The sequence below is a fragment of the Peromyscus leucopus genome, chromosome 7 (genome assembly GCF_004664715.2).
Source record: "Peromyscus leucopus breed LL Stock chromosome 7, UCI_PerLeu_2.1, whole genome shotgun sequence".
NCBI lineage: Eukaryota > Metazoa > Chordata > Mammalia > Rodentia > Cricetidae > Peromyscus > Peromyscus leucopus.
This window is the reverse complement of record NC_051069.1, coordinates 425004-497092: the sequence shown is the minus strand read 5'-3', so window position 1 is coordinate 497092 and position 72089 is coordinate 425004. Positions and strand designations below refer to the sequence as shown.

Sequence of the window (72089 nt, the reverse complement as noted above, 5' to 3'; positions counted from 1 at the left end):
TAGAATTACTATTATTATTAATTTTTTATTATTATATAATTTTGAGTATATGGGTGCTTTGCCTACATGTGTGTCTGTTCACCACTTGTGTGTCTGGTCCCAGTGGAGGCCAGAAGAGGGCATTAAATCCCCTGAACTGGAGTTAGAGATGGTTGTGAACCACCACGTGGATGCTGGAAACTAAACCCGGGTCCTCTGGAAGTATTAGCTGTGCTTTTAGAATCCTTTACAGCAAGCCCTTGCCTCTGCCAGTATCTTAAAGTGTTTTGTTTATGTTTTCCTCAAGCAATCTAGGCCTTTGATCCATTTTGAACTGAGTGTGTGTGTGTGTTGATTTATGTCTAGTTGCATTATTTTACAGGTAGATATACAGTTTTCCCAGAACATTCATTGAAGTGGCTGTCCTCTGCAATGCATGTCTTTAGCACCTTTGTCAAAAATTAGATGTCATTAACTCTGCAGGCTTATTTATGAGTCTTCCGTTCCGTTCCTCTGGTCTCTATGTCATTTTTCTTACAATGGTTCTATAGTGTAACTCGGGATCAGATTTAAGCGATCCCTCCAGCATTGCTCTCTGTCCTCAGAATTGGCTGCTAGGATCTTTTGCATTTTCATACAAATCTTCGCACTTTAAATGCTTCTCTGTAAATGACACCACTGGAATTTTTATGGAGATTGCATTGAATCTATAAATTGATTTTAGTTATATAGTCATTTTTCAAAGTCGTTTAAAATAAACTTTGTGTGTGTGTACGAGAGTCCCACAGCACTCATTGAAGGTCAGAGGATAGCTTGCAGGAGTCAGTTTTCTCAGGCCATCCTGTGGGCTCTGGGGACTGAACTCAGGCCTTCAGACTTGGTGGCAAGCTCCCTTAGCCACTAAGCCATCTCACCAGCCCCAGTTTTCCAGTATTGATTTTGCCAGTCCGTGTGCATGTGAGTTCTTTCCACCTTCTGCTATCTCCTTTAATTTCCCCAAGTTTTAAATGTTTCATTATGGAGTATTTCGTACCTTATGTTTACTACTAGTAACTATTATTATTGTTATTATTTTGTGTGTATGTGTAGTGTGTGTGTGTGTGTGTGTGTGTGTGTGTGTGTGTGTGTCCACCTGTGTGTGCATGTGTGGGGAGGCCAGAAGTGGAAGTCGGGTTTCTTCTGCAATCTCTCTCCATGTTGTTTTCTGAGATAAGGTCTCTCCCTGAACCAAGAGCTCCCCAGTTCTGCTAGACTTTTTAAAATGTCTCAGTGTGAGTGCTAGAGCTCAGACTCAGGTGCTCACTGCACAGCACCTACTCTACAGCCAGTGCCCTTTCCCCCGCCCTTACGGGTTTATTTGAAGCTATGATAAATTAAAGCTTTTTCTTTTCTTCTTTTTTGCCAAGTTCATTACTGGTATGTGGTAAACCTACTGATTTTTATATGTCAATTTTTTTTTTTTTTTTTTTTTTTTTTTTTTTTTTTTTTTTTTTGGTTTTTCGAGACAGGGTTTCTCTGTGTAGCTTTGCGCCTTTCCTGGAGCTCACTTGGTAGCCCAGGCTGGCCTCGAACTCACAGAGATCCGCCTGGCTCTGCCTCCCGAGTGCTGGGATTAAAGGCGTGCGCCACCAACGCCCGGCTATATGTCAATTTTTTATAGTGATACTTTGCTGAAAATGTTTGTCTGAGAGTTTTCTGGTGTAGGGTTTTGTTTTGGTTTTTCAGGACAGGGTTTCTCTGTGTAGCCCTGGCTGTGCTGGAACTCTCTCTGTAGAGCAGGCTGACTGATTTGTCTTTACAGTCTTTTATAGGATTGTGTAATCTGCACATACGGATAATCTGACTTCTTCCTTTCCTGTTTGTAACCCTTTACCTTGTTCCCTTTCTTATTGCTCCCACTAAGACTTCAAATCTTAGGAGGATAACGCAGACAGTGAATAATCTTGTCTTGTTCCACAAATTCTGTTTCCCCCAATTGGTTTGTCCCAGATAGTCTGTTTTCTGTCGAGGTCTGTCCCTTCCGTTCTTGGTTCCATCCGGGCTTTTATTGTAAGGGTGAATGTTCCACTTCATCAGAGGCCTTTTCTGCAGCTATTGACATGATTGTGATGGTCAGTTTTAACTGTCAACTTGGCATAATCTAGAATCACCTGGGAGGAGGTCCCAGGGGAAACTTGTCTAGATCAGGTTGTGAAGGAGTTTCTCACTTGGATTAATTGAGGTGGGAAGACTCCCTGCAGGTGGGAGTCACTCCATTTCCTGGGCTAGTCCCTGGACCACCTGAAAAACAAACCGAGCCAGATGAGCACAAGCAGGCACACGTGAATTCTCTGCTCTCTGCTGTCGTCTTACTCTGGATGTCACGACGAGCTGCTTCAAGAGTTCCTGCCTTTTTTTTTTTTTTCATGCTACCTTTTTTTAATGGGTACATGGTATACTTCAATAAAGTCCTTAGGGCAGAGAGATTATCTCCTCTGCATCCCCCCCCCCATGGCAGCACACACATAGAGAGATGATTGACAAGGACTAGGCACCTGTGGATCCAGGGCTCTACAATGGCCCGGGCGCAAGGGGGAAAGGTCACCACCTAGCTGGACAAAGGTAATACTTGCTGCAAAAAACAAAAAAACAAAAACAAACAAACAAAAAAAAATTACAGAGCAACAGAGGTCTAGCCCAGTCCCGTAGAGAACTACTTTATCTCCAACCAGACTCCTGCTTACCTAGAGACCTGGTATGATAACCATGTGAGCTGGAGAGATGGCTCAGAGGTTAAAAGCACTGGCTGTTCTTCCAGAGGTCATGAGTTCAATTCCCAGCAACCATCCATTATAAGATCTGGTGCCCTCTTCTGACATGCAGGTGTATATGCAGACAGAACACTGTATACATAATAAATAAATCTTTAAAAAAAAAAAAAAAAAAAAAAGAGTTCCTGCCATCTTGACATCTCTGATAGGGTGGACTCTAACCTAGAATTGTGAGCTAAACAAACCCTTTCTCCTTTATGTCCTCTGCTAGGGTATTTTCTGACAGCAACAGGAAACAAAACTAAGATGATAATAATAGGAATTCTGTTCTTTGAGTCTGTTGATGTGCTGCATTACATCAGCTGATTTTCGGATATTGAACCATCCTTGCAATCTGGGGGTGAAACCAACTTGATGATGGTGTATTATCTTCCCAATGTGTTCCTGAATTCAGTTCACAAGTACTTCATTAAAATGTGTTATGCCTGTACTCATCAGAGAAATGAATCTATAGCCTTCTTTTTGTTATTGTACTCACACCCACTTCTGGTATTCAGGTGAAACTGAATTTGAGAGGTATGGTTCCATTTCTCAAAAGTATGTGAAGCACCACCAACCTAATATTAATCAGAATAAAAAATTTTGCTTGCATTTTTTTTCAGAACATTCAGAGTTTGTAAATCCTATTACCACTTGAGAGTGGACTTATAGTTTTGATTTATCAAGAGCAAATCATTTCTTGGTCTCTATGGTCAAAACCAAGGCAGGCAATTCCTTACCATCTTTTCTCATGGGTAGATTGTGTTCTGATCCACTCATCCAGGACATGGGCTGTTTGGAGATTTCTTGCTTTATGCAAAGTCCAGCATCATATACTGCCCATGTGGGCTTACTCTGCCTCTTGTCTTCCCTGTTCAGGGCCCTTTAGAACAAAAGTTGCAGGCCACTGAAGGCTGACAGTTACCCCAGGCATGAGCTGGGTCTAGAACTTTAACTCTTTATGAGCCCGTTTTCCTTTCTCTTCATTATAGTTCCAAAGGATTTCTCTTCTGCTCTTGATCTATCTAAGCATTTTCCTAAAAATATAACCACTCACTTTTGGCTAAGGTCAGATCTAAAAATATAACCAGTATTTTAAAAGCATCTTATATTCAGCATTAATTTTTTTTGGGAGGGAGCTGAGGACTGAACCTCAGACTTATTTTTTTTTATTTAAATATATATATATTTGTGGGGGTGGTGGGGGTGGGTGTGGGTGTGAGTGTGTGTGTGTGTGTGTGTGTGTGTGTGTGTGTGTGTGTGTGTATGCATACTTGCCATGGTGCACATGTAGAGATCAGAGGACAATTTGTGGCAGTCAGTTCTCCCTTTCCACCCTATGGGCTCCCGCGATTAAGCTCAGGTTGTCAGACTTGGCGGCAAGGGCCCTTACCCTCAGCTATCTCATTGGTCCTTAATTCTTTGATTATGTGTGTGTGTGTGTGTGTGTGTGTGTACATGCCAGTGGACAAATTGCAGAAGGTGCTTTTCTCCTTCAACTGTATGAGTTCCAGGGATAACACTGAGGTCCTCAGGTTTGGTGGCAAATGCCTTTACCTGCTGAGCAAGCTCATTGCCCCCACCCCTACCCAAAACTTCTTTTGATAGTGGTGAGCTGTTTTTCTCTACTGAGTATTTCAGTGGAATGAATATGTCTGTCTTTGCTGTTTTCATATTATAGTTAGACTACTGCCTTGAGATCATTTCTCATGGGTTTCCATGGACAAAGGAAAATTGATGATTGAATTGCCAGAGGTTTAGGAGAGAGAATCAACAAGGCTTTGCTGTAGGAGGAGAGGCAGAGGACGGGATCTAGGATGAGACTTACGTTTTTGGCTTAGGTATCTGGGTAGATGATGATGTCATTGACTAGGATCGGGAATAGAGGTTAAGGTGGGTGTGTGCGTGGGGAGCAATAACAAGTTCGGTTTGGACATGTTGTGTGCAAGATGTCGTGTAGGTAGAGAAGTTTGTCGTAGACAGTTTGGAAACAGGATAGAGGCTCAGGGCTTGGGGTCTGCAGATACAAATTCACACAGTTGGGGTTCCTAAGTCTCTGAGACTCTTCAGCGGCATTTTCAGGAGTCTGTGTATCAACTGAGTTGATTTTACACTCACGCTTTGATTTCAACAATAACCTGGATTATCAGGATGACCATCTTAGGAATGAGTATTGCTAGCCTCCCCTAGTTTCTGCCTTTGTGTTTCTGTTTATCATCTAGCTGGTGCCAAGGATCACAGAGTAGGGCTTAATATGTAAATGATGTAACCTGGTCAAGGGTCACTGTGTTCCTGCTAGCGCATGTGAATGAAAGTGTCACAGCAGTTTGACTACAGACAAGGGCTGGGAGAACCGAGTCATCAGATGGCACAAGGCTCGATTTCAGTTAAAAAAGCCTCTGTTGGCAGCAGCCACTTCCCTGTTCACAGCGCAAATCAACAGTGTAGTTAAAAAAAAAAAAAAAAAATGAAGAAACCCTAGCTACATAAATTAATGTGATACTTTCTGAGTTTTACCATTTTTAGTTTTATTTACCTCCATTTTACAAGATTTCAGTTGTAAAATGTAAGTATAAGAAATTTACACTTAAGCTGAGTGGCGGTGGCGCACGCTAATCCCAGCACTTGGGAGGCAGAGGCAGGTGGATCTCTGTGAGTTTGAGGCCAGCCTGGTCTACAAAGCAAGCTCCAAGACAGCCAGGGCTGTTACACAGAGAAACCCTGTATTGGAAAATAAAAATAAAAAGCAATTTATTCAACACTCAATGTCTAGGAGAAATCTGTTTCTCTAAATGGTATCTGTGTGTGGTGTTGACTTATTGTGAGGATTGGGGCATAAAGGAAACTATCACAATAGAGAACAGAACCTTAGGAAACATCAGTAACAGTGTGCGGAGGAGAAGGGAGAGAGACTAAAAGAAATAGACAGCATTAAAAGAAGATTAAGGAAGAGAGAGAAGAAAAGGTAAGATCTGGAAAATGTCCTCAAAAAGCACACATATCCTTGGCTCAGACATTTATTTCATTGACAAACAGTCTTGAAAGCCATATTTTTGGGGCTGGAGAGATGGCTCAGAGGTTAAGAGCACTGCTTGTTCTTCCAAATGTCCTGAGTTCAATTCCCAGCAACCACATGGTGGCTCACAACCATCTGTAGTGAGATCTGGTGCCCTCTTCTGGCCTGCAGGGGTGTGTGCAGACAGAACACTGTATGCATAATAAATAAAGAGGAATTAAAAAAAAAAGTCTGGAGGAGGTGGGAATGGAGGGTAGGTTGGGGGTAAGGGGAGGGGGTGGGAGGGGGGAGAATAGGGGAACCCATGGCTGATATGTAGAACTGAATGGTATTGTAAAATAAAATATATATATATATATATATAGTCATATTTTTGAAGTTGAAGGAGTAAATAGAAATTGTAAGTGTAGACATTTTATTTATTTATTTATTTATTTATTTTTGGTTTTTCGAGACAGGGTTTCTCTGTGTAGCTTTGCACCTGTCCTGGATCTCGCTCTGTAGATCAGGCTGACCTGGAACTCACAGAGATCCGCCTGCCTTTGCCTTCCGAGTGCTGGGATTAAAGGCATGCACCACCACCGCCCGGCTATTTATTTGTTTTTAACTTTTTAATCTATGGGCATTTGGCCTGCAGTGTCCTTGGAAGCCAGAAGAGGGCGTCAAATCCCTTGGAACAGGAGTTAAACAGATGGTTGCGAGTTGCCTTGTGGTTCCTGGGAATCGAACCCAGGTCCTCTGGAAGAATAACCTGTACCTTCAGCTGTTGAGTCATCTCTCTAAGTCCCTATCAATTTATTTTTGAAAGTTCTCACTATGTAACTGACCTGGAGGTCATTATGTAAGCCAGGATAGCCTCAAACTCACAGAGATCGACCTGCCTCTACCTCTTGGAACAAAAGATGTACACCATCAAACAGGACTGAATATGGAAACTCTCGTGTTTGGTGCTAATGAAAATAAAAGAATGTCTCTGGAATAGACTGCAATATATATACCCCTGAGCACATCTATGCAATAAACAGAAGGTGGGTCTTGGAGAGAAGATCCCCACACAGAAAGGAAGAGGAGGAAGCAACGTTGTGGGGCTTCAGAAGAAATGGGTCTTAGGGACCTGGAAATGGGTCACCAGAAGGACTGCCCATGAGAAGTCCTGACAGTGGTCTTTCAGATGGGCTGTGAGGAAGCTGAACCGAGGAACTGGCCTGGTCGTCTTGAGGTTCCTGTGGAGAGGCCACAGTGATGCAGTAGGCATCCCTGCATTATAAGGTTCTCGAAAGGAGTGCCCTAGCTGTCATGGGACTTGAGAGGAATTTAATAGTAATGTTGGGTCCTCATCTTGGCCAGGCCACTAACTAACTCTGTGAATTGGACAAGTAACTTAACTTGTGTAAATATTTTTCGGAATGAAACATCTGGACTGAAATGTTCTGAAGAGCTTTCTGGCCTTAAAACTCAGCACTAAATCCTTCATAAGTCAACTACCCCAGTAAATGCTTTATTTTCCCCTTGAGAGAGGGGTTTGTGGAGCAAAAAGGCATAGTCTATTTTGGATTCTATTTAATTTGAAAATCCACGAGGAGAGTTTAAAAGTCAGTTATACTAGAAAGGGAGGAAGGACTTGCTTCACTCTCATTTTCTAGATAGACTGCTCATCCACCAAAACCCAAAAGAAAAACCCAGGGACTGAGCTAAGGAGGCAACTGCTGTCTTGAGTTAAACTATCAAGACATTCCAAGGAGGAAGCGAGGGAAACAGTATGGCCTCCACGGCTTCCTCATGAAGGGATCCTCCCAAGACTTAGCTGCAGGGCCTCTTTAATGAGGCCAAGAGTGCCTGAGATGGATACCGGCTCTGCTCCTGACTCAGACATTCTGTGCTTAATTAAACTTTAAAAAATGTAAAAATGAGGGTTTTTTTTTCAATCTGAATTAACCAAAATTTATCAGATTTGGCCTCATGAAGAGGGTTATTATTCACCAATCACTGGATATCGTTCTAGTAAGAACGTTTGTTACAACAGGCACACACACACACACACACACACACACACATCCCTGAAATGACAAAAAAATCAGTTACCCAGAAATGGCTGTAAGCCTGAGGACTTGTCCACCCCTCAGGTCCTTTATGACCAAGCTCTGGTTAAACCACCTCAGAAAAAAGGAATTTTCTTTAGGAAAAGGCAGCTCTTCAGCCATTTATCTCTTCACATTCCCATCTCTTACCAGAATGTAAGCTCCTGCATGGTAGAACATTTATTTAATTCATTGTTTTATTCCTAATGCCTATAGCAGCAACCCACACAGGCTGGCCTTGAATGCACAGAGATCTGTCTGTCTCTGCCTCCTGAGTGCTGAGATTAGCAGTGTGCACCTGGCCCATACATTTTTTTTTTTCTTGTTTTGGTTTTTTGAGACAGGGTTTCTCTGTAGCTTTGGAGCCTGTCCTGGAACTCACTCTGTAGACCAGGCTGGCCTCGAACTCACAGAGATCCTCCTGAGTGCTGGGATTAAAGGCGTGCGCCACCACCCGGCCTCATACAACTTCTTAAAATATGCTTATAGAATAGATGAGTGAGATAAATCCATGGGTCAGTGTTGCAAATAATTAGAGAAAGAGACTAAAATAATTCCAATCATTTTAAGGTGCAGTCAATTAGTTCTTTTGTGTGATACTAACAGAAAGAAATGGTATTTGGCATCTTTGAAAATTAAGAACACACACACACTTCTGAATGAGCACATGTTGCTTTGATTATTTCCATACATCTTTTGCCAGCATCTGTGTTTGGTTATCCTCTGGTTAAGGACCCATGATGGTTTCTGGTTGTATGATGTATTAGTCTGGAGTCTTAGGACAGGCAGCCTTTTCAATTACGTCCAAGATTCCCCCCACCCCAAGAGCTGAGGACCGAACCCAGGGCCTTGTGCTTGCTAGGCAAGTGCTCTACCACTGAGCTAAACCCCCAATCCCAAGTCCAAGATCTTATAAGCACTGTGTAATGGAAATTTTATAGAATCACCTTATGTAGGTAAATTATTAATTAGCTCTTACATGAATGATAAAGTCAGAAATTATTTCATTGAATCTCATGTAAGCAAAAATGGAAAAGAAAAAGAATTATTTGATTAACTAGAAAGTCCAGTAGACTGTAGCTGGCTGTAGAAGCAGTTAGATCCAGAGTCCAGCCATGATGCCACGAGGTTTTGTTTCTTCCCCTTGTACATTTACTTATTTCTTCTCACCTTCTGCCTTCAGTTACCATTTGTCCTCTACAAAGGCAAGATGGCCTCTGGATGCCTCAGGCTCACATTCTTCAAGTTTAGCAATCACCCAAGGAGAGAATTCATCCTCGTTAGTTGATGAGGAAAGGTTCTGGGAGGACTGTGCCTGCTTTAGCCAGGGTCACACCCATTTGTCAGTCAATTAATGACTGAGGTGAGGAGGACAGAGCACTTTAATTGGCCAAATCCCTTCCTCCCATGTCTCCCCACATCGGTTGGCTGAATCTGGATCCATGCTCTGCCTTGTGGACTGGGGGAGTAGAGGCTCAGAATGGCACTGTCTCCCAAGGAAAATGTGTGGGTGTTGCAGAGAGGGACGTGGATGGACAATGGGAGCTCACCAGCACGCTATACCAAGGTCGACACAGAGCTCTTATGTGTAGGTTTAATGAACCAACTGGTCTCTCTCCAGGTCATTCAGGGGTCTGTTCTCAGTAGCTGAGGCACATACAGTACCATTGTTAACTGTTTAGAACACCATCCGAACACTACAGTATCTTGATAGTTATGACTTTAAAATAGCATATGCAGTACTGGGGTCTACAGAGCCTTGTTCACATCAGACAAGTACTCTACCACTGGACCACACTGCCAGCCCACAAAAATGGTGTATTTTTTGTAATATAAACACACAACAAGGATTCTTGTCTTTATGGAGCTAAAAGTTACCCTTTGCACTTAAAACATATACATACATATGTATGTATGTATGTATGATGAAGGCTTTTTTCAGAGCCTGATCAGATTTGGGAGGAATGGAGTAAGAATTGGTAAAATTAAATAAATGAATCCTCCATACCTTGTGTTTCTCCTCCAGGAAAATAACCAGTATGTACACACAGTCTTTTACGAGTCTTTGTATCTAGAAGTGGCCTGATTTTTAAGATAACGGGACTGAGTACTTCTGTCAGTAATGAGCTTGGAGAAACGCGCACCAAAACCAACCTAAGTCCCAAGTCCCCGAGATGCCCTTCGAGAGCAGTCAACCATTTAATTTGATCTATTAAATAAACTTAGCAGTTGGGGTGCCCACACAGCGAGGAAGGCTGCCTGGAGACGAGATGTTGGCTTTAACTGGCATCTTCTGGCCCTCATTAGCCGACCATAAGCTTCTAATTACGCACACCATCTTTCTTTCAAATGTGGATTTGTAAAAGCTTATGAATTTTCATTCTTAGTCACAGATTTGGGGACTAAAAACAAGTTCCCGTCATGAACAAACAGGAGGATTTTTCTCTTTTTCTCTCTTCCTTTTAAAATTTTGTCAGGCCCCCCAAAGATTCTTGATAATTGATCAAACGCCCACTGTGCCTCCAGAGCTGCCTGAGTGACTTGGAACTATGAAAAGGACACTTGAAAGATAATTCCTGTCCTTGAAGGATTGAGGAAAGGTGTCTCAGGAGAAAGTTACGTACCTGAAACAGCTATGCGACAGACGACCGCCCCGCTCTTTCTCGCGGCGCGGCGACTTCCCCTCCGTTTCCATCTGCATGGATTTGCCTCAAGCTCTGTCTTCGGTAGTTTCCTCCATATAGGTCCTAAGCAGCAGGTTAGGTTGACTGCATCCATTCATCAAAGCCCGTGGAGAAGCTCCTCGCCATCTCTCGAGCCTTTCCTCTTCCAGGTCTTCTATCTGCACACCGCGCTGAAGACACAGCCAGCCCTACACACCCAGTCCTACGGGGTAAAATGTTGGGCACTGAACCTGAGCCACTGGGTGCTCTGAGTTACCACATCCGGTCTTCTCGGCCACTTTTCCTTCTTTCTGCAAACTGGCCCCTAAGTGTTCCCATTCGTCCACTAACTGACCTCAGACACCACTCTATCCAGGGGGCCCCTTCGCTTTTCTTCCTCTACACCAGGGGTTCTCAACCTTCCTAATGCTGTGACCCTGTAGTACAGTTCCTCATGTTGTGCTGACCCCCCAACCATAAAATTGTGGTTGCTACTTCGTAACTGTAGTTTTGCTACTGTTATGAATCGTTATGTAAATGTCTGTGCTTTCTGATGGTCTTAGGAGCCCCCTGTGAAAGGGTCGTTCGACCCCCAAAGGGGTTGAGAACCACTGTTCTAGACTGTGTTTCTTTCACTTATTCCTGTGATTGACTTGTTTTTGTATCTCCTTTCCCTATCTAGACTCTTCGTACCCGTGCTTTACTTTTCCTGGAATCTCAAGTGCCTACTAGGAAGCCTGACACATGATAGGTCCTTTGTAAAGTGTGTTGAAATGAATCGAATCAGGTTGCCTAGAATTAAACGATGGTGTAGAAGAGACTTGAGGCAGCCTGAGTCCTGAACTTTACATCTGGGTGGTAATAGGGAAAGCAGCCTTGGGGGAGAAGGGGATGAGAGGGCAGTGTCCCAGCCACACGCAGGGGCCCAGCAAAAGCCGGGGGATTGAGTGGAGCATCTGGCTGGAGCCTAGAGGTTGGGGAGTGTTGGGAATGGAGGTCATAAAGACTGGGTGGGGCCAATGGAGAATCCTGAGTGTCAATCAGAGCCACTGAAATGCGATTCAACATGCAGTGATATTCAAGAAAAGTCGAGATCTGTGCACAGAGTGAGCTTTGCCCTTCCGGATACTTCCGCCTGAGACCTACGCCCTTACTCTTAGCATGTCACTGGCCTGGCGGGGCTGTGCCATCTGGGTATAGCAGTGTGGTGTGGAAGCAGGGTGTGAACAGTGGAATCCAGAGTGCTGGAGGTGACTTTCCACTCTGGCTGGGATCTCTCTGTTGCTCGAGATGGTAAAATAGCTTCATGCTCTAATCCTCAGTTCTCCACCTGTAAAATGAAAGCATGGTGTGGAAAACGTGGTTCAAGAGGCTCCTTTGGTCTCTGGGACTCAACACGTATCAAGATAAGGGAGTCTTTGATGGCTTATGGCTCTACGCTGGTTCCTGGCTTTGATTTGCTTGTGTGCTTTCCTATCTTCTGGGGTCCGAGCTGCTTTATTAGACTGGTCTGATAGTCTCAGTCTGCTCTACGGGGGTCAGCCTCTCAAGCCTCGACTATCTCCCCCCCCCCCAGGTAAGTCCTTAATCCTCCGCCCCTCCTGCAAACCCAACTCCAGCTCAGGCCAGCTCAGGCCACCGTGTCTCTCACATCTTTATCCCCATGCTTTTGATAATTATAGACATTTTTCTCGGTACTGTACTCATTCCACCTGGGTGTTTCTGTCTCCAATTAGTTTGTAAACTTTTTAAAAATAAAACACTATTAAGAGCAGTATTTATTTGTCTCCCTGGCCCCACCCTACTCTGGAGCAAAGCCAGGCTTAAACACAGACATTAAATAAAGTTTTTGAGTGTTGCACTCAGTGATGTACAGGAAATAATACCCAAAGTAGAGATCCCCAGGAAGCCATGTATTGGGTTTAGAGCAGAAATGACGGCATGTCGGAGGTGTTTTCTGCCTACCCAAAGGTTCTTTGAAGACAGGGAGACCTGGGAAGTTTCTGGTCTGTGGGCTTCTTGAAAAGTAAGGAGTGGGTAGTACAAGGGCCCAGTGATACTTCCGCCAACCCAAGGAAGAAACAGAGGACTGTTTACCGAGTGACTTTGCTGTTGGAAGCGTCCCAGCCACAGCTTGGGAACATCGGGCAGAGTTACCACCCCTGCTGCCACAGCCTCTGCCAACTTGGATGAGAAGCAATGGAGTTGACCTGTCTTTTGGCTCCGACACAAGGCAAGCAAGCGCGGCAGCAGGCGTGGAAAGGAAGAAGTTGTGAAATGAACGACACGAAAAAGAGGCGAGCATGGTGCTCCTCTCTCCCCTGACCCCACCCCGCCACCCCACAACTTCCCCACTCCCGACCCCTCACCCCACCCCACCCCACGCCCGCCGCCGCACCCTGAGCCTCTCCCCAGCTTCCTCGCCATCCTCATCTGCAAGCCGGTATAAAGCAGAAGTCTCCTCTTATCCCCAGGAGGGTACAGGGCCCTGCAAGTGTAGCTGTTCTAGCAGAGGGCAGGGACATTGTCCCCAGTGTGGTCCTGGGTTTGACGCCGACTCAAGTCACGCCTCTAGGAAGGTAACTGGCTCACAAAGACATAGTACTTTTGAAATGTAATAGGACACACGGGAAGGCTCGCTGCAGGAAGAAGTTGAGCTCTAGACCTGGCAGACTCGGGGTTCTCTTCTTGATCACAGACTAGCGGAAATGACCCGCCCTGAGGTCTCCAGACCCCTCCCGCCTTTGCTCAAGCTGCTGGGAGGAAAGTTTAGGAAGATGGATTTTGTTGCGTGCCCTTCCCGTCTGATATACACCAGAGCTGCTCATGTTTGCAGCCAAACTCTGCCTTGTGTCGAGTTCTCTTACTGTTGGGGAAAGTGTAGGGATAATTCCGTGTGTCACCAAGCCATTTAGTCGGCACTCCGTTTCTTCGCAGGAGAAGTGGTGAGATTTATTGGGGAAAGTACCCGTCATCCCGTATAAATAGATGCACGGTTAAGGCACGCACAGCAGGCAGCGTGTATGCTTCTGACTGGGCATAAGGAACTTATTAGTGAATGCTTGTGACAAAAAGCAGTCACTTGGGAGGAAGGCAGACATAAGGCTATGCTTACAGTTTATATAAAATATTCTTCAGAATAGTGATTTTGGCTTTACTTAGTAGTAGGAATCATTTCTTTTTTTGTTTGTTTGGTTGGGTTTTTTGTTTGTTTGTTTGTTTTGTTTTTTGAGACAAGGTTTCTCCATGTAGCTTTGGTGTCCTGGATCTCGCTCTGTAGACCAGGCTGGCCTCGAACTCACAGAGATCTGCCTGGCTCTGCCTCCCGAGTGCGGAGTTTAAAGGCGTGCGCCACTGCTGCCCAGCTCAGCTCAGATTTTGTAAATTTAATATTTAGGATACATGCTTCATTTTCTTTCTATTAAATTTCTTTAAAGTTCTATATATTGGGGCTGGAGAGATGGCTTAACAGTTAAGAGCACTAACTGCTCTTCCAGAGGTCCTGAGTTCAATTCCCAGCAACCACATGGTGGCTCACAACCTTCTGTAATGAGATCTGGTGCCCTCTTCCAGTGCAGACAGAGCACTGTATACATAATAAGTAAATAAATCTTTAAAAAAAAAAGTTCGGCCGGGCGGTGGTGGTGCACGCCTTTAACCCCAGCACTCGGGAGGCAGAGCCAGGCGGATCTCTGTGAGTTCGAGGCCAGTCTGGTCTCCAAAGCGAGATCCAGGAAAGGCGCAAAGCTACACAGAGAAACCCTGTCTCGAAAAACCAAAAAAAAAAAAAAAAAAAAAGAAAAAGAAAAAGAAAAAAAAAAGTTCTATATATCTTGGTAATGTGTATTCATTAAGCTGCACTAAAATTTGCTAACTTGCATTTTTCAGTAGTAGTTAGGAGTTCTGAAGTGAATAGCAATAATATGATTATTATGCTGATTCCTAAGTGTATTGAACTATGAGAAAACATGTCTGAGGTGACTTTTGGTCATTGGTATTTGCTTGAAATTTGCTTCTGCACAAGTTGCCCTTGGGCTAGAGAGAATGTGTTCCCCGTGACTTAGGAGTATTAAGGTTATTTATACCCACAGCATGATTATAAATTTGTTGTTTTCTCTTTGTGATTTTTGACATCATACACATGCACTGCCCCAACACATAGGCTTCAAATGGCATTCTTTCATTGTGAATTATTCATTTAATCTTTCTGCCACTATGCAATGACATCTCTTATCCATTATATTTTTCCAACAAATTTGAAAACTTAATAATATTGTTATATATTGAATTAAAATAATTTTTTTCTGCCGGGCGGTGGTGGCGCACGCCTTTAACTCCAGCACTCGGGAGGCAGAGCCAGGCGGATCTCTGTGAGTTCGAGGCCAGCCTGGGCTACCAAGTGAGTTCCAGGAAAGGCGCAAAGCTACACAGAGAAACCCTGTCTTGAAAAACCAAAAAAAAAAAATAAAAATAAAAATAATAATAATTTTTTCTAATGTATTTTGCCCATTTGTTTATATAATGACCTCTCTGAATTATCATGTCTTAGGTGTACCTCTTAAAAGTAGTATATAGCTAAATTTTTTGTTGTTGTTTTTGTTTTTTGAGAAAGGGTTTCTCTGTGTAGCTTTGGACCCTTTCCTGGAACTCACTCTGTAGCCCAGGCTGGGCTCAAACTCACAGAGATTCATCTGCTTCTGCCTCCTGAGTGCTGGGATTAAAGGCATGTGCCACCACTGCCCGGCCTATAACTAAATTTTTAAAAACTCTGTGAAGCTCAGCTGGGCACAATGACACATGCCTGTAGCTTCAGCTACTATGAAAGCTGAGTTAGGAAGATCCCTTGAGCCCAGAAGTTCAAGGACTGTATAAAGAAACATTCTGAGATTTCTGTCCTTAGCTGGCAAATACAGTCTTCTAAAGACAGGAATAGTAATATGCATTTTTATTATTGAAAAATTATTTACCTTTTGTTTTATATTTACATTCTTCATCATCATTTTCTTTACTACTTTCTGTTGGGTTGATTCAGTTTTTTATTTTTTATTTTTCTTTACTCTTCCCTTCCTTTTCTCCTGGAATTACAAGTCAGGATGAAATGGAAAGACCTTAGAGGAACTAAAGTCTCGGCCTTCCATGCTACCTCCCAAACTGGGAGAAGTCTGGCCTTTGAGCTCTCTTGTTTCATGACGGGCCTAGCACCTCAAGGGTCCCCTTCAAGGACGTCTCCTGGGTCTCTGGAATCCACATCTCAGAGAGCTCAGAGTTTTGTGTGCCCCTTTCCTGGAACTCACTTGGTAGCCCAGACTGACCTCGAACTCACAGAGATCCACCTGGCTCTGCCTCCCGAGTGCTGGGATTAAAGGCGTGCACCACCACCGCCCGGCTGGGAATGAACTGATCTTAAAAAGTGTTTACAACATCTGAATATGTCCCTCCACTTCAGTCCTTTCATTTTTTGTTCCTAGGTTTCCCTCTGGTTGATGGACAGGTAGATTTTCTGCACTGATGACTTATTTGGATGCTCTGATGTCCTGATCTCTTCTAGAAACCTCTTCTCTCAGATGGAGGCCGATTAGACCCCACAGTCTGCCACACTCAGAGTCCAGGTAGGAAATCAGGATGCCATTCCCAGTGCTGAAGGCCCTGGGTGTGCCGTCTTTTCCCTGTTCTCCAGTTCTCTGAAATGATGTGACAAGTCTCAGCCTTCCCAGCTGGGCACGCCCCTGGCTATGATGGAAACATATGCATCTGGAGGCGCCTGGCACACTCAGACCTTGCAGGAGTTGGCTTTCCAATACATCCTAAGGCCCTGCTTCCTGCCACTTCTTTTTGGCCGGAGAGCTGGCTCTAGCCACAGACATTCCCTGAGCAGCTGTCTGAATTAACATCTGAGCTTGGCCAGCATTAGTGCAGCTGTGGACTCTGGCATTGGTGCTCATGAGTAAATTCCTTAGTAAGCCCACAGGGCTGCCTTGATTTCTCTTTTGGGTGTGATTATCTTAGAGCAGGGCCAGCTTCATAGGTATGAAACTATGCAGCCACACTAGGCCCCACACTCAGAGGACCCTCTTCTTGGGTTAATGTTCCGATGTGGCTGTATTGAAATCTCAAACAGCTCATGGATAAAATCTTGGGGCCTTGGAACTCATACAGCCTCCTGTAAGGAGGGACAGAGAACAGCACTGGCCCTTGAGAAAGTGGGGTGAGGCTTGCTAAGCCAGCCTCTTGGGAGTCCAGAGCAAGAAGATCATGAATAATTGTTTGAGAATATCTTTTCAGATGTAGTGCCGTGTCTGGTAGAATTTATTCTTCCAGGAAGTTTCCCACACATCTAGATAGAGGCTTTTAGAGCTTCCAGAGAGAGCAGCTGTCCTCCAGAAGAGCAGTCATGCTCTTCGATACCTAGACAACTACTGAAGGTTTGAGCTGTGGCCTGTACGACTGAGGAGCCTGAATTTTTATATTTGAATTAAGTTTATTTATCTTATTATTCTTTTTGAAGGCTTTATTTTTAACTACACGTTTGTATCTGGGGTGGGGTGGTATGTGCTTGTGGGTGGTGTCTGATTCCCCTGGAACTGAGTTATGGGCAGTTGTAAGCTGCCGGATGTGGGTGCTGGGAACCAAACTCGTGTCCTCTGTGAGAGCAGCGAGCAGTTTGAACTGCTGAGCTCCTAACTCCAGCCCCGAGTTTGTTTTTAATGTAAACACCCACTTGGAGCTTGACGACAGCACAGCTTTGAACAGTCAGGTTCTGATCTCTGCTTTGATTACATTTTGCATCGGTTTCACAGCAAGACTTAGACATTGTCCAGAAGGATTTCTTAGGTTCAAGTTTATTAATAACTAAGATGGGGCTGGGTACAATTTTTGGTGTCTTTTCTTAAGTCTAGAAAAGATCCTTTCTGACCACGGAAGACAGGCAATGTAGCTCACTGCTATAGCTCGCAAGGAGATGCTGAACAAGTGACCTGCTGAAAGACTGCCCCACCCGATCCCAAGTGGAAGGAAAAAGGAACAGAAGAAGACGCAAGAAGGCCAGAGGCCAGATCCTTGGCGATGAGTGGAGATGAGGAGGCGGCCGTGGGAGGCAAGTTGACAGATGAGTGTGAGCCATTGCCACTGCTGAGCCCACATGGCTTGGTGTTGCACAGGTGATCCTGTGAATCCGAGTGTTCTGACAGACACCCTGGTTTTGAGAGCACAGAGGTACATCCAGCGGGCTCTGGCCAAGAATGAGCTGAATGGGGGGCGGGGGTACAGTCAGATGACCAGAACCATGAATTTCAGGGATAGTTACCTCAAAAGTCTAGACTGGGAGAAAAAAACAAAACACTGCAGTGGTCCCCACTTCAGAGTAGAAACTCTCATCACTGGATGACTGACCAATGAGGATTTAGGGAGTACCATGGGCCTTCTCAACTCGTACAGACCCCAGTACACATAGATGGTAGCTTGGACAAGAACAATGGTTGCCTTGTCTGAAGAAGATACTCACCTGCCCAGTTGAGTCTAGGGACCAGCTAGCTACACCAGCATCGTGAGAGAAGTGGCCACTTAACCCCATAGACGCCGTCTGTGTGGATACTCACAACCTAACAAGAAAGGACATTTTAAACACATCCTGAAAGGGCCTTTTCTTTTGTCATTAGTCTGGACGAGGAAGAGGTTTTGAGATCAATAGGCAAGGAGTTACTTGGCAGGCTAAGGTCTCGTTCTGCTCCATCGTCATTCCCTCATGCTTAATGAATCATATCCGGAAGCAAGTAGGCAAGACACACTTGGACGAAATCCTGATACAGACATCTCCCTAGGTCTAACATCCCATCAGTCTCTTGCTTCTACAGTCCTCTGTGGGCTGCACCACCACCTGCAGGCCAGCCCTGAAAAGTACATGTCCAAGAAAATGGCGGTGTTCCTGGACCAAGCTGACCGGCCAAAATAGCTGCTCTGTGCTTCTTTATTCAGAGTCTTGGAGTCAGGGCTCACGAGGCTCATTACCAGATGGCTCAACTCCTAGAGTTTAGCAGACAATTCTTCCCTCATTTCTTCTTTTTTGGCTTGCTCAGTAGGAAAAGGTTTTTCTTGGTTCTCAGGTGCAAATGAAGCCTTCTACAAAGTAATTAGAATTACTTGTGTAATTCTTTTGGTCTTTCCTAATCTACGCGAAACAGCCCAATCCACTTGACAGTCTCCAGCCATTAAAATGGGGATGTTGTGCCCCAGGGGGGGCAGGCCTTCTTTAGGAAACTGGCTTTTGGAAGAGTTTAATTGCCACCCTCTTGAGAACAAGATCTCTTGTCCACCAGGCTGGGGTGGTTAATTAGATACAGAAGCGCAGAACCAATCACCTTCTCCAAGTGCTTTGGATCTGCCATTAATCTGCAATCAGATGCTGCAGAGCCATGAGCAGAGACCGCAGCACCACGTTTGTCCATCATCTGCTAGGAATATCTGGGATCCTCGGTCCTGGTCTTCACAAAGAGGTCACTGGGCCAGCGGCAGGGGCTCCCATAACTGGGCTTGGACGCCATAGAGGTGTAAGTATATGAGCTGAGCGACAAGATAAGTAAGGCCAGTTGCCACAGCAGAGAAAACTGGGACAAACAAGTTTGGGAGAGACGATCAAGCTCTATTTTGAAAATGTTTGATTTGAAATGCTTATTAGTTATCTGATGGAAATGTCAAGTAGAAAGATTTGCTAAGTCTACAGCTCGGGGGAAATGTCAGTGCTGAAAAACATAGATCGGAGAGCTATTGACAGAGATACAAGTTAAAGCCCTGGGTTAAGACCTCCCACAAAGTGAGCATGTGTAGCTAAGAATAGAGTTTAAATGACTCCAAAATTGGGAAAAAGAGGGGTTGGGGATTTAGCTCAGTGGTAGAGTGTTTGCCTAGCAAGCACAAGGCCCTGGGTTCGGTCCTCAGCTCAAAAAAAAAAAAATTGGGAAAAAGAGAAAAGAGGCTGGCTGCAGGCTTCAGAGAAACCAACAGTGCACAGCCAAACTGAGCCAGTGTGCAGACTAGACCACTAAGAGGTCAAGTGAGAGGCTTGCTCAGATGATGCAGAGAGCTGAGTCGCCACAGTGGGTAGATAGAGAAGAGCATATATTCTAGGGAGAACGTATTTAAGATGAAATAAAACACGGATACAAAAATGAAGATAGATGATGGATGGATGAATAGACAGATGAATACATAGGCAGTGGGTGGGAAAAGATATCTAGATGATGGGTAAATAATAGGTCGGTAGCTGCCGAAATGAATCACTAGAGAGGGAAGTCTTGAGATGCTGGAGAGAACTGGTACTGAAAAGACTTTCCATAAGTGAGAGAGGATCCTGGCCGCAAGTGGCAAGGTCTAAGAGAACCTGGAATCCAGGATGGATTTGCCATCACAGGACAGAAAGGAAAATATTAGTGAACAGGACAGTGGGGAACACCACAGTTGTCTTCTGGTTGCTTCTGCTACGGTAATAAAAGGAATGATGAGGTTTGTTTTTTTGCCAGTTTCTTCTAGTCCTGTACTGAGACATTTCCCTAGACTTAACGTCCTTCCCTTCATCCTGCAGCTGAGCTAGAAGAGCCCAGTTATCAAAGCTCTGGATCCTCATCAGTACCACAGCCCATTCCGGTCCTTCTCTTAAGAAGGAAACCAACTGGATGAGATGTGACATGCCCCCACCCCGGCGGAGAACCCACTCAAGCTGCACAAACTACAGGATACGCCAGTGGAAGAATGGCCAGGTTAGAGTTTCCATCCACAGGCTAGGGCTGCTGGCACCCATGTTTAAAAAGCCACAAAACCGTCTCAATGTTTAGTTTCTTCCTGTCATGATGCCTGACTTGCTTCTCAATTGGGCTTCGGTTTGCCCTCACATTTGATCTCCTCCCTCCCTCCCTCCCTCTTTCCTTCTGCATCTCTCTTTTCCTTCCCTTTCCCATTTTCCCTCTCCTGCCCTCCTCTCTCTCTTTCTCCTCACATAGGCGACTGTGCTTTGGATTTAACAGGCAATTAATTCAGCTCCTCCCCCAAGGATGCTTTCCCTGGACTCTCCTCCTCTTTAGCTCCAGCATCAGGCTTGTTCCGGGCTCCCACGACCACATCCCTTTCTAGGACTCCGGCCTTCACACAAACGTGAACACAAATACGTAAAAAAGATGAATAATGTCCATAAGACATTACTGAGGGGTTAAGACCATCATGATGGCTTTTCAAGCAGGCCTCTGGCAAGGAACCCTCTTCATCTCTTTCAAGTCCAGTGGGGAAAATATCTCCTCGGGAACAGCACATCTTTCGTTGAAATGAGTGAAAGTATGGCTGGATTTGGGTTTGGAAAAGGTGAGCATAAAGAAGGTTGCTTCCACCATGGAAGCCATCCTCCCTCCCCACAAACAAACCCTCGGTCACAACACATTATTTATTGTTGCTTAAACAACAAATGAGAATGTTTCTTTTCCTCGTATAAATTTTATAGGAAAAAAAAAACCCAAAGACATACATTAATATAAAATGAAGACATATAATTGTACATCAATATTTTAGTAAGCAGGCTTTCTATGGATGAACACTATCGTATTTGAATAAAAACATCTAAGTAGCCAGGTGGCAGTGGCACACGCCTTTAATCCCAGCACTCGGGAGGCAGAGGCAGTCACAGAGGTCCGCCTGGCTCTGCCTCCCGAGTGCTGGGATTTAAGGTGTGCTCCACCACTCTCAGCTTTCCAAATGGATCTTTGACTCAATGAATGAGGCTATTTCAGAATCTTTATTAGGATGCTGGAGAAATGGCTAAGTGGTTGGCTGTTTTTATTTGCATTCCACTAATAGCTAAGAACACCGACCATTTTCCCAGGTATCTTCTGGCCATCTGCCCAGCTTTTGGGACGTGTCTGTACATTTATTTACCCATGTACTGATTAGATTGTTTTGTGATAGTTAAGTTTTGAAGTTCTTTTTAGATTTTATACAGTAACTTTCTGTCAGATGGGGATTTTACAAAGATTTTCTCTCATTGGGTGGTTGTCTCTTCCCTTAATTGTTTCCTTTGCTGTGTAGAAGCTTTTTGGCTTCATGAGGTCCCATTTGTCAATTCTTAGGGCTGTTTTTTATTCTATTAGAACCCTTTCGGGAAGCCCTTGCCCATCCTGCATCAGGAAGTGTTTTCCCTTGGCATCTACATTAGTTACCTTGGCTTCTCTGTGACCAAAAGACCCGACAGAAGTGGTCTAGTCTGTCACAGCAGGGAAGGCGTGGCAGAGCTCAGGGCGGTGGGAACATGAGACAGTGCTCCTCCATCATGGCGAACCAGGAGGCAAAGAGCTTGGGACTGGACCCAGAAACAGGTACAGCTTCCAACGACAGCCTTTCTTTTCTCAGCCAAGCCCCACGTCAAGTCTCCCATGGCTTTTAAATTAGCACCACAAGCTGGGGACTGAGTATTCCAGCCTGTGGGGAACATTCTAGATTCAAACCGTAACTGGCTCCTCTGAATCCCTTTCTCCACCGGGCCTTTACTCTGGCTGGTTTGCTTGTCTTCGGCTTGCCTAGCCCAGTTTTAGCAAGCATCCCCCGGCAATTTGTTGAGGAGTTTGATACCCGAATACCCTTGGTATCTGAGTACCTTTCTTACCCCTTTCCTTTGTTATGTGGGCTGTGCTCAGCAGCAAAGCAGGTAGATCAATTTAGAAAGAAGCTTCTCAGCCCAGTGTCTCCTCCCGGCCATTCTGCTCAGTGGCCGTCAACCCCTACTTGTCTTTGTCGGAGACAAGAGCTTGTTCTCTCTCACCTTCTGGGGCACAGGCCACCCTACTGAGATCCTCTTGAATAAGGTCTTCTTTGCTGTGCGTACAAGTGTCAGAATCCTGTCTGCTATGAAAGACGCTTGAGGAGAATGGGGCTCCTTGATCAGTGAGTGAGGTACAATCTCTCACATCCAGCACTACTCGGATATCATTCTGCCCGACCCCTGCCCGGTTTTGGAGTCCTTAAAATCTTAACTTGTCCCATGGGTGTGCTACCTTTTCTCTTTACTCCTGGCTGTTGAACGCATTTCATGGCAATCACTGATTCATCACACGGAACAGAATAAGAACCATTTAATATGATTATCTTCTCCATTAGATCTGTCATCATAATTAGAGCTGCAGTGAACTGTTTGCCAGGAACGATACGCCTGCCAAGAAAAACTTGGGTGTCATTTTAGAAAAATTCTTAGGTGGGGGAGGAGAAGATCAGAACCATCTGTGTGGAGGAGCCAAGGCTAAATAACGATGGGCAGAGCCCCTTTCCCCGTGGTCTGCCAAACTCTGACCGGCCAGCCAACTGGACCTTGCCAAAGACGCTGGACTGCACCAGCTTTCAAGGTAGTCCAAAGGGGCGCGCCCTCTCCGAGGAAGAGAGCCTTCTGGAAAGCTGGGGGGCAAATCAAAATCAGGCCTCATGAGCAGGCTCTCTCTAAAAGTTCCAAATAGATGTGTTTGCCACCCCACTGTTTCCAGGGCAACCACCTGAGCCAGGACAGAAGCAGAAGGCTAGACTGGGACCACCCACTGCAATTCTCATTTTATCCTGATGGCAAGAACCTCCATATCGACTCCGAGTGTTCGTCAGGCCCCTCACTGTGAGTCACAGGAATAACATTTCACCCTGGTGGAAGAGTGCCACAGGCCGCCGCTCCCTCAGCCCCCATACCGAGACGCTTTTAAACAGAACCAAACATCCCAGGGGAGTTTGCTCGGCACAAGAATTACTTTGTCACACATTTTTAGATTACACTGTAAATTATAGATTTAAAAAAAAAAATACATTATGCTAATTTTTCCAGCGTGTCTTTTAGTTATTTTTAGGGACAGTGTCTTTGGAATTGAGCTTCTCTGTCAAATGTTTAAGATGATGGTAAGAATAAAACCTAGACAGAGGATTCGTAAGACTCTGGCTGCGGCGACATCACAGTCGGGTGCTCGGGAATGAGCGGTTTGTGTCCAGTGTGGGTTTTAGCTGATGTCATGGAAGTCGATCTGGTGCAGGCATCATTAGCCTTGGGTGTGCCTTCTCGTCCTGCAACTGTTTTGGATGTGTGACTTTGGAACAAGTCCTAAGAGTCTCCTCAGCTATAGAGGTCTCTAAGGGGCTTCCGCTGCTTGCGCTCTGTGCTACACCGAGTTGAATGTCCCTTACACCACTTAAACAGGTGGTGCTGACTAGCTTCATAAAGAATAAACAAACTTAGTCTGCGAGCATTGGAGAAAATTCAGCAGTCCAAAACCCTTCAGCCTGTGTTCTTCACTACGACCTGTTACACTGGGAAGTCGATTCTCCCCTCGCTTCTACGGCACACGACCCTTCCGCATGCTTGTGTTAGAGAGGATTCAGAAACAGGCCACAAGAACCGGTCAAGTCTTCAAGCAGTAACTCATAGGGAATAGGGAATCCATGTGGCAAGTACTGGCTGAGGAGGCATCTGGTCTGGACTGGCAGGAACACTCCCAGCAGGCTCGTCATAAAACCCACCTGTCCAGAAGAGATCTTTGTAACAACCCGGCCAAGTGCCACATGCATGTTGAAGGGGAAGAAACAGTGTGTAGTGATTACTTATCAGTAGTGTGTATCACATCCTTCTTTCTAACTTTTATCGTGTGTGTGTGTGTGTGTGTGTGTGTGTGTGTGTGTGTGTGTGTGTGTGCACGTGTGCTTTCAGGTGAGACTCTTACTCGTAGCTACTTACCTTGGGCTGTAAACACCAGCCAGATCTCACCAGCTGACATTTGTCTGCTGTCTCTTACTTATCTCTAGTTAGAGTGGACACAATGCTCACATTTTGAAATACAACATGTTTACAAAAACAGCCATCTTCTCAGCCAGGAAAGAGAAGTCCACACCGAGCCCAGCCTCACGGCCACCTTCCCACTTCACATGGCCATTCCAAACAGAAAGCTACATCCAGGAGTAAATCTCTACTGCTGTTCATTCTATTTCTCTACAAACAAAATATACTTACCCTGGTAAAATAAAATAATGAATGTGTTCAGTCAAGAAATCCAAGAAGCCTGTCTCGACAAACAAACAAAAAGCAAAGCCAGGGAGCACAAAGGGTTAAAAGAAACGTGAAACACTGGCCATGAGGACTGGAGTCAGGTAATGGACAGTCTTCTTTAAGTGACACTATCACAATAAATGATTTCATCTTCTCTTCCTCCCCCCTTTTCTGCTCAGGCTGGGGAAATGGCTCAGAGGACCCAGGTTATGTTCTTTGCACCGCATGGTGACTCACAACCACCTGCAACTCCAGTTTCAGGGAGATCCAATGCCTTCTTCTGACCTCCTCAGGCACCAGGCATACATGTCATATACATACAGACACATAGGCAAAAGTCATACATATAAAATTAAAAAAAAATAATTTTCAGAAGTCCTTCTGAGAATCTTAAAGGTGCCATGTCTTCTAGACTATCCCATAGAGCTAGCTCATTTGGATGGACTCAAGACATTCATCCTTTTTGTTTGACCTCTGACATAATGTTACACCCCCAAGATATTATGGATGACCAAGTTGTCGCGTGTGTCAAAAATTCCTTCATTGTGGGAGTGTGTATATTCCATGCATGTATGTACCACATTTTCTTTATCTACTCAGCCATCTATGTATAGCTTAGTTGCTTCCACTTTTAGCTGCTGTGACTAATGCTGCAATAAATGAAGGTATACAGAGGTTTTAAATTTTTTTTCAGATTTATTATATTCTCTCATTTACTGAACCAAAATCTTGGAAGTGCAAAAAAAGCAGTGGAGAGCAATTTGAGGGGTGTATTTTAAACATTTTTAAGGAGATGTGGAGTATGGTAATGACAACTATCTTACTGTTCTGTTGCTGTGAAGAGACACCATGACCAAGGCAACTTACAAAAGAAAGCATTTAACAGGGGCCTTGCCTACAGTTTCAGAGGGTCAGTCCATGACCATCATCATGTGGGATGCCTGGTGGCAGGCAGACAAGGTGCTAGAGCGTTAGCTGAGAGCTATCTGATTGGCAAGTTGTAGGCTTGCCAGATGTGGGGGCAGGGAGTGAGCCTCCTGTGGGCTTTTGAAACCTCAAAGCCCACCACCATGACACACCTCCTCCGAGGCCACACCTCCCAGTCCTTCCTCAACAGTCCACAAACCAGCAAACATTCAAATACAGGAGCCCCCAGGAGCCGTTCTCATTCAAACCAGCACACTAACCTTGAACTGAGCATTGACAGCCACTGGTCCTCCATAGTAAGGGTCTAGAAGAACAGAGGAAAACAACTCAGAGAGATGAAAAGACTGCAAAGCGTGAACTCTTTGTAATGCTAAAAACCAAAAGAGCTTAGGGCAGGCAGGGGTGAGGGAACACACCTCAGGTTAAGACAGCAATGGAAGTATTGTGATTCTACTTCTCAGGTGTCTAAGATAGCTCATTCCACGTCTAAATAGACTTTTGTTCAACTTTCATTCAATCATCACCGCAAACAGCAACAATAACAAACAAGAGTTGTTCTACTGTTCTAGAAACTTGTGTCTAACAATGTGTCATACAGCCTTTGCTTCTTTGGAATGAAGACAGGTCAGCAGGAAACTAAAAGAAGACCCTGATGCAGAAATGGAATCTTTTAAAACTGAGATCTATCTAGAATGTGCTTTTGATGATGAAGAAGTCATGGGCAATCTGTGACAATCATCCCAAGCTCTTTGTTGCAGAAGCTGCAGAAGTTGGGATCCAACACTGAGGTCGCCATTGCAGGCCTCTCACAGCTTCTCCATGCTCCTCTAAACCAGGAGAGGGAAGAGCCCGCCCCTGCTTCCCCTCAAACCATCCCCTACTGGCTTTTAAATGAATACATTGGTTGTATTCTGCCCCCCTTTGGCTGAACTGTATGAAAAACAAATTTATCATTCAACCTTTTACCTTTTGAGGAACGTTAATTCAACTATTTAATCTAGTCTCTAGGTAAAATGATATATAACCTGATACATTTGTTTTTAAGGTTTTTTTTTTTCCTGTTTTTAGAAATTGCTTGAACATTACCAGAAAAATTTCTTCTTGCTGACTTTAAATAAATTTTACCAACCTGCTTTTATGCTGTGAGTGATCCGGTAAATGTCTCTACGACTTTCTGCTCCCTTCATGTACAATTCAAGTTGTTACTTGGTGTGAAAATCAATCATTTATGTTGAGAGAACCTTTTCCTCTCAATTGTTTTCCAAGTTTATTAATTGAGCACTTACTGCATGCCAGGAACTGTAATTGGTGAGCAGGCAAGAAGAGAGAGTTTGGGCAGATAGTTCATATAAGTGACAGAGACATTCATTGAAATAATTACAAACAAATGCAAATGTTCTATACTTACCATTATCAAAATGAAATTTGGACTATGTTTTATGAGTGAGTTGTAGTGGTTTGGGGCTGTGTTTAAAGGATAAAAAAACATAATACTGGGTGTGTGGTAGCTGAGAGGATTTCATGAAGAGGGAATGGCACTTTTAACTAAGACCCACATTACCAATCAAAAGGTTACTTCAAACTGGGTCACTGGTTCACTTTTGCTCTGTGGACCAGGCTGGCCTTAAACTCAGAGATCCACCTACCTCTGCCTCTGATTGCTGGGATTAAAGGCCTGCGCCACCACAACCCAGCCTCATTCACTCTCATAAACTCCTTTTCTCAAACGTTTCCAGGTACTTTGCATGGAGATTTAGATATATTCTTATTTTTCAGTTATGTTACTGAATGACTTACAGTAACAATGGGAGCCAGGATACACAAAGTGCTAACAGTCTTTTAAAGTGAGAAACAAATGCAGAAGTTAACACATTCTCTTTTGATAAAATTTTACTCCCTTAAAAATGGCCACCAACATCTGGAGCTCTTCACATCAGGAGGGATGGTCCTCTCCTCCATCCTTGTGATTTTATGATTTTGACTAACAATGTCTAAAATAGCATCATGTGACCTATTAGCCAAACCTTGAAGAGGTCTTGAAGCTTATGCTTTTCGAGTCCCAGCAGCCTAGCTCCTATGGAGGAAATCCCAAATTAGCCAACGACAGGGGCTAGGGGAGACACATGGTACACAGCCACAGCCCAGTCTGCTGCTGCTAGGTGTGTGATGGAGACCAACAAGACCAGTCTTCCCTCAGTCTGCTTGCCAGTTCAAGGCATACACATCCGTTAAACTGGTCAACCACAAGAAGCCAGATACTCTGCCCCAATACCAACCTATAAAATTATGAGCCCTTATAAACCAGAAGCCAAGAAGCTATAGCCCACCGGCTGATGCCCACCGCCTCTCTGGCGAGTGGAGATGCCACCTGGTTACAGACTGTTTCTGACTGCTTTTGACTTGCAACAGCTGAGTTGAGCAGTTGCCACCGAGAGTTTAAATGGATGCACTTTGCTGGAAAAGCTTTCCAGCCCTTGTTTTAAGCCATAAAGTTTGGGGGTACTTTGTTAGACCGCAGCAGATCACCCAAACACTGTCTGCCCAGCCAAAGAGGCAGCATTCCCTGCTTGAACTATAATTATTTTCTGTAATCCCATGTGCGCGTGTTTGAGACCCGTGAAGGCATTTACCTTTATCTAGACCAACATCTGTTTCATAGGAGTAACAATGTCATTTTTCTAAATAGAATATTTTAATAATGCTGGGACAATATCCACCTTCTTGATATGAGACATTTTTTTGAATTTAATAACCAGATAAAATCCAATATGGCTCTTTTCCACCCTCAGAAACTATTTCATTTAAAAATTATCCATGCTAAGGTGATTTCAACTTGATGTCAGAAATGGGCCTCGGTCTGCGAAAGTCTTTCAAAGTGTAATTCACCACGGAGAGCAGCCTCTAAGTATTACTGCCACATATTCATAACTTCTCCTGATAGTTGGTCCTTATCTTTTCTCCTGAAAAAAAAAAACAAGAAAAAAAGAAAAGTAAAATATTAAACCTGTCTTCAGCCTTCAAAGAGATGAGCCATATTTTCTGACTTACACAAAGTGTTTTTTAAAAACTAATTTTAGGGATTGGCAGATCTACTGTGTAATCGTGGCTTGTTGAAAAGTAATGAATAGATTTCCACATAAGCTAGGGACTATGAGCCAATATAATGAATATAACACTGCTAAGTGCAGTACTTATCTATACACTGTAGGAGTTTATTATCTATTCTTTGCCTAAATAGGAAATCAGTTAATATCAATTAAATGGTGCTATTTCTGCAAGAAATGATAAAATATGAGTTCAGGAAATCCTAAGATGCATTTGCTCACTGTCCAGAGGTTTGGGGTGCAAGGCATAGCTCATGGGGGGACGCTTGGGTGTATGGTTGATTCTAACTATTTTACAGAATAGTGTTAAAGCACTATTAAAGAAAGTGCTGATTACGGAAACAGTACAAAATTAAGAGTCTAGCTGTAACTGTAGCTCAGTTAGTAGCCTGCACGCATAGCACGCATGAGACTCTGGTCAGTCCGCAGCACTGCATAAACCAAGCATGGTAGTCCACATCTATGATCTTAGCTTGCTGAAGGTGGAGGCAAGAGCATCAGGGTTATCTTTAGATACAGTAGAAGTTCAAGGTCAGCCTGTATCAAAGGGAGGGGTGTGGAACCGGAAATATCATCAGTATGAGTTACTGTGACTGTGAAAGCCCGCCTGAGGTCAGCAGTTGGATCTGAAGGGCTTTCTTCAAGACACATCATTCATGTCAGCCAATTGAGTTTTAGGAAGACCTTCCACAGGCCTAACCAGATTCTGCCTTTCCTTCCTGCATATTATCTGTAACCCAATCTAATATGTTTAAGTTATATTTAACAACATGTTATACTTTTTTTTATGTGTTTGAACCAGAATTGTGGGTCTTGACAACTGGGTGGGGCATTGGAGACTTTCTGGTCCAGATGCCTCATTTTATAGAAAAGCAATTCATTTCTCTTTGTGCCTCCAAATATTTTATTCCCCAAAGACCATCTTACACAATACTGTTTTCATGTAACTAACATACTGAGTTCTAAAGTCTTTGAACTCAAAAAGAATATGCAATATAAAAATAATATATAATATATACCAATCAGGTTAATGTCATGAACAGATATTTAATGAAAATAGTGAAATAGACTGACAATTAACAAATTGCAGTCATTTGGGTCCTAAAAGATCAATAACAAAATTCAAGGGCATCTAAAAAAGTGAGGATACAGAGTGAATTTTTGGTAGCCTATGTTATGGGCTGACTTGTGTCTTCTCCACCAAATTCATGTTGAAACCCTCAATTCCAGCACCTCAGAATGAGACCATACTTGGATAGAGGGTTTTAAAAGTGTTTTTAAAGAGGGTTATTCAAATGAGTTGATGTGGCGAGCCCCAATCCACCATGACTGGTGAGACCACAGAGAAGACAGAGAGTACCGAGGAGAAGCGCTGCTGGAGAAATCACCTCAGGGCCCCAGACTCTTCTCCCTCAGAACCACGGGAAGTAAGCTCTTTTGGCTTGAGCTCCCCGGATCATGGGCTTTGTTACAGTAGCCCTAGCAAGCTGGCACACTTTATAAATATGTGGCACCCAGTGCCGGAGATAATGCAGACGTCATATGGCCAACCGACATGACTATCATTTTTACTGTGGTGAACACGATAGTTCTGCTGACGAAATGTGAGACTTCATGACCTGTGTGTGGTTGAGATGGCCTCTGCTTTTAGCTCAGCTGTAAGCTCCATTCAGATACACATTTCAGACATTCCAAAATAATTGGGGGGGAAATTAATTTTTCTCTGTGTTTTTTAGAATGCATACTAAGTGAGGCGGTATCCCTGATTCCTTGGCAATAATTCCTGAAGCCCTCCAGCCTCATCTGAAAAGCCTCCCTTGCTACAAGGCAGCTGCTAATCTAATTTCTTTTTTCCTGTTGTAAATGTCCCCAACTTACTCTTGTGGCTGGTGCTCACTGGCTTTGCTCGTCTCAGTAACTCTTTCACTCTTCAGAATCTCTTTCCTTGTGCAACTCTCTGATTTTTCCAGGAGAGCAATTGAACCTTTTCCTCTTACTCAATCCACTAATCTCCTAATGAGGCCCAGTAACTAACCTTGCCAAGACGAAAATTTCCTTGGCTAAAGGAGGGAGGGGAGAGGCTATGAACAGTCAGCTAGTAATTCTTTTTCCAGTCAAAAATGCATTAACATTTTGGCAGTGATTTCGTGTTGTGGTCAATTTTAAGTTTGTCATCTAAAATGCTTCACACGTATTAAATGAAATCTGTCTTATACTTTCTTCAGTATAAATGCAAAACTTGTAGTGTTGTTACTGATAATTTTCACCCATTTCTAAATTCTCAGAATCTTTTAAAAGTCTTTTTTTCCCTGTCATCTAGTACATTTGACGTTATTTCTCGTTTTATGGGTTTGATAGCTATGAGCTGGCAGAATCAGGCAGGTGGTTTTATAAAGCTAACTGTGATAGTGAAATGTATTAATAGGTCTATGACATCCAAGAGTTAGGAAACTATCCCTCTGCTAAACTTAGAATTGGTCATAGCCTTAAGGTATCATGCCAATTTGGGGCACTGACTTTTAAGGTTCATGTGAAGTGTGGCAGGGGACATTTAAGAGTTGGTCATCAGAAATGAAGTAAGAAAAAGAAAAGAAATGAAATGTGGTTCAAGTGGTTGAGATTATTAAACTAGAGAAGAAAAACAGGTTTTCATGAAAAGCTCTACAGAGAAGACGTTGATCTGCTGCTCGCCAGTGTCTTAAGGAATCCAAAGGTGAAGAAGATGTGCCGTTCCGGAAGCTGGACGCAGCAGAAGGGTCTAGCAGTGACTTTGTACATTGCAGTGGCTTTGTATAACAGAACAAACACGAGGTGTTTGATAGAGACACAGTGAAGGTTCTAATATCGCCCTGAAGTAGAAAACACCTGCCTAGGTATTCCGTCAAGCCCAAGCTGGACAGAAATGTGTTTAAAAGCCCAAGAGGAGGTGGGAGGGGCAGAGAAAGGGGTGAAAGGATGATGTCAGTGTGTGAAAAGTTAGACAAAAGGCCAATTTACTTAATGTGCAGAAAAACTGAACAAATCCACCAGAGAAGACTTTAGCACTCAGCAGAAAAGTGAGTAAACTGGAGAGAAGGTTTATATCAAGCTAAATGTAAATGAGTAATGAAAACATGTTCAACTTTGCAGATAAACGAATCGCATAACTAAAATTCTGTCTACCTTTGTTGCTGTTGCTTTGGGTTTTCTGTTTCATTTTGTTTAGTTTACCACAGGGTCTCTCTACTGAGCCCAGGCTAGCCTCAAACTTCTGACCCTCTTTCCCCAGCTTCCTGAGTGCAGGCACCATAGGCATGTGATACCATGTTTGGCTTATATATACTTTTAAAAGTACACCAGGATAATAATATGGCAAAGTTGAAGATTAAAGCCTGGAATGAATATCAACAATATAAAACATAGACTTGTTTGTATAAGTTGTACAATCTTTTAGGAAAGTATATGGCAATATTCATAAAACAATTAAAAGTGCACTCTATCCACTAAACTTCCAGAAGTTCATCTTAGCTGTTCTTTAACAAGTACAGAACATTATAGACATACCAGGAAAGATGGGGGCAGCCAGTCCACAACCTTCATGGGCCATAGAACAGCAAGAAGCTGCCCAAGTAGGACACCATCAGTTTCTGTAAAATCACAGATCAGGTGTGTGCAGGGAGTAAATTAGCAGGCAACGTGAAGAAACGGAGTCAAGACAGTAAGGACCAGCTGGTTATTGCCTATAAGCATCTTCTGGAAAATAAAGGTGTGTGTGTGTGTGTGTGTGTGTGGTGTTGTAGGTCTGTACATGTTCTTTCTTGTATAGGGAAAAAAAAGATACAGACAGAATTTCACAGTAAACCAGCAAATCCTTGATACTCATAAGTGGTAATAGCTCGGGAAGTTGATTTGAAGAGGGACGCGTATAGCTGTAAGTGCTCACACCGGAAATCAGAAAGACAGGATGAACAGTCCAATAATGGACCTCGCGGTCTTAGAAAACAACAAACTGCACCCAGAAGCAGAGAGTTTCAATGTTCTTTAAACCATAATTACTGTTATTTTCTGTAGTAGGATTCTTAAAAGTTCTTATTAATAAAATCAAACCCGAGGCAAGTTATTGGGGTCCATGCTGGTAGATCAGAGAGACAGAACAAGCCACAGCTATCTCACCTCGCCAGATCCTCAGCTGGTCTTGTCTCCTCAGACTGGAGGCCTCTGAGTCCTCATCCCGAATGGGTCTCAGCTGAATTACTGCTCAAAAGCCTGAAGCTTAACCAGGCCAAATGCTTAACCAGCCAAAGGCTTAACCAGCCAAATGCCTCTAGTTTCTGGTCCTCACGCCTTATATATATTTTTGCTTTCTACCACCACTCCCTGGGATTAAAGGCTGGCTTTCTGGGATTAAAGGCGTGTCACCATGCTTGGCTATTTCCAGTGTGGCCTTGAACTCACAGAGATCCAGAGGGATTTCTATCTCTGGAATGCTAGGATTAAAGGTGTGAGTGCCACCATTTTCTAGCCTTTGTATCTAGTGGCTGTCTGTTCTCTGACCCCAGATAAATTTATTAGAGTACACAATATTTTGGGGAACACAATACCACCACAATTTTCAGTTGACTTTAACATGTAAGTGAGACAGGGCCTTGCTTTGTAGTCGGGGCAGATTTGAACTTGGAATCCGTTAGTCGCAGACTACCACCAAGTTTGATTCTTTGTAGCTTTATACACGACCTCCTTGTTAGTCCACCTTGTGTGGCAAGAGAACCAGAGGGAACAGCTTGGAGACATCTAAAGGAATGCTTCTTTGCAAAGCTTCCCTTCCATCTGTAAAGTCAGCTAATTGCCCATGGTGCCATGAATCCCTCCGATAAACTGCTACGGTTTGTTGTAAACCTTTTTGACAGCTGTGTGCTGATTGGCCTCTGATTCTTAATTCTGAGCTCCTAGAGACCAAGACTTGGTTAAATGTGTCTTTATATCTCTTTGCACAGACACCGTTCAGATGATTGTTGAATAAACTCAGACTATCATGTAAACTCAAAGTCCTTGTTAATTTCCTGACTGTAAATTTATTCTCCCAAATATAAATGTGACACAATACTTCCTTCTGTGTCACAGACTTTGTGCCATCAGAAATACATAGTATGTGAGTCTTCACTGATTTAGCTTATATTAACAGCTAGTCCTGGAAATAAATACTTAAAGTTTCCAAACTTGTCAAGAAAAGCGAGAGTGTAATTCGCCGAGCAAACTCACGTGTTAGGCATCGTGTGCTGAGGTTTACTGCAGTTGCCAAAGCCCAAAGCAACAGTGCAAGGGAGGGGATCACTCCATACTGAGGGTACAGACCTCGAGTCTGTTCCTCACACAGAGCTGGGGATTTGGAGGCTCGGGCGGAGAATGCCTTCAGCCACCGTGGGCTCCCTTCCCCAGTTTCTCCGTTCTATCAAGTGGCCGTCTGCTTCAAAGCAGAATATCATCTTTAAAAGGTATTATTCCTGTCTCTACATGTCCCCACTTTAATTCATCCAACTCACAGAGGTCAAATTATCTACCTCAAACACACATCTACTTACGACACTCATCTGTTTAGACGTGTCTGCGATTCACAATCTGGTGAGAAAAGGCTCCAGTCTGTTCCCACCTCCAGATGTTCCACCCAGGCAACTGTCACAGCCAGTCTTCAGACTCCTATTAACAGTGTCCTAGAACTCTGACCAAGCCTTTCCACAGCACCAACATATTTAATTAAATCTCATTTGCCTTCAGAAATATCTTTTAAATTTTTTCCCCGGGTCCAGCAAGATGGCTCGTGGATTAAGGCACTTGCCACCAAGTCTGATGACCAGAGTTTAATCCCTGGGACTCAATTTGTAAAAGTGGAGAACTGAGTTATCCTTTGACTTCCACATGTACCCTGCACACACACACACACACACACAATGCAACTAAAATAATTCCCTTTGTACCATTACAATGCTGTACTATGACATTAAAAGTTCCATAATGTCATCACAATGCTGAACTATGACATCATGATATTGCATTCTACAATTAGGTTTTTATTATGACATCATAATGCTGAATAATGACATCACAAGGCTCTATTGTGCTGTCAAAATCTTCCATCGTCCCATCACAATGCTATACCATCATCACAATTCTCCAAGTGAAATCAGTGCTCCCATCTAACATACATTCTGCTATTATAATACTGCATTGTAATATTATAATGGTAAGTTGTGCCTTCACAATACTCTATTTTGATCCCTTGTGCCCTCACAACGATGCACTGTGACATCATAGTGGTCCACTGTGCCCTCACAATGACATCATAGTGGTCCCTTGTGCCCTCACAACGATGCACTGTGACATCATAGTGGTCCACTGTGCCCTCACAATGACATCATAGTGGTCCACTGTGCCCTCACAACGATGTGCTGTGACATCATAGTGGTCCACTGTGCCCTCACAATGACATCATAGTGGTCCACTGTGCCCTCACAACAATGCACCGTGACATCATAGTGGTCTACTGTGCCCTCACAATGACATCATAGTGGTCCACTGTGCCCTCACAATGATGCACCGTGACATCATAGTGGTCTACTGTGCCCTCACAATGACATCATAGTGGTCCACTGTGCCCTCACAACGATGCACTGTGGCATCATAGTGGTTCACTGTGCCCTCACAATGACATCATAGTGGTCCACTGTGGCCTCACAACGATGCGCCGTGACATCATAGTGGTCCACTGTGCCCTCACAGCGATGCACTGTGACATCATAGTGATCCACTGTGCCCTCACAATGCTCTACTATGACATCACAATACTGCTTTTTCCCATCACCACAGTATACTATGAAATCACAGTGACCCATTGTGCCATCACACTGCCATACCAGGACATCACAGTGCTGCGTTTGGACATCACAGTACTGCACCGTCATCAGAATACTCCACTCTGACATCACAGTGCTCCTTTTTCCCACTACCACAGTGTACTGTGAAAGCATGGTGGCCCATTGTGCCATCACACTGCCTCACTGTGCTGTAACAATGCTGCGTCTCACACCACCATGCTTCAACATGCCAAGTGTGGTATTCTGGCGTAGCATGTTCTGTGCCTCAACCAGATTTGGTTTTATTCTAGAATTGGAAAGCAGCCACTAGAAACAAGGCTGAGGAGCAGGGAGCCGTTGGTGGATGCTGCTAGAATTCCACCCCCTCCTACTGAGGTCCCAGTGACAATCTGAAGTATGATTCCCCCAAAGTTCACTCTGAGGAACCAATGATTGTATTAGGCTTCCTGACAGAGCAATGGGTGAGGGGTGACAGGGAGGAGTATGGGTGGCCTTAAAGCAGCCACACTGGACGGCCTGCACCCAGTGTGGATGAGGACTCCGTCATGGCTGTGTAGAGGGCTCTAGTCCTTCCCCAGCTACACACTCCAGCCCACACTGCCCTGAGGCCACATGCAGAATTGCATACAACTGGCTAGAAAGGGCAGCTGAACAGCCAGGTGAGGGTCCTGTAGACCTCCTGCCCCCCTTGCCTTTACTTCTGAGTCAACAAGAACAGCTATGATGATCTTTGGTGCATAGACCCAGCAGGACTCCTGAAGGTGGTGGTAGTGTGGCTCAGGGGATAGTCCTGTACAACTGTGGAATGTAAACAAAGGTATTTGAGGAGGATTTGTCACCACTGGTATGGAGAATTTCCTGAAGAGTGGAGGACCTGTCTATACAGTGGTGGGAACAATGGGGGAATTTGCACATTCCTTTTCTCTTGCTGCAAACAAATAAATCCCTGACAAGAAGCAGAATATGGGTGGTGTTGGCTCACACCTGCAATCCCAGCACTGGGAGGCAGAGGCAGGAGAATCTCTGTGAGTTAGAGGCAACCTGGTCTACAGAGTGAGTTCCAGGATAGCCAAGGCTACACAGAGAAACCCAGTCTTGAAAAACCAAAAGAAGAAGAAGAGAAGGGGTGGGTTTGGGCTTACAGTTTGAGGAACTACAGGACACCACGACAAAAAGAACATTGGCTTGGAATCAGAATAAAGTAGAGCAATGAGTCACAGTACTCCAGCCAAGGATGGCTTTCTCATCTGAGGGTGTCCCAGAAGACTGGAATACAGAGAGGTGTGAGGTGACCCATGCCATCCAGGCCTGTGGAAGCACACTGCATGGAGTTTGCACAGAACCAAACCAAATGACACTTTTCACCGTGACTCCATCTTTAAGGGGACAGGCGCTGCTTGTTTCAATCTTCCCTCCACTGGCCACGGGAACCCTGACAATTCATGCCAATTCTCAACCACAGGTCTCTCGTCATCTGTTCCACACAGACACTAACCACTAATGCTGTCAATTCACAGAAAGGTGTGGAGACAAATGGAGCGATGTGTGCTGATGAGTATTTGTTCTGGGAGACACCCTCTCTACTTTGAAGTGCTAGTGGGACTGTGGGGGAGCACAGGAGAGGCTGAATCACCCCACTTCTTGCTCCATTTGTTGTTGTTCAGATACTCTGAGCCGGGTGTGGTGGCACACGCCTTTAATCCCAGCACTCAGGAGGGAGAGGCAGGATGATCTCTATGAGTGTGAGGGCAGCCTGGTCTACAGAGCGAGTTCCAGGACAGCGAGGACTGTTAGAGAAACCCATTTAAAAACAAAACAAAAAAACCAAACTGAAACAAACAAACCAGCCATCAGGAAGGAATTAGAGGAGTAAGCTATTTACAGGGGGGCATGCCTGTAAAAGGGAAAGGTACAGGATGGTGGATGAGGACACCTCTATGAAGATGTCCCGGAAGGAGAGGCAGAAGGAAGGGCTGAGACAGCATCTCAGACCATGCACGGCACCAAGAAGGTTTTGTGGGGATCAAGGTGAGTCTCTCTACCAAAGTTGCCGGTTACAGGAGTTGCATCCACTCCAGCCGGGTTCAGTCACTGGCTGGGTAACCTTGGCCTTACCACAAATCCGGTGGTGGATCTGCGGCACTTCAGCTGGGGTTGTCAGTCAAGTCTGCCCCTGTGGCAGGAGATCTGAGTGAAGTGTTTCCACAGGTGCCAGGCTATCCGCTCAGGCTTCAGTCCCACCCCTCACTAACACCCCCTCCCTGAGTGCTTCTCCCATTTTGTCGAATTCCTTAGCAGCCCTCAACCTCCCACTGTTTAATCCCCATCAAGGGCTGGCACAGACGACCTAAAATACTTTCCCTTTTCTCTTTTAGTTTTGTTCTTGAGACAGGGTCTTGGGTAGCCCAGGCTGGCCTCAGACTCCCTATTATAGCCAAGGATAACTTGTAACTTCTGATCTTCCTGCCTCCACCTCCCTAGTGCTGGGATTACAGGCGTGTTCCACCATGCCTGGTTTTACATGGGGCTGGAGATGGAGCCCAGGGCATGCTAGGAAAGCCCTCTACAAGCCAACTACATCTCCCACCCCTAAAATACTTTCTTTACTTGACTACTTGACATGCCCCTAGTTTTCCTCCAATTTTACAGAGTAGGAATCCTTGCTAACCCCTTTCTTGTTGCAATCTCTAAAGGGCCGTGGAGCCTCTTTCTGCTCTTTATCTGCACTCATTCCTTTGGTTATCTCCTTCTACCCTGCGGCTTTCAATGCTGTGTGTAAGGCGAAGGTTCCTATCTCTAGTTGAAACCTCCCCTTGAGTTCCAGACCCGAAGACGACACAGGTTTTTCTGACTCCATTGGAGTAGTCAGAACTCTGATGAGGCTTTGCTTGGTGGTGGGACGAGACCCTCTCATGTCGCCGTCATGGAGAACAATGATAAGGACAATGGTAGATTCCTTCTCTTTTGTAAACAGAATGTAGACACGGACACGGATCAGTAAGGACACTAACTCAAGGAAGAGGGAGGACGGTGTGGCTCAGAGAGTAGATCACATTATAGAATGTACACAGACTTGATTGATGACAAAACTAGATGCCTAAGGCCGAGTAAAAGAGACGGGCTGTACTGCTGAGCAGGGCACAGCCCAGACCGCTCTGCGTCTTCAGTTTAACAATCAAATTAAAAATGTATATTTATCAGAGAAATATGACCTGGAGAAGTTACTCTTTTAGCCAGAGGCCGGTAGGAGAAGGGCCAACAGGAAATCAGAATGGAATGCATGAAGTGGAGACACAGAGGTAAAGAAACCAGCCTGCCCACAAAGCTCCGAGTGACATTTCAGACAAGGGAGACCGGAGGGTGTCAGGAGGGAATTACTGGGCAAATCCCCCAGCGGAGCCTCCAAGTCCTCTGGCAGCAGTCATGGAAAGAGGGATCCTGTACTGATGTTCTAACCATCGTTCTTAAGCACGGTGGGCCAAGGCTCACGGAGCAATATCTGCGTGTTTGCTCATGGAGCGGGGATGAATAACGCATGCAAATTCTGTGCTCTGGGTTTCCTTGTTAGAGATCTGGCTTGCTTGATTTGTGTGTCCTTAATCTACTTAGGCAGAGACCTTTCCTTGTGTTCTAATATCAAATAGGCTTTAGCTTAGGCAGGTCTAATGGGACCTTGTCATTGGTGGAGGCTTAATAAAGGTATCAGGAGATTGCAAGCAAATTTCATTAAGAGGCCATAATCTCTACCTCATGAAAAATTATGTGTTTAAAAATATGGGGTCAAGATACCCCTGCAATCTGCCAGGAAATAGCCTAAAAATACCCTGCAGGGATGACCTGTGTGCTTCTAGTTGTGAAAATACCAGTAATGTCAAGAGCCTGGACAATCAAGATTTTCCAGTCTCTAACAGCTGAGGCTAAAATTTGGTAGAAAATTTAAAAAGGCACATCAATTATCTTTGTCTAGTTGGTCTGCTTACTTTTTCTAGAGGTCTAACTGTCCCCCTCATTGCTATGAAAGCCGTAAGCTGTGGGCTGGGTGTGGTGGTGCACGCCTACACTCCTAGTACCTTTGAGGTTTAGGTAGAACAGCAAGTGAGTCTGAGGCCAGCCTGGGTTCCGTGGTGACTTCTAGGTGAGCTTGTGTTATAGATGAGACCCTGCTCAGAAAATAGGAAAAAGAAGAGAGGGAGGGGGAGAGAGAGAGAGAGAGAGAGAGAGAGAGAGAGAGAGAGAGAGAGAGAGAGGGAGAGAGAGATTGAGAGAGGGAGAGAGAGATTGAGAGAGGGAGAGAGAGATTGAGAGAGAGAGAGAGAGAGAGAGAGAGAGAGAGAGAGAGAGAGGACCCAGGTAGTGGTAGAGCACGCCTTTAATCTCAGAACTAGGGAGGCAGAGGCAGTGGATCTCTGTGAGTTTGAGGGCCAGCCTGGTCTACAGGGGGAGTTCCAGGACAGCAAGGTTACACAAAGAAATCCTGCCTCGAAAAACCAAAACCAAATAAATAAAATAAAATAAAATAAAATGAAAGATGAGATTGGGTGCATTCAGGGTGGAGGGCCCAAAAAAATAACTCACTATAATGCATATATAACAATTAAAAATGCTTTTTAAAAAGAGAAAGAGAAAAGAAAGAAAGAAAATGTGGCTTACCCTGGGGGGGAAAGTATTCCTAATTTGGCATGTCCTCAGACAAACAGAAGGAAACCTCCGTAAGTTCAATGCAATTAAGAAAGCAGCTAACAGGTTTTATGAAGACCGCTGTTTCAAGTACGAAGTTCTGAGCGATTGCCTGTGAATAAGCCCAGGAATTTTCTGAAACTAGTTTTCAAAGCCTTGCGGCAAGCAGCACCATCCTGACTCAGACTGCCGTGGTAATCTGAACAGGGTAAGGCTCAGAAGAAGGTGGCAGATAGCCCAGAATGGCGTGAACAAAAGCAGCAGCTGCGAGGCACCAGGCCCCTTGCTAGCCACGCCCAGCTGAGGGGACTCAGGTCTCCTAGAAGAGAGGTCCCACAGACAGAACCACACACGGCTTGCTTATTCAGTTATGAATAGATAATGCATTCATGTCTTCACATTTGGACAGCTCAAGAATATATCGTAGTAAATCCTATTCAGGTCCTGTCTAGACACGTCCTCAGAGACAACTAACGCTTCCAAAATCTTATACGTCCCTCAGTGCAATACTCGTGAATATGTACTTACAGCTTTTGCCTTTTATGCTAAGTTCTATACACTCTAGCTTGTTTTTTCTCCCACTAAACAATAGTTGGAACTTATTATTATTTATCAGTTAAAAAAGAAAAGTATCCCCATTCCTTAGCAGCTGACTGGCTACATGATCATTTATTTGACCAAGCTGACATTAATGGACATGTAAGTGCTCTCTAGACTTCAGCTCTTACAAACAATGCTTCAAAGACTTGCTTTCTACTTATAACATTTTGTGCATGTTTTAAATACTCCATAGGATAAGTTCCTAGAGGTAAAATTACAAATGCAAAGAATGTGTGCTTGCAACTTGGACAGATGATCACGTCTTCCACAAACTCTCCCCTACACAACACCAATGAGCTGCGATGTCTTTTCCTAGTCATTGGGCTTTGGCTTTCTTTGTATATCTCACGATGATGAGATTGTCTTCTCATATATGACTGAAAGACATATATATTTTCTTTCATGTAAATAGCTCACATTCTTTATACATTTATCTTCTAGGTTATTGCTTTATTTATACCTTTGTATGTTGCTTTGTGGTGCTGGGGTCTTACACATACTAGCAGATGCTCTATCATTAAGCCACATCTCTGGTCCATATTTTTTTAATTCTCTAATTAAAATTAAATTTTAAAACATTTAAGTTTTGTTTTAAGTCAAACAAATGACTATGTTTACCTCAAATTCCTGGCTCGAGTGCTTGGGACCAAAGAGATGGCTCACGGTTAAGAGCACTGACTGGTCTTCCACAGGACCAAGGTTCATTTCTCAAGCACCCACATGGTGGCTCACATCCATGTAACCCTAGTTCCAGGAGATCTAATGCCCTCTTCTGGCCTGAATGGGCACTGCAGGCACAGAGTCCTTATTTGTTATACATACATATATACATACATGAAAGCAAACACTCATACACATAAAATATTTTTACTATAGTAGGAATTCCAAGTATTTTCCTAATACTGACACAGAGCTCGTGGATATTTAAGATGTATATTTAAATGACAATTGGATTATATAGATATTTGGAGTCATACTTTCTTTCCTTGAGGATTTAGAGGCATTCTATTCTGTCCATTACAATTCAATGTATTTGTAAAGGAATATTTTTTGTTTGTTTGTTTGTGACAAAGTATCTCTATATAGCCTTGGCTGGCCACAGACTCACAGAGATCCGCCTGCCTCTGCCTCCAGGGGTGCTGGGATTAAAGCCGTGAGCCACCACACCTGGTAGTTGCAGAGGAATTTTATACCAGCCTACTTTGTTTTTACATTTTACAGATGACTGACTTTGTAGACGAATTTCTAAATGATCTTATTAAATAAAAAACATGGAGCCAAATACAGGGGTGAAAGCCTTAAAGAGATCAAGGAAATAGGGAAAGCCACAGCCAACCTTACCTCACCAACTCTGCAGCTTCCAAATGCGAGCTACTCCCCGTCTACCCACGCCTGTATGCCTTGCTGCTCTGCCATCTGATTTGCTCTCTCTGTTCAACTATATCACTTCCTCTTCCTACACAGCTCTGTCACTTCCTGTCTGTCTGTACAGACCTCCACACCTCCATGGTTAACTAGTATTGGAATTTAAGGCGTGTGTCACCACACCTGGCTCTGTTTCCAGTGTGGCCTTGAACACACAGAGATCCCTCCCGCCTGCCAAGTGATAGGATTAAGGGTGTGTGCTGCCATAGCCTGACTTCTTTGTTTATTTATAATGACTGACCTTTTCCTCTGATCTCCAGGCAAGCTTTATTTATTAAAGCACAAATAAAATATCACCACATTACTTTGTTGTTGTTTCTGTTTTGCTTTATTATTCAAGGAATTCTTTTTTTTCTCCTTTTTCTTTAGTTTCAAATTTTCTCAGTTATATGAGGTTACGTTTCAAGGTGGAACATTAATGTGTCAGATTTTCCTTGAAACATGACATCTTGTTGTTATTACTATTGTTGTTGTAATTGGAGTTGAACTCTGGGCCTCAAACGTTCAAAGCAAGTACTCTGCCACTGAGCTGTGTTCTCAGCCCTCTTCTTATTTTTTTGTATTGCAATAGGGTCTCACAAAGTTTTGGAGGCTGGCCTTGAACTTCTTGTTTTCCTGCCTCAGCTTCCTGAGTAGCTATGATTATGGTTCTGTACCACTAACCTGGACCCAGACCAGGAGGCTCCATCAAAAGGACTATCTTCTCCAGCCCTCTTTGTTACCTCTCTATTGCTGTGAAGAGACACCATGACTAAGGCAATTTATCAAAGAAAACATTAACGGGGCTCACAGTTCCAGAGGGCTAGAGTCCATGGCTGTCATGGCAGAGAACATGGCAGTAGATGGGCAGGCATGACCCTGGAGAAGAGAAGTCGCTGAGCCAGAGAGCTCCCTGGGAATGGTGTGGGCTTTTGAAACTTCAGAGCCCACCCCCATTGACACATTTGCTCCAACAAGGCCACGCTTCTTTTTTGTTTGTTTGTTTTGAGACAGGGTTTCTCTGTTTAGCTTTGCGCCTTTCCTGGATCTCGCTCTGTAGATCAGGCTGGCCTCGAACTCACAGAGATCTGCCTGGCTCTGCCTCCCAAGTGCTGGGGAAGGCCACACCTCTTAATCCTTGCCAAATAGTTCCAACTGGAGGCCAAGTATTCAAACATATGGGGGCTGTTCTCATTCCAGCCTCCACACCCATTGTATTGCAATATTTTTCTCTGATTCATTCAATGTGGATTGCAGATAACTGTCTGTTGGATCTGTTTTCTCTGTCTTCTAAATATAGCACTTTTTTTTTAACCTGTAACTATTTATTAAGACAGGGTCTTACTATGTCGGCCTGTCTAGCCTGGAATTTGCTATGTAGACCAGGCTTCAAACTCACAGAAATTGACCTGTCTCTGCCCCCCACCCCCAAGTGCTGCTATGCCCCTTACTATCTGTAATTATTTTTAATTCTATTTCTTTTCATTCACTTTGCTTGCTTTTCTCATATATAATTCTTGGTACTCTGGTCAGAATCTAGTTTCCCTCATGCTACAGATTTTTATTCCATTTCATATCATTTTTAGGACACTCTCCTTTCTAAAGTTTTGGGGTTTTTTTTTTTTTTGTTTTTTTTTTTGTTTTTTTTTTTTGGTCAGGTGTGGTGTTTGACACAGGGTCTCCAACCCAGCCCTGTCTATCCTAGAACTCACTATGTAGACCAGGCTTGCCTGGAACTCTCGGCAATCTGCCTGACGCTGCCTCCTGGGGGCTGGGATTAAAGGCTTGTGCCATCACGCCCAGCACCTTTCTGGAGATTTACCGCCTTGTGTGTCTCCATCTTCCTGACGCTTTGTATCTGTTTGGTGTTCTTGTTTATGCTGAAAGTTAAGTGCGCATACATCACATTGTATAAACATCTAGCTTAGGGCTCTCATGTCCTCCTCAACTTAAAGTACATTCATTAAAGACTAGCCCCACTCTTCCCTGTCCTCAGTTCCTGTAACCACCATTCCACACCTGTCCCTATGCATTTGACTGTTTAAGGAATTTAATTTAAGTGGAGTCATACAGTGTATGTTAATCAGGGTTCTCTAGAGGAACAGAACAATAGACTGAATCTATTTATATACAGGAAAGAGATTTATTAGAGTGGCTTACAGGCTGTGGTCCAGCTAGCCCAGCAATGGCTGTCTCCCAGAGGAAAGTCCAAGAATCAGACAGGTATTCAGTCCACGAGGCTGGATGTCTCCGCTGGTCTTTACTATACACTGGAATCCCGAAGAAATAGATTCCAATACCGGCAAAGGAATGCCCCAGTGGCAGGATAGGTAAACTTGCCATCAAGAGGAAAGGCAAGCAGGCACAAACCGTCCTTCTTCCATGCCCTTTTAGAAAGACTGCCACCAGAAGGTGAACTTAGGGCAGGTCTTCCACCTCAAATGATCCAGATTTAGTGTGGGTCTTCCTATATAAAATAATCCAATCAAGAAAAATCTTTCACAGGTGTGGCTAGCACACACACACACACACACACACACACACACACACACACACACACACAGACTGGGTAATTTATTTTTCATCTGTCATTTTGGGTCCATGGACTGATTTTAAGCAAACATTTACAAACGGTTGATAGTTAGAGATACTAGAGTGTCCAAGGCTAGCCAACAGTGGTTGAGGGTCATTACCTAAAGGAGAGAGACAAGCTATTTGTCACCTCTCCCCACCTGTCAGACAGGCAGCTGGAAGACCAATACCAGGCCTATTTTCCAGTCCTCTTCCCCACCAGCTGCTTTTCTACAGCTCCACACAGGAGCCCAGTCCCACCCTCTGCGTCTTTTACAGTCACGCTGCCTCTTCCATAGGCTACGCAGGACTGTCAGGGCCTCCGGTGTCCGGGATGTGCTCCCGGCTTTGCAGGCTCTTTAGAGGGCCACACTCCCAGGCGGTTCCTGTTCCTCCTCCACTTCCCGTCTGCTCCTCACCGCTTTGGGCAGCCTTCACCTTTGTGTAGCTTTTGTTTTCACAGGAATCCTGGACTGCATATCTGTTTGCTTCTCATTTGCTTTTGGGTGATGTCCCAGAGAAGGAGGAATACTAATTTTGTTCCACAGTCTTCAAACTGGAAATATGGATCCACGTCTCCTTTCATATTAGGATATGAATCTCTCAAACACAGAGTATTTATTATTATTATTATTATTGTTATTATTATTATTGCAACAGGGTTGAACTTTAAAGTGATACATAGTTGAAAATGACCTTGAACTTCCGATTCTCCTGCTTCTCCTGCTTCTACCTCTGCTGTGCTGGGATTACAGACTTGCAGGGCCCTGCCATATTTAGTGGTTGGTGCTAGGCATCAAATCCGACACTACCAACTGAACTACAGTCTCAGTATACCAAATAAGCATTTTGTCCTTATATAAACCTTCAGATTAGAGGACCTTTCAATGAACCTTATGGACATGTGGCCCGAGATGCCCTGGCTGGCAATAGCTGTCAGGACAATTATAAGAGAACAGAGCAGGAAACAAACCCTGGCGTGAAAGACCTGGCCTGGCTGATTCTTAGCTGCCTATTCTATGGGCGGCACCTCCTAGTCTTAACTCTAGGAGCTGAACCACCACATCTTCTCTGTCCCATGGTCCTCCTCTCAGGCTTCAGCGTTGAAGAGGAACAGGCACTCCTGGCAGACAGCGGGGCCTGTGATCTAAGAGCCAATCCTCCATCCTCTGTGCTCCTGCACGTGGAGATATGGCTGTGGGTGTAGGGCATGCTTTATCACTGAGGAAGAGGAAGTGCAGATGCAGGAAGACCCTGAAATTCACCTCTGATCCATGAACAGTACGCGAAATTTCATCACTAGCTTTTACTTCTTTGAGTTTCTATGATTACTTTTTAAATGCCTATTATTTTATTATTATTTTTTTTTGAAAACAAGCAATTTGCCTTTGAAACTTGAAAGATGTTTCAAGAGGAAAGAATGCTGAGAAAGGAAACAGGGGGAGGAAATGAAGGGAACACCCAAGACAAACATTGCCCGCTGAACAGTTCTGCCCGGCTGGACTTTACTAATAGTGCATAATCATTTAAACAAACCAACAGGGAACCAAACATGAAAGTTGGTGAGGGAGCTCTTTGTGGTAAGGAGGAAACAGTTCTAAGTTGCTCTACCTGAATTCCTTTGCTTTCCTTATTTTATAACATTTTTGAGCCTCTAGTTCCACACTAAGTCCGGTGACTTTACTGTTCTTTCTAGAGGATCCATCTATGCCGTGGAAACATAACTACTGTTCTGTTTATGCCCTGTGAAGCAATACCTGGCACCAGCTAGTTCAACGGAAGTCAAATGAGCTCTACCTTGGGACTTGGCAATACCAAAGACTCTTACTTTACACGAAGAATGATGTTAGGATTAGATTTAAGCTTTCCTGTACTAGGACGGCATGGACAGTTGTTGCCCAAAGTCTGAATTACAGAGTCATTTTATTTTAGAAATGGATCTTCAAAAATGAATTGACCAGGAATCGTGCACATTGCATGTGATCTGGACCCAGCAAGGATTCTAATACATGGAGTAAGTTTTGTGGATTGAAAACTGTTTCCTGACAGAAAGGCTAGTTTGACTGACAGTCTCATGAGGATGTAATGAAAGCATCATCCATATATTGGACATATAAATTTGCCATCCTTTCCAAAGCCAGAGTGATCACATGCTGTCCCTTCTCAAAGGTACTCTTAATCCTTTGGCTCACACAATTGCAATGGTCCTGCCAAGAGAGCCATTTCAATTTCCTCCCCCATAAACAACAGTACTTAGATACAAATGATTGCAATAAGAGCATATTTTTAACAGTAGGACTTTGGAAATGGTTTGCTAATAGTAATGGTGCCTATAACGAATATTGTACTTGCAACACTGATTGATTCTGTAATCATTCACTTGAGAACTTTTCCAGGGTTCAATTTTTTTATAGTCTTTCTTACTCTTCTGACACTTTGCAAGGAAACCAGTAAGAACCTTCCAAGTGAAAACAATCCTAAAATGGCATATCCATAAGTAGAATATTACTTGGCAATAAAAAGAGGCGATGCAATAACTTTGGCATCAGTGTGGATGGACTTTGAAAACACTGTACTCAATGGGAGTAGCAAGTGAGGAGAGACTCCACACTCTGTGCTTCCTGGTGTAGACTATTGGAATCAGTAAGTCTACAGACAAAAGGGATCTGTGGTTTCCTAGGTGGAGGCAGAGGGAGCAGGGCTAGGGTGACTACTAAGAGAGGAAGTCTCTCTCCTCCTGGAGTAATGGAAATATTATGTATAGTAGAAGTGGCTGTATGCTCTGTGAATGTACTAAAGATCATTCAGTTTTATACTTTGAATACATGACTGCTGTGGTATGTGAATTGTATCTAAATAAAGCCATCAACAGGTTGAGGATGTGGCTCTGTAATAGAGGGTATGGTTAGCATATGTGAGACTTGGATTCAATTCCTAGATCCCAAATGAATAAGAATTAAAGACAATAAAAAGACACAGGGAAAAAATGCATCAGTCACATTTCTGAGATAATAGTATTTGTGGAAAAATCTGATGGCATTCGATACAGAGTATAATATGTTGGAGTCATTACAAGTTCTAAAAGTTTTTAACTGGACAAATGATTTTACTACCTTAATGCTTGGCTTGGTGCTTTCCAAGTTGTTATAGGTAAAAATCCTCAGAGAAACAGAAGTCGAGCAGCATGTGTATGACTGTACATATTGGTGAATATTCTTTCTCTTCATGCATAATGTATATATATATAATCTATAATGCATATCTATGTATATATACACATATATATATAGCTACTATGTGTATAGTCTATATATTCTTTTTCTCTTCCCCCTCTCAACTTACTTACATTATGAAAGACAATGTGCTTTACTCAAAGGCTACTAATTTTAATGTTAATCTCATCTGAAAACCTATCTTCAAAGGGACATGTAGATTGGCATGAACTGAATGTCTAGATTGTATGCTTCTATTAGGATTTTCTAAAGCAGGGGTTCTCAACCTTCCTAATGCTGTGACCATTTAATATGGTCCCTCATGTTGTGGTGACCCCCAACCATAAAACTGTTTTTGTTGCTACTTCATAACTGTAATTTTGCTACTGTTATGAATTGTAATGTTAATATCTGATATGCAAGATATCTTATATGTGACCTCCAAAGGAATAGTAACACTCAGGTTGAGAACCACTGTGATACAAATAAATAAAACAAAAAGAAATTTTGAATCTAAAGGAACAGAACTGATAGAATATATAAATTCTTATGTATGTATGTATGTATGTATGTATGTATGTATGTATGAGAGTTATATGAATGGCTTACAGGCTATCTGGTCCCGCTAGTCCAACAATGGCTGTCTCCTAATGGAAAGTCCAAGAATCTAACTGCTGTTCAGTCACCCACAAGGCTTCTCAGCTGTTCTTCAGTATACTTCAGGGTCCTGAAGAAGTAGGCTCTAACACCACTGAAGAATGGCATCAGCAGCAGGATGGATGAACTTGCTAGTGAGAATGAGGGCAAGCAGACAAAAAGCAAAAGTTTCTTTCTTCCGTGTCCGGGAAGCATGGGCCAGATTTAGGGTGGGTCTTCAGATCTCACATGATCCAATCAAGAAGAAGCATTCATGGGTATGCCCAGCTGCTGAGTTTTTAGTTAATTCCAGATGTAATCAAGGTGACTGCAGTGGAATAATCCTTTTGTACACTGTGAAGATTTGTTGCTGTGATTGGTTTAATAAAGAAGCTGACTGGATAGCTGAACAGGATAAAGTTAGGCAGGAAAGCCAGACTAGGAGAATGCTGGGAGGAGGAAGGGTGAAGTCAAAGGAGTCACTAGACAGACAGAGAATGAGTTGGACACACAAAATGGGATAGAGGTAAAAGCCATGAGCCATGGGGCCGCATATAGATGTACAGAAATAGGTTAAGTTGTAAGAGTTAGCTAGTAACAAGCCTGAGCTATTGGCTGAATATTTGTAATTAATATTAACCTCTGAGTGATTATTTGAGAGTGGCTGCGGGACAGGAAAACTCCACCTGCAGTTGACAACCAGGAATAGCTATCATGAGTCAACCCCTTGTTAGCCTGACATACAATCATATCTCCTTATTTCATGCTTCTTTTCTAAATGAAAATAATAACCAGGTCAAAATTAAGCCTAACATGATATAACTATGCCATATACAACCTCAAATGCATTATTTATTTTAGAATATATGGCAAGGACCTTTTAGGGACATTCTTTTAGTATTTCAAAACTTAAATATGATAACCACTAATATTATCTCAGTTGATGTTACATTACATGATAAAGAAATAAAGGAAAGAAAACACAAATATCTGCACAAACACATTCTTTTTTTTTTTTTTTTTTTTTTTTTTTTTTTTTTTTTTTTTTTTTTGGTTTTTCGAGACAGGGTTTCTCTGTGTAGCTTTGCGCCTTTCCTGGAACTCACTTGGTAGCCCAGGCTGGCCTCGAACTCACAGAGATCCACCTGCCTCTGCCTCCCGAGTGCTGGGATTAAAGGCGTGCACCAGCACAAACACATTCTTAAAATACGACAGAAACTGTCATAGTCACTTTTATTGCTGTGAAGAGACACCATGACCAAGGCAACTCTTATAAAAGAAAGCATTTAATTGGGGGCTTGCTTACAGTTTCAGAAGTTAGTTCATTATCATTATGGTGGGGAGCATGGTGGCACACAGGCAGATAGATATGGTGCTGGAGAAGGAGCTGAGAGTTCTACATCCTGATATGCAGGCAGCAGGAAGAAAGAAAGTGACTGAGCCTGACATAGGCCTTTGTAACCTCAAATCCCACCCCCAGGGACACACTTCCTTCAACAGGACTACACCTCCTAATCCTTCTAATCCTTTCAAACAGTTCCTACTCCCTAGTGATTAAGCATTCAAATCCATGAGCTTATGTTTCCCAGTGGGTCACTAGAGGTAACAATAGAACCCTTCCCCTTCCCACCCCTTGATTCCTGGACCTATGAATCCTGGCTATGAGAGAAATTATATCATGTATTGGACACTGATTCAAAGCCTTCTGGATAGCCTCACCCCAGCCCTCCAGGCTACTGCCACCCAATTAGCACTGTAACTGTTGTCAAAAGGCCAGTCCATTGTTCTGTGAGGTCCACTGTTTCAGGATGGTGGGGAACATGGTAAGACCAATGGAGTGTCTTAGCCAAATTAATATATAACATTAACCATTACAATTAGCTATGTGTTCATCCAGATAATTTTTTTCTCATTCCAGTTTGTCTCTAAGCAAAGAAAATGTTGTGTTCAGACAAGTTCTTTATTTCGCATCTTGGAATTATTTTATATAGAAGAAAAATTGATGTATGTTTACTACTATGTATTTGGAAAAACATAAATAAATAAATAAATAAATAAATAAATAAATAAATAAATAAAAACAGAAATATCCCTGGCCCCACCATTTTCAGTTACCCTTTTCAATTAATGTTCATCTATGTTGTAGCATGTATCAGTGTATTAGGACAGGCGTATAGGGTCTAGAATATTGGCTCAAACCAGTTGCCCAGGCATGCACATAACATACTTCCTTATGAGCCAACCTGGAGTCTGCCTGAGGGCCTAGCAACAGGTGCCTTCAGAGTTCTTGATTGTGCCCAGTCAATGAGGGACAACCATGCAATGTCATCAGACTGGGACACAGCCTGGATGCTGGGAGGAAGGTATATAAGGCCTTCCCCATTATTGAATAAATGAGTCTGCTGTTTGCCTTCAGCTGACTCCTAGTGTCTGTGTCATCGACACCATGCTTTCTCACCCCCTCCCCCAAGGGAGCTATTAGGATCCAGCAACATCTGGTGCCTGGATGTGGGACTTCTGTTATTTTCTCTTTCTTGGTGCAGATTCTGATCTTCTCCCTCCCTTCGCTCACAGTGTTTGACGGCACCCCCAAGACAGTGTGTTTCGGTGAGAAGGCCCCCACAGTGTTGTTTCTTTTGGTCCCTCTGGCAGGTAAGCATTGGGACCCCCACTTCTTTCCTTCTTTTGTGTTGTCTGTCATGTTTGTCTGCCTGTCCTGTTAGGAAGGCATATTTTTTCTGTTTTGGTTTGCCCAGCACCTCCACATAAGGGTTGACCTCCAAAGAGGCAGAACCAAGGCTCAGCTCCCAAACGCCAACCTTCGGCCAGAGATACCATGTGGGCATACAGGCGTGGCCTAAAAAGCCACAGAAGTCCCCCACTAAGCACATCTCCCACTAAGCACAAGACATAGGGGTCCGATACAAACTTCAACCCCTGTTGGCTGTCATCTCTCTGACTGTTGTTTGCTTGCTGTTTCCCTCTAAAAGATGTGTAATCTTTTCATCACCCCCACCATTTCCATGTCAGATATCTCTACAGTATCCGATGAGGAGGAGACAGACAGTTTGGGCCCTGCGAAATCTGTCAAGGAGAAGGCAGCTGTCAATAAGTCATGTGCTGCCCCGCCCCTCTGCTCCATCACCATGGGTGGCTATGCCTCTGCTGCAGTATTCTTGGGGCAATCTATCCCGGTACCTGCCTGCCTCCAGAGGTGGCTACTCTCCCACGGCGCCAGGCATCTTATAATCCTCACAGCCTGTGCCACGTTCAGTCCATAGACCAATAGAAGCCTTTGCAGTCAATATGGGCCCAAATGCTGATGCCCAGCCCTGGATTCCCACCCCCATAGCTGAACCCTCCCTCATCCGGAAGGCAGCCAATGAGTCAGGCCCAGATTCCCCCTACTTTCAGCAGGTTCTTGCTCAATGGTCCATGCAGTTACAAACTTATTTCGATTGGTACCACATTCTTAAAGCTGTGTTGGAGCCTGCAGTCTTTCTCAGTTGGAGATCAGCCTATGATGATCAGGCAGAATCCCAGGCCGGGATGGACAACTTACTTAACATCCTGGTAACCCATGATATGCTCACAGGGTGTGGGGAATATGTCCATCCTGTGCACCAGACACAGACTGGCTTGAATGCCTATTTTGAACAGGTCTTGGACCTGGCCCTCAAGGCCCTCAGAGCCTGTACTCGCTGGGACCCCTCAGCTTACTTTCACAATCTCATCCAACAGCCAGGGGGGTTCTTCATTGACTTCCTGGCCTGTCAATGAGGCAGGCGAGTGCAGAGTAGATGCGGGCCCCACTAGAGATATGTTGATTAAACAGCTGACCTGGGAGGGGCTCAACACCCAAACCCATAATGCAGTCGCAGCCATGCGAAATGAGGACATACACAAATGGGTTCAGGCGACCAGAGATCTTGACCCCAGCACCGCTCCTATTGCTGCTCTTACTGCCTCCCTGGATGCTCTCCTCCCTGGCAGGCAGCTTGCTGATGACACCCCCAATGGTCCCCAGGTAGACAGAACTTGCTGGGGATGTGGCAAACCAGGCCATTTGTGGTGTGACTGCCCCCAGGCAAAACCAAGGACCGGATGCCCCAGATGCAATAAAGGATTTCATTGGGCAAGGATTGCAGGTCACAGTTTGCCAGAACACCAGCCCCTTTAAACTCCAGGAGGGAGTGCTCCTCAGCCCCACCCATAAGAGGAGGCTCTGGTAATCCAAAAATCTATTGGACAATGCCCATTTTTCCTCACTTCCCAATGCTGACCATCTATCTTGATGGACAAGCTGTCAAAGGCTTGGTTGACACAGGTGCAGACACCATCATTTTAGCTGAGACTGAGGCACTTCACTTCCCTCACTGGAAGTTTAAACCTGCTTCCCCCATCAGTGGTGTGGGAGGCCAACAAGATTCTTAGATGACCACCCGTCCGGTCCATTGGAAGGACCTTGATGGCAATCGGGGAGCCCTTCACCCTATCATTTCCACTGTACCTAGGAACCTGTGGGGCAGAGATATTTAGGAGGATATGGGTGTTGTCCTAACTACAGATGACAAGGCCTTTTTTGATGACATTGAGGTCCATGAAAAGATGGGTCTTGCAGTCTGCGACCCTGCATGAGATCCACACCTCCAATTCTAAGGGCCACTGTCCCCATAAGATCCACCACAATCTAGCCCCCTAACCCTATTCTATTGATGTGGCTCTTGGATCAAGAAGTATGGGTGGAACAGTGACCTATATTGAACCCAAGATGTCAATCCCAAAGGAATTAGTTGCAGAACAGCTAAAGATGGGGCACACAGAACCGTCCACACATAAACACAATGCCCCTATATTTATTATCCCCAAGAATTTGGAATGCTACTGCCTCCTGCAGGATCTTTGTGTAGTTAATGGTCTAATGGAAAAAATGGGGTCTACACAGCCAGGCCTCCTCCATTATAGCACTATTCCTCCATCTTATTTTATATTAGTTTTAGATATTAAAGATTGCTTTTTTCAAATTCCTCTGGCCTCATAGGATCAAGATCATTTTGCCTTTAGTGTGTGGGAACCTAATATGCATAAACCAGCTAAGAGATATCAATGAACTGTTTTTCACTCAAGGAATGAAGAATAACCCTACTATTTGCCAGTTATGTTTCTCAAGCTTTGGTCAATGTCCCCAGGGATGTTCTTTTGATCCATTATATGGATGATCTCCTCCTGAAACACCCAGATGCAGCCTATCTGCAAAAGACTGCCAAGAGAATATTAGAAGATCTTGCATCATTACATCTGATGGTGGCTCCAGAGAGGGTCCAAGTGGTACCCCCTTTTGCCTTTTTAGGATTTCCCATTGCTAAGCAGGTTTGCCCCCTTTCTCTTAAATTGGAAATGAAGGAATTGTACCTACTATCAGAACTACAAAAATTGTGTGGCACAGTTAATTGGCTTAAACCTTTCTTACTCATCCCTGACCAAGAGATGAGACACCTCTTTTCACTGTTGGAGGGTCTCACCTGTCCTTCCACTAAGGTTAGACTTATCTGAGAAGCTAAAGATTTCCTACCAAAGGTTTTGGCCATTGTAGCCACCTCCAGCCTTAACACCATGATCCCCAAAGACCCTTATTGGCAATGATCCTCTGGACACCCAGGGGATTCCTGGGAGTGTTATGGCAATCTGGGCCCCTTCTACGGATACATCAAGCACATTCTGACCTGCACAAGGTCACCTCTAAGTTTGACCAATCCTTCCAACTTGGCCTTAAGGCACGGATGCTGGCACAGAGAACATATGGATGAGAGCCAGATAAGCTTGTCTTCTCCTTTTCTTTAAAGAATACCCAGTCCCTCTGGGCAGATTTTATCTCATTCCAGGAAATGGTTGCAGGATTCACAGGAACTATTGGCAATCATTTGCCAAAAACCAAGGTCTTAGCAGAACTCCCCACACTTCCAATATAGACACAGTCCCAGGCAGTCCCCTCCTTCACTCCCATCCCTCACACCACCCTGGCCTTTTCAGATTCCAATAAAAACAGACATGGAATTCTTATCCAGTGTCCTGGCTGTTATTCCTAACCCTGGTTTTGTTCATTTGGGTGAGCTATTGGCCCTCCTCAAGGTTCTAGTGGAGTGCCAGACCAAGTCCATTAATATTTTTTTTCTGAGCCAGTACACTGTACAGGCAGTTCATGTGCTGGCCTTTTCTTGAGTCAAAGACTCACTGACCCCCATCGCCAGCACCATGGTGTTCATACAAGATGTCCTAAACCAGAGGACTGAGCATTGGTACCTGTCACATATTAGATCTCACTCCCAATTATCCGGAATATTAGCTCGAGGAAATGAGGTCACAGACACCATCATATTAGCAGCCAATATGGATCTCCTAGAGCAAACCAGGGCTCTTCACCAGCAATTCCATCAATCTCCACAGAATTTACACAGACTTCTTGCAGAATTACCAGTTTCCGGGCTGGAGAGATGGCTCAGAGGTTAAGAGCACTGACTGCTCCTCCAGAGGTCCTGAGTTCAATTCCCAACAACCACATGGTGGCTCACAACCATCTGTAACGAGATCGGTGCCCTCTTCTGGCCTGCAGACAGACATGCTGTATACATAATAAATAAATAAATCTTAAAAAAAAAAAAAAAAAAAGAATTACCAGTTTCCCAATGCAACCATTTGTCCAGGCATGTGCCACTTGCGCTCCTCTGCCCCCTTAGGATCTCTTCAACATGCAGGGGTTAATCCCCCAGGCTTGTTGCCTAACATCATCTGGCAGATGGATGTCACACAGCATGCCCCCTTTGGCAATCTTAAATATGTTCATGTGATAATAGATACCTGTTCCTCCTTTGTTTATGCCCTCACCCTTTCTGGGGAGAAGCTGCCAATGCTATAAAGGCCCTTAAGTCAGCCATGGTAGTTATGGGGGTACCTTGATCACTTAAGACTGACAATGGCCCTGCTTATGCCTCTCAACAATTCAATGACTTTCTTGGGTCCTGGAAGATTTCCCATACCACTGTCATCCCCTACAATTCATAGGGACAAGCCATTGTGGAGAGGACCAACAGAGTTCTTAAGGAGCTCTTAACAAGGACTATCTTGCCAGAGAATAGGAGACATCCTCATTTGGCCTTAACAGGGGTCCTTTTCCATATGAACTTTCTCAGTTTTGATTACAAGGGGCTCAGCCTGGCTATAAGCACTGGGCATTTCTGCCAAAGAACACACCCCTGCCCCCGATGAGATGCAGAGATCCTATTTCCCTCCAGTGGCAGCCACCAGCCCTCCTGCTAATCAGTGGAAAAGAGTATGCTTATGTTTTTCCTCAGAGTGCCACTAAACCAATATGGGTCCCAACAAGAGATGTATGCCTGGCCACAGATCAGCCTGCTTCTACCAAAGAGGAAATAACCCAGGATGGGTAATGTATATACTCCCCTTTCTTGTTCTCATTGCCCCTCTAAAGGCTGAAGACATGTGGACCCTCACTTTTCCTCATTTTGTATGATGCCTTTTGAGATGAGGAACATTAGTTTAGGAGGCTGGGAGCTACCTAAGTATATTAAGGTCCCACAGTCAGCTAAGTTTCTATATTATTCATTATGGCTAACACACAAAATTTTCCAATTAAATAAGAAAAGGGCAGAGGTTATGACCTTTGACTTTACTTTTTGAAAAGGTTTGGCATGATATAAAGAGGCTGTTTGATCCCTCCTAGATTTTCACTTATGTTTGATTGGCAGGGTGGTGCTTTTAATCTTTCTCCTTTTTAAGTGTCTCCTATAACACATCCAGCAACAACACATGGCCACTAAGGTGACTCTACAGGTGTTAATGGCTCTTAGCATCCAATTTATAGCCCTTCACAGGAGGTTGTGTATGTATGGCTTTCTGAAATTCAAAAGGCTACTGCCTGATCCTCCCCACCAGGGGTGACTCCCCAGGGATGAACACTCTTCAAGGGCTGATGGTCAATGACGGGCAAGACCTTGTTTGGCAAATCAACCTGAGACAGGCTACAATCCAGTTGCTGAGACTCCCTGAGGCTGGATCAACAAGGCCAGAGCAAAGAACTCTGACTCCCATGCTGAGAGCCCATGTAATAAAATAAAAGGGTGGATATATAGTAGGACAGGTGTATAGGGTCAAGGAAATTGGCTCAAACCAGTTGCCCAGGCATGCACATAATGTATTTCCTTATGAGCTGACCTAGAGTCTGCCTGAGGGCCTAGCAACAGGCACTGTCAGAGTTCCTGATCATGCCCATCCAATGAGGGATGACCATGTTGTGCCACCAGACTGGGACACATCCTGGGTGCTGGGAGAAGGGTATAAAAGACCTTCCCCATTATTGAATAAATGAGTCTGATGTTTGCCTTCAACTGACTCCTGGTGTCTGTGTCATTGACACCATGCCTTCTCACCCCCTTCTCAGAGGGAGCAGTTAGGATCTAGCAACATATCAGTACTTTGTTTCTTTTTGTTGCCAAGTATTATTCCATTGTATGACTATATCTCAGTTTATATCTGTCACCAGGTGATGGCCATCACATCTTTCTGATTTGGTCACAGTTAATACTGCTGCTGGAAACATTCTCATACAAATGTTGGTATAGACACCATCATTTCATTTTTCTTGAGTATGTAGCCAATTTCAGGGGTCCTTGTAATCTCTTCTGATGTCAGGGAAATGATCTACATAAAGTAAGAAAGAAAATTCGGTTCAGCCTGACTTAGCTCTTTCTGAGTCAGAAACTTCTGGAATCTGACACTAGACAGTTTACTATAAGCATATTTAAACACAGTACAATTTTGGAAAAAAGCTTCCTGGTGTAATAGAGTCCCTGGTGCACAAGGAGGTATAATTAATTACATTGAAACTAAACTCAAAAGTACATGTGACCATGAAAATGGGTTCAATAGCTTAAGGACCTAGGATCTGTTATGGTCTCTGACTGCGATAGTGTAAAGGTCAACAGGCTATAAAGTACATGTGATTTTTCCCCTGAGGATGGGTTATTTTGACTAAGAAACAAAGCTAAAAGCTGAGCAGTGGATTTCTGGGAGTTTGAGACCAGCCTGGTCTACAGAGTGAGTTCCAGGACAGCCAGGGCTATTCAGAGAAACCCTGTCTTGAAAAACAAAACAAAACAAAAAGAAACAAAGCTAAACATAAAGGTCTAATGGAGGAGAGCCTGGGATGAACATTACAGCAGATTTGAATGCAGTCTGGCTGGACAGATAGCCAAGGTCACCAGGTCATTAATAACATCCACTCCCAGCTTTCTGGGTGGAAAACAGGTATTTATATCCTATCCTAATGATTAATATTCCTACTTTCTCCAATGTGTATCTGTGAGCACTTGTGCCGCTTACAGACAGTAGAGGAATTGATGAATTTTGTGGCAATTATATGTTAAACTTTGAACAACGGCCAGATCACTTTCTTTTTTCTGCCTTTGGAAAAATTATTTAGTGTGTGTGCACACCACAGTGGATGTATGGAGCTCAGAGGATAACCTAAAGAAATTAGTCCTTTCTTTCCATCATGTGGGTTCCAAAATTCACACTCAGGCCTTGGAGGACAGTACCTTTACCTGCTGGGCCACCTCCCTTGCCCTTGTTTTACTTTTTTTGAGTCAAGATCCCTTACAGCCTAGGCTAGCCTTAAACTCATTATGTAGTAGGGGCTTGCTTTGAACTCCTCCATTCCTGAGTACTGGAATTTTAGGCCTGTGCCATCCCACCCAGCCTGGAAGTTATATGTGGACTCTTAATTCTGATTCACTGGTCTACACATCTATTTCCCACCAGTCCTCAGCTCCTTTCAGTGGATGTCTATTTACTCATATCTTAGTGCTCATTTCACTGCATGAACTCATGTTTTACCCAAAGCCATTTTATTTGCATGTGTTTATTCTAAAACTAACAAAATATAGTCATTTTCTCCATTTTGAATGAGGGAAGAAAATGTCTACAACTTCAAGTGAATGGAAACTCTTCTGAATACCAAAAGAAGAAACTGGATGGTTTCAACCAGAGGAACAGTAATACTGTAAGTATGACTGCTTCATGTGGATCCGAGATCTCCTGCGAGGGCGAGAATAGGGGAAAGTGAGACAAAGGGGGTAAGAGTACTGGCCTTTCTTCCAGAGGACTTGAGTTCAATTCCCAGCATCCACACAGAGACTCACAACCCTCTGTGACTCCAGATCCAGGGGGTCTGATGCTCCTTTCTGACATCCATGGGCACTAGGCATACAAGTAGGTGTATAGACATCATGCAAGCAAAACACCCACCTACATAAAATGAAGTGAAATTAAATTTAAAAAATCCTGACCTGAGTTAGGGCAGAAGGAGGAGGTTACAGGTACAATATAACTAAAGTATTTAGAGACACATTGCTTGGCAATATTAGTGAAAGGCTTGAATGCTTTGGTGAGAATCCAGCTCACTCACCTTCCTGCCTTTCCTACAGAATGCTTCCTCCTGGGGATTGTCGTCCCCATTTCGCCAACACTCCTCCCACCCCCCCACCCCGACAATTCTCATATCTAAGGTCCCATAGTAACAATTTACAATGATGAAAACAATTGCTTTCTCTTTTATCCAAAGAACATGATTAATCCTACACTTTTTGAAACAGGAACGCCAAAAGTCAAATTAGATGCAGCCTTGGATATCATCCTAAATGTATCAATCAATCAATCAACAAATAAATAAAAGTCGATCTCACAAGAAATGCTGTGATCATCCAGGGAGAACTCAACAGGTAGCCATCTGCCTTCTAAACAGGACCTGCCTCATTTTAGGAAGTGCCACTTCTGTGTTCTGATTCAATAGTACACAAGAGATAATTTTTTCCAACTATATTTTTCAGTTTTCAAAACCATGTGTTATTTACAGAAAATAGAATTCATGTGTTTTTGATTCATTTACACTTAACTCATTAAAAAATTCCTGCTAAACCACTTGGTATTCAAGGACTTTTCAGTTTTCTAAATAAGTTTCCAAAAGGATTCTTAAAGATATGAAATGGTGTTAAATAAATATGTACATGAGTTTCCAAATCATGTTCATAATTTTTCTTTAGAAGTCTGTGCCTTTAATTAGTAAGATGTGTATTTCTCTTAGCCAGAAAAAGATTAACGTGTGAAAATTAGCATTTGTCAATGCAAGAAAAACCTAAATTTATATCTAGGAAATAAAAAAATATCATCAATAATTTTATTTACGTATGTGCTACAAAATAAATGCCAGACAAACATCACAATTTTAAAAATGATATTATTTTATTTTTATTAATGTGTATGTGCAACTGATAGGCTGTGTGTATGTTCATGAGAGTGCTGGTGCCTGGGTGGCCAGAAGAGGGCATCAGATGCCCTGGAGCTGAGGTTATAACTACTTGACAACCACTGGACATGGATCTGGAACTGAATCCATGTCTTCTAGAAGAGCAGAAAATACTCTAACTGCTGAGCTGTTCCACCAGCCCTAACAACGTAACTTCTTTTAGGAAGAAAGAAATGCATTTACTGAGCACATCTTGGGGATCATGTGCCAAGCTTTGCTCTACATATATGTAGGATTCACTATTAGGGGATAGGTTTTTTTTTTAACCATGTTTTTATAGAAGAGAAATTGAGGTTCAAACAAGCTCAATGAATTTCTTAAAGTCACACAGCTTTCTTACAAAGTCAGAATTAAAGATCATTATGATTCTTAAGTCCAAGTTATTTCTGCCTCCTCATAAATCCCACTGGATTTGAACTAAAGAGACCTAGTTCAAAACTGTTTGTTATATAATACTAGTTGTACAGAAGTGAGTGAGCCTTCACTTCCTTAAGTATATAACAGAGACAGCAGTGCCACTGTATAACGCTTCTGCTGGAAGGAATGAGAAGATGTGGACTCAACTGAGTTATTTCCAGCTTCTAGGCTGCTCCCACTTCAACATATTTGATATAGTACAGTTCAGTTCTTTGAAATTACATGTTTCACTTGTATTTCACCTTGCAAATTTTCAATGATTCTCCAAGACCTTAGAACATTAAAGTTTTGCTGGTCGGTGGTGGCGCACACCTTTAATTCCAGCACGTGGGAGGCAGAGCCAGGTGGATCTCTGTGAATTCGAGGCCAGCCTGGTCTATAGTGCGAGATCCAGGACAGGCACCAAAACTATACAGAGAAACCCTGCCTTGAAAAACCAAAAAAAAAAAAAGAATATAAAATTTTATATCAGTTTTGTTTTAAATTTACATATTCAGCTCCTTCTCATAATAAAGCTTTAGCTTTAGTCAAATTAATTTACTTCCCTACCCACAAATCAACATGTACAATGTCTTGCTTTTAAATAAAGTAAAATATGTATGTTACCATTTTAACTATTTTTACTTTACAATTCAGTGACATTAGCTAATAATAGACTTACATTGCTGTATGACCATCATCCCACTTTTTCAAGCAGCATTTCACAACATATGTGATCTCATTACAGATGGTTGTGAGCCACCATGTGGTTGCTGGGAATTGAACTCAGGACCTTTGGAAGAGCAAGCAGTGCTCTTAACCTCTGAGCCATCTCTCCAGCCCGAAATCTTCCCATTTTTGTATCACAAGTAGAGAGGCAGTTTCATAAGGGTATGAGTATAGACTCTGGGTCAGGTTGTTGGAGTTCAGGTTCTATATAAGTTACTTCCTGGTTATATCACCTTGGTCAAGTGAATCAAACTTGTAGAGACCTAGGTATTTCTACTAGGGATTTTAAAGTGTGTGTCCCCCCCACACTTGCACATGAATGCTTACAGCAGTTTTCTTCATAACCATCCCAGACTATAAGCAAACAAGATGTCTTCAATTGGCAACTAAACAAACTGTGGCACAATCATATAATAAAATGCTACTCAGTGATGACAATAAATGATCTTTCAAGCTATGAAAAAACACTTAGAGGAAACTCAAATGCATATTGTTGAGTGTATTAGTTACTTTTCTGTTGCTGTGATAAAATGCCCTGAGCAAAGCAAATGAAAGTAGAAAGGGTTTATTTTGGCTTACAGTTGCAGAAGGATGGTCCACGACAGCAGCAGGAACAGGGCAATGAATGGCCCATCACATTTCCATTTGTACACAGGAACAGGAAATTCAATGACGCTATAGGCCCTCAAAGCCTGCTCTGCAGTGAAGCAGTCTTTAGTAAGGCTAGTCTACCTCCTAAAGTAGTGGTCCTCAACCTTCCTAATGCTGCGACCCTTCAATACAGTTCCTCGTGTTGTGGTGACCCCCCAACCATAAGATTATTTTTGTTGCTACTTCATAATTGTAATTTTGCTACGGTTATGAATCATGATGTAATATCTGTGTTTTCCAATGGTCTTACATGACCCCTGTGAAAAGGTCATTTGATTCCCAAAGAGGTCATGACCCACGGGTTGAGAATCACTGTCCTAAAGCTTCCATAACCTCCTCAAACAGTGCCATTAACTGGGGACTCAGTGTTCAAATACTCTATAGGGACATTTCTTATCTATACAACCACACTAAAGTACACTGGCCTAAAAAGGCTGTAGTACACATGACTCTAAGTATATCACTTATATACTTAGGCAAGACTGTGTAGACAATGAGATCAGTGGGTCCCAGAAGTTTAACTGGTAGGAGAGAGGAATGGGTAAATAGAGGAGAGGGAGGTTTTAGTATAAACCAGTCTTACTGACACTATAATGTTACATATAGGACCTTGTCCTGTGCTATTATTATTAGAAATGGCTGAGAAGCCATTTCTCAGGTCCAAGCTATTATGTTTTTAAAACACTGTTATCTTCATGTTCTGAAAATAAGATTCATTTATGTGTTGTTATCTGCCATTATAAATATCACTTTTGATGGGGCTGGAGAGATGGCTCAGTGATTAAGAGCACTGGCTGCTCTTCCAGAGGTCCTGAGTTCAATCCTCAGCAACCATGTCGTGGCTCACAACCATCTGTAATGAGATCTGATGCCCTCTTCTGGCTGAAGGCATACATGCAGACAGAGCTCTCATATACATAAAATAATAGCCAGGCAGTGGTGGTGCACACCTTTAATCCCAGCACTTGGGAGGCAGAGGCAGGTGGATCTCTGTGAATTCGAAGCCAACCTGGTCTACAGAGCGAGATATAGGACAGGCACCAAAACTACCCAGAGAAACAAAAACAAAAAGTCACTTTTGTCCGTGTATACAGAGAGTTAAACATGAACTTAACTCTGAGCTCTGGGCTCAACCCTTGGCTCAGAATGTGTGTGTGTGTGTGTGTGTGTGTGTGTGTGTGTGTGTGTGTGTGTAATACTTTCACACTTGATAAACTTTTTTTTTTTTTTTGGTTTTTTTTTTTTTTTTTTTTGCTTTTTCGAGACAGGATTTCTCTGTGTAGCTTTGTGCCTTTCCTGGAACTCACTTTGGAGACCAGGCTGGCCTCGAACTCACAGAGATCCACCTGCCTCTGCCTCCCGAGTGCTGGGATTAAAGGCGTGTGCCACCACCGCCCGGCACCACACTTGATAAATTGTACCCATAGCTGTCATTCATTTCAGGTGGGTCACTCCAAAATAAATCTTGATCATCTTGATGCTCGATGGATACTTCTGGCATACAGATTTTAATGGAAAAGTATTATTTGATAGTTTCTAGGCTAAATAATTGCTGCTATGGTTTATGGTATTGAACTCTAGAACATTGGCAGCCTATTTGTAGTTTACAGTGGAACATAAATTACTCTCTGAAGACAATCTTATCCTTATTCCTAGCATTGATTACTCTGGCATGACTCCAAACACCAGGTGGAGTGATTTTCTATCCAGTTAGCTTTTTGCATGTTTTAATATTCAGTAGAAAACGTCAGTGCTTCTTCTAGTTCTGCTGATTATTAGAATATAAAGCACTATATTCAATTAACAATAATGAATCTTTGTATTCTAGAAATTTTTTTTTTTGGGGGGGGTGAATTTCAAATTCAGAGCTGCTCACTATTTTCCCAACACTCAGTTAAAAGTAACCCTGAGGAGGGCTGCCTGCAGGACTGCAGTCATCCATTTGTCTGGTACACTAAAATCTACCTCTATGCAAAGAAACCACATGGAGACTCTTACCTAGAAAGACCCACATTCAAACAGCTGTGCCCCCAAAAAAATAGACAATAGGCCTGTATCTATGACCCAGTACCTGCACCTGCTTCAGGTGATATCGTACTCAGGAAAGCAAAATGTAGGCATAGCTTTAATTCTGTTTTTGAAAAGATTTGCTTAATTTTTATTTTATGCATTTGAATGTTTTGCCAGCCTGTGCACCAAATGTATGCAGTACCTGTAGAGGCCAGAAGAGGGCGTTGGACCCCCTGGAACTAGTGTTATAGCTTGTTGAGAGATAGCACATGTGGTGTTCTCTGGCCTCCAGACTTGGACATGCACACACACAAATATATACACTTCCCCCAACCCTGCCATATACAAATAAATACATTTTTAAAAAATATGGAATGCTTTGTGCAAATTTGGCTTTCAGCCTTATACAAGGGCTAGGTTAGTCTTCTCTGTTTCATTTCAATTTTAGTATATGTGCTGTTGTACAGAACACCAACATCTGCTATTCTGAGCTTTACCTTTGGAGTTATACTTTACCAAGAGGGATATCTGCCCTCTGAGGTAATGGCAGTAACAGGTCAGCCACTGCTTAATATCAGTCTTCAGTTGCCCAGTCTGCCACACCTGCTCTGTAGTCACTGGGCTGCTATGTTGTGTTTATGTTGTGTGTGCACCATTTTTATTATTAATTGTAGCTATCATAACCAACAACTCCTAAATCTCAGTCTTATAAGCCAATAAGGATTATTTTTTGCTCTAGTAAGTCCAATGAGGGTAAGTGATATGTTCAGGGTAATCATTCAGAGACCTAATGTCCTTCCGTCTAGTGTTGCTAATGAGAAGGCCAGGCAGATACCATGACAGGCTCCTAATAACTCAGTTAAAAAGTAGGCCTCAGCTCCTGCCTCTTGAAATAAGGGGAACTGATTTACTAGGCTTGGGCCACCCTTCACCTCCCACTCTCCCCCATACACAGGTAATAACTAAATAAAGACTTAGCCTGAGACTTATTCAGACTTGCCCAAGAATGGAAAAGCTACCCCTCCTAGTCCTAACCAATTAGAAATGTACTAATATGATTGCCACGTGCATAAGCCAATCCTAGATAGAAAGATCTCACTGCCTTAGAAATTCCTTCAGCTGTATGTAAAAGGAGCCTGGGAGCTTCTCTCAGGGTTGCCATTTGCCAGTTTGTCAGATGGTTAGACTCCCAACAAGTTGGTAATTTTTAATAAACGCTCTTGCTGATTGCATTGTGACAAGTGGTCTTTTATGGAACTTCTCATGGATACTAACACTGCTATCCCCCTAGCTTTCCAGGCTTTTTATCCTGGCTACATTAAAAAACAAACAGCAACTCTAGATAGGTTTACATTGGGTGAACCCTATATTTGCTTGTTTGTTTTGAGACAGGGTTTCTCTGTGTAGCTTTGGAGCCTTGGAACTCACTCTGTAGCCCAGGCTGGCCTTGAGCTCACAGAGATCTGCCTGCTTCTGCCTCCTGAGTTCTGGGATGAAAGGCGTGCACCACAACCCCTGCCCAGAACCCTACATTTTTACTAGCTACATAGAGTCATAAGGCCTGAGATGGATCCAAGAGTAGTAGGGAATGAGTTTCATGGATGGAAGAAGGAAATAAGATAGCCAATATACATCATTGTCTTTGCTTTTCAGTTGCTGATGAGAACTCAAAGTGGTTTTGTTGAAAGGAAAACCTTATTTTTTACCCTCTTAGGTTCAGTTATTGAGGGCATGAGCATTAGCCTGAAGGTTAGCAGGAGAAGATGCATATTTAAATTACTGTCTGTAAAGGAGTCAGAAAGAACTTGGGTCTTAGTTTCCTAAGGAGAGGGAGAGAACAAATTGGAAAACAAAGGACTTCTTATATTTGGGGCACTGAAAGGGCACTTATAGGAGATAAACAATGTGATGTGCAGGAAGGCTATGCTGGCTCTTTGGGAACAGAGACAGTATGAAGGTTTTGTCATGATGTCTGTTTTTGGTGTGGTGCCAATTGTCATGGTCTCTGATAACAGCAGCCAACCTTTTCCATTGCTTTCTGGGAGGGACTCATAATGTGGGGGCCCCAAAATAGCTTGACCACATGCTTAGGGGCCCAGACACAGCTGCCATGACAGGCTTACTGGCAGGTACCACCTGGTCCCCAGAAAAAGCCATACGCTAACCTCACCTAGGGAGGGCCAGCATCTAAGGGGAAACACCTGACATTCTAAACATTCCCAGCACACACCCCTAGACAAATGTCAACCAATCAGGGTCCTGAGCCCTGGAAATCCCCTCATTCCAACCTCTGCTATGATAAAAACCCTACCCCACCCCTGTTCAGGGCTCTCTGCTCTCTGATCATGCAGAGTCCAAGCTCAAGCTTGAATAAAGGCTTTTTACTTTTGCATGTGGTTGGTTTCTGTGGTGGTCTTTTGAGGGGTCCCTGAGATCTAGGCATAACAATAACAATTGGATTATTTGGGATTATTTTGAAAAGTTCCATTTTGGGATAGATACAATGTGATACCTCAGTAAACCCACACACACACACTCTATCCCCTACAGACAAAGAGGAGCTTTAAACCAGGATTCCTAAGTGTAGATAAGAACTTAGACCCCTTTTCCCCAGGTGGCTGTATCTGCTACAGGGACTTTGGAAAACACAGAGTCAGGATATTCGACCAAAAGACTAAAAAAAGGGAGGCGGGTTAAAATAAATTATATGGTATGTGCCTTTAAGAACTAGCCTCACGGGGCTGGAGAGACGACTGCTCTTCCAGAGGTCCTGAGTTCAATTCCCAGCAACCACATGGTGGCTCACAACCATCTGTAATGAGATCTGGCGCCCTCTTCTGTATACATAATAAATAAATAAATCTTAAAAAAAAAAAAAAAAAGAACTAGACTTACAAAGAAAGGGGAGTGCTCCTTCCAACCTCCCTGCTGTGAATGAGAGATTTGGAAGAGCCTTCCTGGAGGCTTGTAAACTTAGAATACACTTTGCTTTTGCTTTCTGTACCTAAAGTCTCCAGTGGCGGCTTTGGGGACACAATCTAGGCACAACAAGACCCTCACTCTATTTTCTCAAAAAGGGGGCCTTAGACAAAGATATCTATCTCAATATAGATAGACCCAGGCCAGTTTCAAGTCCCCAGAAATGATGGTGCCAGCCCCAGGAACTCAAAAGAACAGAGTCAGGATGTCTGATGGTAACCAATTAACCACGAGACGCCCCTCTCTGGAGATAACATGACCAGACCCCGGAGAGGAGTTGTAAAACTCCTGACAGGGCAAACAGATAAGCTAGAATAAGATAAAGTCCAGGCCCGGGAAAAACTGGACCAATCAAGGATGGACCCGTACTAACCCCCTCCCCTCTAAGAAATTTTATGGGTTTTGCCTATAAAAACTAACTTCCCCAAGAAAGAGTAACTCTTCCCTGCCTCACTTGAGATGGCTTGAGATGAGTTCCCTGTCATGACTTGCAGCAGAAGTAAACCTTGCTTTTGCATTCTGGTATGCTCGTCCTTTGGTGGTCTCTCTGGGGGTTACGATCTGGGCACAACATACAAGATTCTGGGAGCTCAAATACATTCAATTAAATACACGACAGCAACTTCTCTTGGAATTCTTCAGTCTGAATAACAGGGAGAATTTAACCCATATAACAAAGAACTCTAGAGATATCACAGGATTCGCCTAACCAAGCAGGGTATCGATTAAGTCATTTAAGTATAGCGAGAGCAAGGGGTTCAGGCTGTGTTTGATCTTGAGGTTTATGAGGCTCTCTGGAATTGACTCCCTTTCCTTGATCTTTCTGGCCCTTCCTACTCCCTGTGCTAGCTTTATTATCAGCTGGCTTTCTTCAGTGGCAGAAGAATAAACAAAGATTACAATGCTTCCTGTATTCATCCTCTAATACTACACTATCCAGAGGAAGGAAAAAAAAAAAAATCTTGTTTCCCTGCATTCGGACAAGAGTCCTGAACTTCATGTTGACAGACTTCCATGTTAGGTCCAAAGGAAACTCTGGTTCCCCAAACTCTAAAAGGCAGTCCAGTAAGCTCAACCTGGGCTATAGGAAGATCTCTGGTGGTTAGATAAAAGCCAGCATTCCTCAGGAACTTGTCTAACCAGTTGGTTCCCATCTATCAAAAAAGAGTCACTTCCCTTACTTACTTCTGGAAGAAGGGACAATGCTACCCAGAGGTGCCTATTAGCATATCAAAGCTCACGCTGGCCTCCTGGATCCTTCAGTATCACAAGTACCTGTGACACACTTCAAAGTCCATACAAGCAGTCTAGACCTTCCCATCTCCTGCCCCACCCTAAACTCCCTCCTGTTCACAGCGTCCCTTCCCCCAGCCACTCACTCTCCATATAACCCTGCTATTCTCGCTCTCTGCTCTGCTTGGCTTCTCTCTCTCTCTCTCTCTCTCTCTCTCTCTCTCTCTCTCTCTCTCTCTCTCTCCTCCCCCTCTCTCCTTTCTCTCTCCCTCCCTCTCTCTCTCTCCCCCACCCTCTCTCTGCTTCTCTGTTTATGTTCTCTCTATTCTCTATCCCCTGCTACTCTCCCCTCTCTCACAGTTAGCCCTGGCCAGGTCCAGTCTACTGGCCGTGTTCATTCTACTTCTTCCTCTCTCTGCTCTGGACTCTTCTAGATGCCTCTGGCTGTTCTCTCTCTCGTGTCTACAGTGAAACCTTCCCCTTCACCATATCACGGAGTGGTCATGTTTAAACATCCTGAAACAAGAACCGTCATTGGAAGAGTGTCAGGTCAGTCTGACTCAAACAGGCACCCAGAAACTGCTAAAAAGCATGGATTTCTCACTTCTGTGCATAAGGAAACTAAATTTAGGGAAAAGCCTAGCACCTTTGCCTTAATTTTGTGTGCTTTATTTATTTGGGGTCAACTGTTTACCTATCTGCAGGTCAGCTTGTTAACCACTTAAGGAATATCTGTGTAACCTGGCTCATCCTTCTGTTAGAAATAATTCCAGAGTCACAAAGAAGGAGACTACTGTAATAGGCTTCAAGACCTAACATGGCTCAACTGACGCCATGTGAGAGGTACCATTATGGCCCTAGAACCCAGCACATAGGCCCCAACACCTAAAGACCTATTCCATAGTTCCAGAAGCCTCTAAATGCACTCATCTCACTTCTCCATAACTGTTCTTGTTGACCTAAGTATGTCGACAAGATGTGGATTTTGTGCATAAAGGACACAGAATTGTGAGGTTCCAGACTGTGTGATTTGGGCAAGTTCTCCATGCAGCTGTAAGCCGGCAATCCAGATGTTCTGTTCGGCTTTAAGAGTGTCTGTGTGTTTTCTGCCGCTCCCATCCTCCCACCCCACCCCACTTTCCCCTGATTTATGTGTTTAAACAGGCAAAGCTTTACTTCTCATCAGAAGGGTACTCTGCTCTGCTCACAGAAAACAAACAAACAAACTGTTAGACCCCAAAGTTTAGGGTCTCAAGTGGGCGCCCCAAGAACCCAGACTCCAGTCCAGTTGATGCAACAGCACGAGGTTTTTATTGAAGCGACTGTACAGACGGGCTACTCTTGTCCTGAGAGCAAGAGTCGCATCTTATTGCAGCCATATGGGTGCTTTTAAAGGAAAAACCCACAAAAGCCATAAGATTACAATTCCTATACAATTTCATGGCCTGATCACAAGGTGATCACAGAGTGGGTACGGTCTGCATGCACATTCTTCCTGAAACCTCAAGGGGGGTATCAGGGCGGGAGTGGAGTTTACACAAAGGTCATAGTGGTCCTTCCTGGAACACTTTCAACTATCCCAGTCACAGCTGAGCACATCTCTTAACAGAAATCTTTTTACATTTTTACATTGTGGCAGGGGTGGTTGAATAATGGCTGAGTCAGGTTGCCCTTGGAACTAGATTTTTAGTTTCTCATTTCCTGGGGCTTGGGGGGTGTAAGCCTGAAGGGTTAGGGTCTTTCGAAACAAACAAAACAGGGAGCACTCTGGGACTGGAAGTTTACATGGTTTTTATTCTAACCCAAGTGGTAACTGTCTTTTTCCCACTGGCTGGAGTACAACTTCACAGTCTTTCATGATTGGTTAGTTTAAAAGAATCAGGGAAAAGAAAAAGAAGGAGAGTAGAAAGCAGTCTGTTACAAAAGTCACTTCAGTTAGGTGAACTCAGTAGGATCTTAGCGTAATCAGAAGTTTTAGCAGGTGGGGCAGAACTCAAACATTTGCATAAAGGTTTTACTAGGTAGGGGAGATGAAAAGATTTGAATTTGAAAAGTTTCATAGTGTTTCACAGAGACAGAAAAAAAAAAAAACCCTAATGTTTACTGTTTCTTACTCTCCTTAAGGCTGAAGTCAGAGAGGTAAATTTAAATTTCAGGGAGAACAAAGCCTCCTTTGATGGACCCTCTGTAGATGAGGATCATCTCCTGGAAAGTCAGCTTTCCCCTGCAAGCACTAAGAACTTCCTCAGACCAATTTACAGGAACTAGACAATGGTTCTCAACCTGTGTGTCTTGACCTCTTTGGGGTCAATTTTGGATATCTTGCATATCAGATATTTACATTACTATTCATAACAGTAGCAAAATTAAAGCTATGAAGTAGCAACAAAATTTAAAATAAACTTTTTTATATGCATTGGTGTTTTGTCTGCATGTATGTCTGTATGAAAATGTTGGATCCACTGGAACTTGAGTTACAGACAGTTGTGAGGGACCATGTGGGTGCTGGGAATTGAACCTGGCTCCTCTGGAAGAACAGCCAGTGCTCTTAACTGATGAACCATCTCTCCAGCTTACAACAAAATAATTTTATGGTTGGAGGCTGTGATAGCTATTCATCATTGTCAACTGGACTCTATCTGGAATGAACTACAGTACAAAAATAGAGGGCATACTTGCAATCTGGATCTCGAGGCAGGAAGACAACATACCTTTTATTCAGATCTTGATGCTGGAAGGCACACCTTTAATCTGGGCCACACCTTCTGCTGGAAGCCTATATAAGGACAACAGAAGAGGAAGGGATTGTTAGTCCTTCGCCTGCTTGCCTTTTGTCCACACATCCATCCCTTCACTGGCACTGAAGACTATCTCTTTGTGATTCCAGCATATATAGAAGACCAGCTGAGACACCCAGCCTTGTGGGACTAAGAAACTACTAGATTCCTGGACTTTCATTCATAGCTAGCCATTGTTGGACTGCAGCCTGTAAGTCATTATATGTATGTGTTTATAGATATGTATAATATATATTCATTCTATAAGTTCCATGACTCTAGAGAACCTTGACTAATACAGGGGTCATGACAAAGTGAGGAACTGTATTAAAGCATTACGGAAACAGGACCAGTAAGACCATACCTAGGACTGCTTAATTATATATACACTTTGTCCTTGCTACAGTTCTTCCTCTATTTAAGAGTTCAAATTATTTCAGTTCTACAAAGATGGACGTGGGGGGGTTACTGGACCCCTCAATTTGTTCCTCTTCCTAATGTGGCCACACAACAAATCTTTCTCAGTTTTTTGTTTGTTTGTTTTTTTCCATCTCTTTGGTTGGCATACTAGAGTGGGTGGTTCAGCCTACCTTGTTGGGGTTGCTTGATCCCAGCCAGGTTTTTACCCTAATGTTGGTTAAACGGGGTGCTGCTTGTGGCTGGCCACAGCCCGCTGATTGGAAAAATCATAAGCCGTGGTTACCTTTTTAGAGCTTTATTGGGAGGCGGGGGTGGGGGGTGGGGGGGAGAGAGAGAGGGAGAGAGAGGGAGAGAGAGGAAGAGAGAGGAAGAGAGAGGAAGAGAGAGGACAGACGGAAGGAGCAGAAAGGAAAGAGAGGGATGCACAGAGGGCCTACCTGCTTTTTAGGCTGGGCTGCTGTTGCAGGCTGATGATGCAATTAAGAACAGAATCCTTACACCTAAAGACAGCAGGGCCATCTGTGAACCTGTTTTAGGAGGATAGCATTGATTCTGCACCAAAACTACATGGGTGAAGACAGAAGAATTGTGGGATGGAAGCTGGCAAACTGTATCTGTCACAATCAGTTAGGGAACAGTGTCCAGCATGATCTCACGTAAGGAGAATGGGTACTATGATGGTACCCAGAGCTGAATATACAGCATGTAAGAGGTTATAGGAAGCAAAGCACTTAGAAACAAAAGGAAGGTGTGGGAAGTGAGTCAAGAAAGCCGAGAGAGAGGTATTCTAGTGAAGCAAGATATGGGGGTATAAGGGGTGGGGAAGGGCTTCGGAGTCTAAAGTTTCTCACCAACTGAGAATGAAGAATTCCACAAAATCAACAAAAGTTTTCTGTGAAGGCTGTCAACATAAATACAACATTCCTCTTATAGTAAAACATTTTCAGTTAGGATTTTTTTTTTTTCTCGAGACAG

General features: G+C 43.5%; 1 long non-coding RNA gene and 1 other non-coding gene across 3 annotated transcripts; both read right to left on the bottom strand.

Annotated features, from left to right (window-relative positions):
* Positions 1 to 21251: 21251 nt before the first annotated feature.
* LOC119088295 lies at positions 21252 to 70936 on the bottom strand. Of its 2 annotated transcripts, none has more exons than XR_005091917.1 (4): positions 70629 to 70936; positions 26620 to 28450; positions 25751 to 25794; positions 21252 to 24040 (listed from the first exon to the last, which is right to left on the bottom strand). It is a non-coding gene; the product is annotated as an uncharacterized LOC119088295 (long non-coding RNA). The 2 variants fall into 2 exon arrangements; XR_005091918.1 differs by lacking the exon at positions 70629 to 70936 and adding an exon at positions 40093 to 40517.
* Positions 64069 to 64177, bottom strand: LOC114692093. The gene has a single exon (XR_003734340.1). It is a non-coding gene; the product is annotated as a U6 spliceosomal RNA (small nuclear RNA).
* Positions 70937 to 72089: the final 1153 nt, after the last annotated feature.